Consider the following 72,089-nt stretch of genomic DNA (forward strand, 5'->3'; position numbering starts at 1 on the left):
GCATGATGTGTATGCCCTTATTGATCCCGGATCTTCTTTGTCCTATATTAATCCTTATGTTGCTATGAGCTTCGGGATAGAACCGGAATAGCTTCATGAGTCGTTCACTGTATCTACTCCGGTTGGCGAGTCTATTATGGCCGCACGAGTTTATAGGGATTGTGTTGTCATGGTGCATGGTCAGGATACCATGGACAATCTTATTGAACTAGGGATGATTGATTTTGATGTAATAATGAGAATGGATTCGCTTTATTCATGTTTTGCCAAACTCGATTGCCGAGCCAGAATCATTAGGCTTGAGTTTCCTAACGATCCAGTTGTTGAGTGGGAGGGGAATAATGTTATGCCAAAAGGAAGGTTTATTTCTCACCTTAAGGGCATGAAGATGATCAGGAAGGGGTGTATTTATCATTTGGTACGAGTTACGGACACCACTGCTGGGGTTCCTACCCTTGAATCTGTACCAATTGTGAATGAATTCCCCGATGTATTTCTGGATGAGCTCCCTGGAATTCCTCCAGACAGGGAGATTGATTTTGGGATTGATGTGATGTCGTACACGCAGTCTATATCCATTCCACCATATAGAATGGCGCCGACAGAAATAAAAGAGCTAAAGGAACAACTACGGGATTTGCTAGAGAAAGGTTTCATCCGACCGAGTGTATCGCCTTGGGGTGCACCGGTTCTCTTTGTCAGAAAGAAAGATGGATCGCTGTGAATGTGTATTGATTACCGGTAACTCAACAAAGTCACAATCAAAAAGAAATACCCATTGCCCAGAATAGATGATTTGTTTGATCAATTACAAGGTGCTAAGTTCTTCTCTAAAATTGATTTGCAGTTCGGGTATCATCAATTGAAGGTAAGGGAACAGGATATTCCGAAAACAGCTTTTAGAACCTGGTATGGGCACTTTGAATTTTTGGTAATGTCCTTCGGGCTAACAAATGCCCCGACAGCTTTCATGGATCTTATGAATCGAGTTTTCAAGATGTTTCATGACTCCTTTGTGATAGTATTCATTGACGACATCCTGGTATATTCACGAAGTCGAAAGGATCACGCTGACCACCTTAGGACTGTTCTGCAAACTCTTCATCAACACCAATTGTATTCAAAGTTCTCGAAATGTGAATTTTGGCTTGAATCTGATACATTCCTGGGTCATGTCGTCTCCGGAGAAGGAATTAAGGTTGATCCTCAAAAGATTGCAACTGTGAAGGATTGGCCTAGACCTACTATTCCCACAGAGATTCACAGTTTCTTGGGTTTGGCCGGGTATTATAGAAGGTTCGTGGAGGGGTTCTCCACTCTTTCCTCCCCCATTGACTAAATTGATGCAGAATGCGGTTAAGTTCCAGTGGACCGATGCTTGTGAAAGGAGCTTCCAGGAATTGAAATCAAAATTGACTTAGGTGCCGGTATTTTCCCTGCCAGAGGGTACCGAGGGGCTTGTGGTGTATTGCGATGCTTTAAGGATCGGTTTTGGGTGTGTATTAATGCAACATGGTAAGGTTATAGCATATGCTTCAAGGCAACTTAAGAATCATGAAATAAACTATCCAACTCATGACTTAGAGCTTGCGGCGGTGGTTTTTGCATTAAAACTTTGACATCATTATTTGTATGGAGTCCATGTAGATGTATTCACGGACCAAAAAAGTCTTCAGTACATGTTTAAGAAAAAGGAATTAAACTTAAGGTAGAGAAGGTGGCTTAAATTACTCAAAGATTATGACATCGATATTTTGTATCATCCGGGAAAAGCTAATGTTGTGGCGGATGCTCTTAGTCGGAAATCTATGGGTAGTTTGGCTCACTTGGAGGCATGTCAAAGGCCCTTAGCCTGGGAGGTTCACTAGTTGGCTAGTTTGGGAGTTCGTTTTGCGGACTATAATGAAGGGGGAGTGATTGTGCGGAATAGGGTGGAATCATCGCTTGTGACGGAAGTCAATGAGAAGCAATACAATGATCCAGTGTTGGTGCGGCTGAAGAAGGGGATTCATAAACACAAGACTACAGCTTTTTCTCTTGGTATGCATGTCGGTACATTACGGTACCAAGGATGACTATGTGTTCCAAACGTAGATGGTCTTCGGGAAATAATCATGGTAGAAGCTCATACTTCTATATATTCCATGCACCCAGGTTCTACAAAAATGTATCATGATCTCAAAGAAGTTTACTGGTGGAATGACATGAAGAGGGGTGTGGCGGATTTTGTGGCGAAATGTTCAAACTGTCAACAAGTGAAGGACAAGCATCAAAGGCCCCGTGGGTTAGCACAAAATATAGAAATTCCAATGTCAAAATGGGAAATGATCAATATGGATTTTGTGGTAGGGTTACCGCGCACTCAGCGTAAGTTTGACTCAATTTGGGCGATTGTGGATCGACTCACTAAATCAGCATACTTCTTGCCAGTTAAATCCACCGACACTGCTGAACAGTATGCTCAATTGTATATCAAGGAAATAGTCAGGCTTCATGGAACTCCAGTTTCCATCATTTTCGATCGAGGGGCCCAATTCGCAGCTAATTTTTGGAAGACGTTTCAGCAAGGTTTGGGTACGCAGGTAAATCTTAGCACCACCTTCCATCCACAAACTGATGGGCAACCAGAGCGGACTATTCAGATGCTAGAGGACATGTTGCGTACGTGTGTCCTTGGCTTCAAGGGTAGCTGGGATGATCATTTGCCGCTCATAGAATTTTCTTATAACAACATCTTCCATGCTAGTATTCAGATGGCGCTGTTTGAGGCCTTGTATGGTAGAAGATGTAGATTGTCGGTTGGGTGGTTTGAGGTTGGAGAAGCTGAACTAATAGGACCAGACCTTGTGCATCAGGCTATGGAAAAGGTTAAGATCATAAAAGAGCGGTTGAAAACTGCTCAGAATCGTCAAAAATCCTATTCAGATGTTCGTCGTAGAGACTTAGAATTCAAGGAAGATGATTGGGTATTTTTAAAGGTATCTCCCATGAAGGGGATCATGCGATTTGGAAAGAAAGGAAAAATAAGTCCGAGGTATGTTGGGACAGGAAAAATAAGTCCGAGGTATGTTGGGACAGTACCCTACGGACTGAGAGGAAAATGTTTCACAGAAGAACGCATTTCTATGGCCCATTATACGGCCGTATAATCACTTTGCGGACCGCATAATAGCCGCACAGTGAATCAGTAAGTTTAGCCTACTTGAGATCAGTTTTGCGGTTGATTATGTGATCTCATAATTGATATGCGAACCGCATATCGATCGCATAATCCCTCATATGTTTTTGTGTAGGGAGTTCTGTGGTGCACTATGCGACTGCAGAACGAGTATGCGGACCGCATACTAGTCGCATACCTGGGATATAAGTTCAGGCTCCTGAGGGCCATTTCTGCGGTCACTTTGCGGACCGCATAACCATTATGCGGTCTCATATGCGACCGCAGACCTGTGTCGGGGCACCATTTTTCTTAATTTGAAACCCGACCTCCATTCCGTTAAAACTCCCATTTAGTCTATTTTGAAGCTCATTTATGATATTTATAGTGTGAGAGAGATGGTTCTAGAGGGAGGACCTAATTCCCATCAATTAATCTTCAACCATCACTCAAAGCTTGGAAACATTCAAGTAGAGTACCAAATTCTTCATCCAAAAGGGTAAGATTTCATCACCCCAGCTCTTAATTTAAAACATAGCTATAATGGGGTACTAGGGTAATGCTTCATGGGTATGAGAGTGATTCATCTTGCATGCATGTGATAAAGAGTGTGGGAAAAATAAAAAGTGAACTAGAACTATGAACATTTTCATAATTTTTGGGTTCAATTTGTATATTGCAAAAATAGATTCAGGTTGCTAAGGGTTCTGAATAATTGTAGAGTCTAAAGAAGCGCAATTGAAGTATGTATGGATAACTCTTTTCTTACTAGAATAGAAACTCCTGGTGTCCGAATATTTGGTGTAAGTTCCGACTTGATCATACTAGAATTGTTTGCCTTAGTGTGTTGGGTTGGAAGATTCATGTTCCCTAATTGTTTTAGATGTTTACCATGTCATCATGCTATTTGAGAACGTAACTATGATTTTCCAAGCTCCTTCCCTTATGTGTGAAATGTCTTATGTGATGGTACTTATGAACATGAATGATGACGTTATTTGAACGAATAAAAAGGGAAAGACTTGAATTGTAAAATGTCCAAGTGCCAAGAACTATTTAATAAATGAGGTTGTCGTGCCATGTAATGAAATATGGGGAAGAGATGTGAATTTATTGAATAATTGAAAGAGGTTATGTCTCAAGTGAGATGGCTTAGGCGATCGGGTCGAGATCGGACGCCATGCCATACACATGGTGGCATTTGTGTTGGAACTATTGATTTACATTGAGAATATGGATATGTCTCACTTTGGATGGCTTAGCCGGTCAGGCCGAGACCGGACTCCGTGTAAAAACACGGTGGCATTATGAGTTGTGGCTTTGGCACTAAAGGTTATTAACCTAAAAGATAGAAAGATTGAATTGGAAATTATGTGATCCTTACTTAGTGTTTCTTTGTATTTCTGTGAAGTACTTATTGATTGTTGTGACTGCCCTCTCTTTGTTTCACTGTTCATTCTGCTGAGATTGGTGTTTCCCTAACATACTAGTACTATTCGACAGTACTAACGTCCCTTTTACCGGGGGCGCTAAATCTTTGAATGAATGTAGGTGGTTGCATCGCAGATTGCGCTGATCGCTGATAGTGGTGTTCTCCCTCACACTCATCACAGCAGGCTTGGTGAGCCCCATTTCTTCCTGGGGTCATGTAGTCTTTCTTTTGTATAAGTTTTCATATTTTGAGGTATAGCCGGGGCCTTGTTGCCGGTATTGTCATTTTGCTCTTTTGTACCCTTAGAGGCTCCGTAGACGTTTATGTGGGTCATGTATGTATGTTGGGGTGGTCGTTGGATCGAGTTGTATTTTGGACACTTAACTATGACATAATGTAAATAATGAAAAATGAACTAACAATGTTTATATGTTTATATAATTAATCTCTCCCCTATTTTACAAATAGTGATGCGTTCTCTTTTTGGATTATAAATTAGTTGGATAGGAAAGGTATTATAGGCTTGCTCGACCGGGTTCATTCGGTTGAGCGTTGGTCGCGCTCCCCGAGGTTGGGGCGTGACAGTTGGCCAAGGAGGTTCACCGATTGACTAGTTTGGGAGTACATCTTGCAGATTTATATGATGGAAGGGTGCTTGTGTAAAATAGGGCTGAATCATCGCTTATTGTGGAAGTAAAAGAGAAGCAATATGACGATCCATTGTTGGTAATATTGAAGGAGGGGGTTCATAAACATAAGACCATGGCTTTTCTCTTGGAATGGATGATGACACACTAAGGTACCAAGGGCGATTATGTGTCCCAAATGTAGACGGTCTCCAAGAAAGATTCATGACTGAGTCTTACACTTTCAGGTATATCGTGCACCCAAGCTCTACTAAGATGTATCAAGATCTTAAGGAAGTCTACTGGTGGTATGATATGAAGAGGAATGTAGCATACTTTGTGGTGAGATATCCAAATTATTAGCGAAGGCCGAACATCAAAGGCCCGGTGGATTGGCACAGAAAATAGAAATTCCAATGTGGAAATGGGAAATGATCAATATGTACTTTGTGGTGGGCTGCCTCGCACACCTCACAAGTTAGACTCGATTTTGGTGTTTGTGGACCGACTCACAAAATCAGTACACTTCTTACCTGTTAAGGCTACCGACACTGCGGAATAGTATGCTCAGTTGTATATTAAGGAAATGTTCAGGTTGCATGTCACTCTAGTTTCTATTATCTCGGATCGAGGGGCAAAGTTCACGGCTAACTTTTGAAAGAAATTTCAGTAGGGTTTGGGTATTCAGGTAAATCTTAGTACATCCTTTCATCCACAGACCGACGGGCAGGCGGAACGGACCATTCAGATGCTTGAGGATATGTTGCGTGCTTGTGTTCTTGACTTCAAGGGTAGCTGGGAAGATCATTTGACGTTCATAGAATTTTCCTACCACAATAGTTAACACGCTAGCATTCATATGCCACCGTTCAAGGCTTTATATGGTAAGAGATATAGATCTACCATTGGATGGTTCAAGATTGGGGATGCAGAGGTGATAGGGCCAGACCTCGTGTATCAGGCTATGGAGAAGGTTAAGATCATTACGGAGCGGTTGAAAACCACTTAGAGTTGTCACAATTCCTATTCGGATGTGCATCGCAGGGATTTTGGAGTTTCAAGAGGATGCTTGGGTATTCTTGAAGGTTTCCCCCATGAAGGGGGTAATGCGGTTTGGTAAGAAAGGGAAATTGAGCCTGAGGTATGTCAGACCATACAGAAGCATTTAGAGGATTAGTCAGGTGGCTTAGAGGCTAGAGTTACCGCAAGAGATGTCTTTAGTGCACCCGGTGTTTCATGTATCTATGTTGAAGAAGGTTGTTGGAGATCCATCGCTTATTGTTCTGGTCGAAACTAACATGCTGAAGAGGCCAGGTGGGAGGCCGAGGAAGGGGTGAACAAGAAGTACCCTCATTTTTTTGAATAGCTATGTAAACACCAATTTGAGTCCAATAACATCAAAGTCAACTCTTTGTCAAACTTATAAACTCTTAAGTTCTTCAATTAGCTAACTTTTAATAAATAGTGTCAAATTCTTCCAGGAATCTCCAAAACCAAATACGAACATACTTACAAGTGCAAAATCTTTATACGAACCTATTGGAACAATCAAAATTCGACTTCGAGTATGTTTACCTAAAGGACAAACCTTGGTCAACACTTCTAACTTAAAACTTCTAAATTGAGAGTCATTCTTCCAAATCAATCTCGAATCACTCATAAAAACAAAAACGAACATACACGAAGTCATAGTATATCATTTGAAGCTACTCAAAACCTCAAACCATTGACCCGAATGTTAATGCTCAAACTACTGGTCGGGTCACTACATTCTCCGCCACTTAAATTTATGTTCTTCCTCAAACGTGCCAACATTCATTCCAAATCCATAAAATCACTCTATAAACTTACCATACACATACCCATGGGTGATGCCATGTCACCTCAATCTATATATGTAAGGCCCCATAAATATTCGTCAAGGAATTTATGGTTTCGTGGTGTCGAGCGGTACGGACCTTTTGGGTTGTACAGTACGTCGGGGGTTGATGGAAATTTTTGGCAAGAAAAAGCAATTATGTGGTCAAGTTTGCGACCGCATAACACGTTTCTGGGTTGTATATCCATCGCATAGTTGAGTAGAAAAATGTTGAATTTTGAAGGTTGTTCTACGGTCTATTATGTGATTGAATAGTTTCTTCGTGGACCGGATTTTAGTCGCAGACTTGGCATGAAGAAATCTGGAAGATGATTTTTTGGTCCAGTCTGCGGCCGTAGAATAGGTCTGTGGACCGCAGAACTGTCGTATACTGGTTCAGACAAGTCCAATATTTGGGCATAATTTCCTTGGCCCATTTTGCGGGCCGCATGTCGATTATGTGATACGGTCTGCGACCGCAGACCCAGTTTCGGCAAGTTTTTGTTTTGGAAATTTTACCCGATCCCATTTTTATAAAAAGGCTTTAGGGGTCATTTTTAAGAGTTTCATCTGATATTTTGAGAGGGAGGTGAGAGTATCTTAGAGAGATAAAGATAAGACCTAGCCATTTTGTTCATCAGTTGTTGCTCATGGCTTGAAGATTTCACAAGAACAACTCACAAGGTCTTCATCTAAGAGGTAAGGTTCCATATCCTAGCTTTTAATTTCGAATTTGGGGTGGAAGATGGTTAATGGAAAGTATGAACCTTGGGTGTGGGAGTATTATTTATATATGCATGTATTATCAAGGGTTGTGTAAAGATCATTGAACTAGTATAGGTGAACTCTTGGTGTTGAGTTGGTTGTGGAGTGAAGAAAATCTTGTAGAAAGACCTTGTAACTAATTTGCCCACCTAGTGTTTGATAAAATGCTCAAATGAGCTGAAACCATGAATATGTTCCTAATTTGTGTGCAATTCTGTTATGTCTCAAAATAGATCGGGATTGCTAGGATTTCTGGAACGTTGTAGTAACTTAAGGAAAGCTCAAACAAGGTATGTTGTATAAACTTTCTCTTAGAATTGAATCCCGCGGTATTCATGTAATTTAAGTAAGTCCCAAGTTGTTCATTATAAAATTGGTTATTCAGAATAAGCCTTATGTCACAAAAGATATATGCTCAACATGTATTCCAAATTTTCTTGTTATGTTTTGTGCTATTTGAAAATGTGCTCGAAGCATGGGTTGCATATTTAAATGTTATAACTTCAAGTCCTGATCCAAATGAAAGCTATTCTACCAAATTGTGGAAGAAATCTCATTGTGCTTAACATTCTTATTTGCTCACATGTGGACTTAAAGTCTTGAATAGAAATGCTTTGTTGTTGATGATACGTGATGATGGTTGAAAGTGAAAGAAGTGAGTATGACATGTAGAAATGTGGCCATCATGCCAAGAATGGGAATTACATGTGTGGACAATAGTGCCAATGAAATGAAACAATATGTGAAATATTATGAGATGAGTTTGACTCCTTCATATAATAATGTCATTAATGTCCTATGATCACCCATGGCTAGTGCAAGTAAGTGATAGTATGAACATGAACTGTGGTCGCTTTCCAAAATGAGAATCATGAGGTGTGGTGTGTTACAATAGTTTCAACTATAGTTGTATACTTCTGAAATAATAAATGTAAATAACTTCGATGTTAGGTCACCGAGAATCATGAACTTAGCTAGTGACCTTAAGATGGCAATGAGGTATATAATTAGGTGGAAAAGAGACGTTCTATATTAAATGATGATGAACCTTAAGAAAGTAAATTGGGTCCATGCACGATTGAAATCTACTTAGTGATTTTCCATGCATGTGTTAATGTAATAAGTTGTGTTTCTCCATGATGAGCATGAACACGAAGTATTCCAATAATCTGGAAACTTACGACCTTAACGGCAATGTTAATCATGTCTCTTGAGTGTATATAGGATAATGTGCATGATGGTATAATACAATGAATCATATGGACGGTCTATGAAACACATAGGTGTATAAAATTAATGAATCATATAGACGGTGTATGAAACGCATAGGGGCATAATATGAATTAATCCTAAGGACGGTCTATGAAACGCATAGGGGCATAATATGAATGAATCATATGGATGGTCTATGAAGCACGTAGGTGCATAATATGAATGAAACCCTATGAACGGTCTATGAAATGCATAGGTGTATAATATAATATGAATGAAACCCTATGGACAGTCTATGAAACACATAGGTATATAATATAATATGTGAACCCTATGGACGGTCTATGAAACACATAGGTATATAATATAATATGTGAATTCTATGGACGGTCTGGTGAGACGCATAGGCAACACGAACAATAGGTGCCACTTCCATTGCCCTGGTTTGTACATGTTGGTACTTTTACATTATATTTTATATCCCACGCATAGTTCATAAGTCACACTTGATCCTAAAAGAAGTTTACAGTAATGTAAGTATAATAGGACTTGACATGTGATGCTATGAGTCATTTTGCAGTTTCTTGACGTAATTTATTTGCCTCTTATTTGAGTTACCGTATTTCCATATGTTGTTATGTCTGCCTTACATACGCTTGCTATTCGACATGTACTCACGTCCCTTTTGTCGTGGGTATTGCATCTTTTAATGGATGGAGGTAGTTCTATATCAGGCGACATCGATCATTGATAGCAGTACATCCTTCTCTTAGCTGACTTGGTGAGCCCCCACTTCATATCGGGGTCAAGTATCTTTTGCTTCTCATGTATTATGTTTTGGGGTATAACCGGGGCCTTGTTGACGGCAGTATCCTAGTACTATTATGTACCCATTAGACGCTCTGTAGGCATGGTGTGGGTTGTATGTTATTATTGGGAAGGTCAAACTAATGATGTTGTAATTGTATCACATGTTCCACTTCTTAACTATGGATGTGTAATGTAATATTTTGAGGACATATAAATGAAGTAGCTAATAGTAATAGATTGGTGGTGTATACATGATCTCCTTAATGTCTAATTAATGAAAATATATCTTCTCATTATTCATGGGTGATCTTGGGTAGAAGGCATCTAATAGGCTTGCTCGGTAGGGTTATCCCGGTTGAACATCGGTCACGCTTCCCAAGGTTGGTGTGTGACAATATAAGCCCGTCAACATAACCAAACTGAAGATTCTTTACTCAACCTCAGCCCCTAAACCTTAGAACCCATTCTCCAACATTCGGAAATCCTTATAAGACCCGATTCTCGCATCTATCAACTTTATAAGTCTAACCAAACTACATCAAGCCGTTACCATTTTCTAATATATAATCCCACGATGTGCCACATAGCTCAATTACCCATAGTAATATCTTATGATCATAATAGGTGCTCATTACTAAATCTGGTAATGGTAACAAACCTCATATCAAATAAAACCTTGTTCCAAACCTTGACAACGCTGCAAATAATGTAAGAAACATGTAGAAACTCATAAACACTAAACCAATCAGTAAGTCATTGAGTTCTCTCGCTCGACTAGAACCATTGTGAAACTCTAAGTCGATTAATGACATTATTATCCAAACATACCTTATCCAAATCTGACTGCACAAATTCCAGGTCCAATGATCTCACCTCATCCAATATAAGTTATTCGAAAGAAAAGCTACACCAAATGCCACCTGGTCACATACGACACAATCTGTACACAACAAGCAACAACTCGAATATAACTTAAGATGGAAAGAGAACCAAATGAGGGGACTATCTCATAATTCCAATAGATACACCCCCAACAGTAACATACTACGAAAGCATCCCACAAGGGAGAAGCAAAACACACGAAATAACCGCAATTAATCTCATCCTAACTTAACCCTACTTTAGCACGTAGCCTTGTTCAAACATACCCATCCACATGGAATACCCTTCGTGCCATAATGTTCACAATCAACAACCACATGTGTATCAACAACAAACACACAAAATGCATGACCATAACCATAGAGAAACATATAGCACAATATACCAACAACAACAACCTAGTAAAATCCCACAAGTGAGATCTGGGAGGGTAGAATGTACACAGACCTTACCCCTACCTCGGAGGAATAGAGAGGTTATTTTTTAGACCCTCACCTCAAGGAGACGAAAAACAAAAATCTAATATGTGATAACAACAAAAAGCAGAGAGATAATATTAGCATCGTACGAAATAGAAAATGAATAGAAAAGCAATAACAACAACCAGTAATAGAGCCATCGTACTATGCAAGATGGAAAATTAGTGTGGACACAAACTTAAACTACTAATAACCCAAAGACAACACCTTAATAGGATAGGCCAACCCCCGATACTAAGGAAGAAAAGTGCTCAACTCCCTCCAAACCATCCACACTAATTCTCGATATCCATACCTTCCTATCTAGAGCCATGCCCTCAGAAATCTAAAGTTGCGCATGTCCTGTCTGATTGCCTCACACCAATACTTCTTAGGCCGCCCTCTACCTCTTCGCATACCCGTCTAAGCCAACCATTCACACCTCCTAACTATGTATCTTGTCTTCTCCTCCGCACATGCCCGACTCATCTAAGCCTTGCTTTTCACATCTTGACGTCTATGGGGGCCACGCCCACCTTCTCCCAAATATCTTCATTCCTAATTTTATCCAGCCTAGTGTGCCCACATATCCATCTCATAATCCTCATCTCTGCTACATTCATCTTCTGGATATGGGAATTCTTGACTGGCCAATACTCAACCCCACATAACATGGTCGGTCTAACTATCACTCGATAAAACTTGTCCTTAAGTATCGGTGGCACCCTCTTGTCACACAACACTCTAGACGCTAACCTGCATTATATCCACCCCACCCTAATACGATGTGTGACATTCTCGTCAATCTCTCTATCCCTCTGGATAATTGACCAAGGGTACTTGAAACTTCCTCTCTTGGAGATGACTTATGAGTCAAGCCTCACGTCCAAATATTCTTCCCATATCATGTCACTTAACTTGCACTCCAGATATTTTGTCTTTGTCCCACTCAACTTGAAACCCTTAGACTCAAGGGTCTATCTCCAAACCTCCAGCCTCTCATTAATGTCACCTCGTGCCTCATCAATCATAACTATATCATCAACGAACAACATACTTTAAGGCACCTCACCTTGAATATGATGTGTGAGTACATCGATCGCCAAAGAAAATAAGAATGGTCTGAGCGCAGATCCTTGGTGCAACCTCATAACAACCGGAAACTGCTCTGAGTCACCACCCACAGTCCTAACCCGAGTCTTAGATCCATCATACATGTCCGTTATCAGCCTAATGTTTGCTACCGACACATCTTTCACCTCTAGGCATCTCCAAATCACCTCCCTAGGAACCTAGTCATATGCTTTCTCAATTCAATAAACACCATGTGCAAGTCCTTCTTCCAATCCTTGTATTGTTCCACCAACCTACTAATAAGGAGGATAGCCTCTATAGTCGAACGGCCTGGCATGAACCTGAATTGGTCATCAAAAATAGTCACTGCCCTCCTCAACCTTCCTTCCACCACCATCTCCCAAACTTTCATAGTATGACTTAGTAATTTGATACCCCTATTGTTGTTACAACTTTGGATATCCCCTTTGTTCTTTTACAGCGGTATCATCGTTCTCCACAACCAATCACCTAGCATATTCTTCAGCTTTAAAATAACATTAAATAGCACAATAGCCATTCCAAGCCTGCTCTACCCACACACTTCCATAATTCTACCACATTCTCGTCAGGCCCGGTACCTCTACCCCGACTCATCCTGCACAAAGCACCTATGCAAAGGACTAAGGGCAATGCTTAGCCCTATGCAGGTAGAAGGGTCGTGCTTGACCCAAACACGGATGATGATGATGTAAATGCTTAGCCCTATGCAAATGAAGGATATGCTTAGCCTTATGCAACAATGGAGGCAGAGCATAGCCTCATGAAAGTAATGAGGGCATTGCTTCTCCATATGCAAATGATGAGGGCAATGCTTAGTCTTATGCAATAATGAATACAGAGCTTAGTCTCATATAAGTAATGAGGGTTGTGCATATCCCTATGCAAAGGATAAGGGCAGTGCTTAGCCCAATGCAAAGAAAGTGAATGCATAGCCTTATGTAATAATGGAGGCAAAGCTTATCCTCGTGCAAGTAATGAGGGTAGTTCTTAGCCCTATGCAGTGGATGAGGGAAGTGCTTAGCCCTATTCAAAGAAAGGCAATGCTTAGCCTTATGCAATAATAGAGGCAAAGCTTAGCCTCATGGAAGTAATAAGGGAAATGCTTAGCTCAAAGCAAAAGAAAAGACAATGCTTAGCCTTATGCAATAATGGAGGCATAGCTTAGCCTCAAATATATGAGATAAAAGAAAGCAATTCTTAGCTTGACCCATTTAGGCTTGGTTTCATCTATTTATGTGAAGATAGTGGTCACGTCGTATATCCTTTGCGGATACTTTTGATAATGTTGTATCTGTTATTCCTGCATTCAAAGAAAAATTGTAATTTGGGGGTGGAAGGTTGGTTTGTGAGTTTGATCCCTTGTTTCGTTCTTACTTTTAACTTTATTTTCTGAGCTTGATACTCCTGTGCTTTTAGTGTTACGACCCAACTCCCATCAAAGCTACAGTGACGCCTAACACTGCTTGCTAGGAACCCATAACAATGAATTTGATAAAGACATAACTTAATAACTTAACAACGTAAAAATAATGAAATATCTTATGAAAATAACTAAAATACTGCTACAACCATCCCAAAGATCTAGTATAGATAAGTACATGAGCACTACTGAGTATTAAAATACATATCAAAACCTCTAATACAATTGTCTGAACAATAGAACAGTACAAATAAAAATAACAAAAAGAGAACTTCAAGGACTACAGACAATATAGCAGCTACCTCTTAGTCTCCCGAAAGTTTGCAACAACTCAAGTCTGGAACTCACTCAATCCGGAGGTACCTGGATCTGCACACAAAGTGTATAGTGTAGTATGAGTATAACCGACCTCACATACTCAATAAGTAACAAGTCTAACCTTGGGTTGCAAGCAGTGATGAGTTCAGAGGAAACCGTCAGAGATCAACATTTAACAATCGATAACAACTCAGGTTATAAAGAAAACAATATAAGTAATTAACTCAATGATACTCTGCTCATCTTGATCACAATACAGGAATTTAAACATGCTTTCAAGTATAAAAGTTAAAGTCCGACACGGATAAAATATTTTATTTATCAGCTAGCATGAGGAAAGTACATATCTATGCCTACACGTCAAGTATAAATGTCAAAATAACAATATCACATTGGATCCATCAAAATAATCACACTTAGCACGGCAGGGGTGCCTGACATAATTGCCCATCATCAAAGCACGTATATAAAATATTGTGCCTGAGCCCATTGCTGGTATGTCAGACTTCGAAGGGGCGGATCTTACCCAAGCTCTAATCATAAACATATAACTCAATAGTGAGGCCTGGTGTACGCATTGCCTAAATCAATAACACTTAACCTAATATGAGCCTAACGTACGCGTCAACTCAAAATTAATATCAAACCGGCCCTAAGGCCCAAACTCAGTCATTAACTAAGTAATTCTCAGATAATCACCTATCACAATACTTAGTTCAACTATATTATACATGAGAGCCATCAACAACATTTAAGGAATCAAATAAGGAAGTACTGAGACAAAGATAGCATACACGGATATAACATTATGACTGAGAGCATGTGTACAATTAAGGCAAATAGCTCGAAACAACAAGAATAACACTATAGAGTCTCAACAAATAGCACATATCCAAGACATGATGTCTAACATGAATCGTAGTTCAAATAATCAAACAAGTAGGGAAAACACGGGGATAACAAGGTATGATAACAAACCAAGTCTAGTAATAGTCTAAAATCCTCCCCAAACAAAGAACACATCAGTACTCGTACACATGCCCGTCGCCTAACGCGTATGTCACCCCAATATCTTTCATATAATGCAATTCCCAGGGTTAAAATACTCCAAAAATCCCTCACCATGCGAATCGGCCTCCAATCGACTCAAATCTAGCCAAAGCAACTTAATATCATTGATAATAACCATAGGAAAAAGTCCCACACAATAAATCTAAGATCTTTAATCAAAATCAAAAAGTCAACCCTAGGACCGCACCCTAGAACCCAACTAAATTCATAAATTTCTAACACCCATCCAATTACGAGTCCAATCATACCAATTTCATCTCATTCTAACCAAAAATTGACTTTCAAATCCTCACATCTCACTCTCCAATAACATATTCCAAAATCCCCAAACTTTACCTCATAAACTAGGTGTAATAACAATCAATGGGTAATCAATATATTTAATTAAAATTGATCGAACTTTACTTACCTTCTTAATAGTAGCAAAAAGCCTCCCAAACATCGCTTCCAACCGAGCTCTAAAATTCCAACTATGAGAAAATGGCCAAACCAACATTTTAATAATTTTTCCTAGTGATTCTCGCATCTACGGTCTCTTTTGTGTTGTACCTGCGACTCCCTTTTTGCGGTAAAAATTTTGCTTCTGCAGAAGAAACCACTTAAGCTTCCGACCAAGAGCACATACGGTCCCCCTTGCATGCCTGCGGGACTTCATCAGCAATCCACTTTCGCAGTTGTGGATGCCCATGTCTCCTCACATTCTACGCACTCGCAGATGCGGAAAGACCCCCGTATCTGCGCTTCTCCCCAGCTCAAGCCAAGTTTTCTCCTGCGATCACCAGGCCGCTTCTGGGATCTCGCACCAATGGCCAAATCCTCGCAGATGCGATTACACCAAACCATCAACCTTCAACCATTCCCCTAAGGCCAAACATGATCCCTCAACCATCTGAAACAGCCCCGAGGTCTCCGGGACCCCATCCAAACATACCAAAAATCCTAAAATACGATACAAACTTTCTTGAAACCTCAAATCACATCAATATCATGAATGGCACATCAATTTAAGTCTAATGAAACTAACAAACTTCTAACTTCACAAACTCGCATCGAACTATATCAAATCAACTCTGAATGACCTCAAATTTTGCATGCAAGTCCCAAATAACACAATAAGCCTATTCCAACTCCCGTAACAATAATCCAAACCCGATATCAACAAAGTAAACTCTCGGTCAAAACTATCAACCTTTCAAACCTTTAACTTTTTAATTTTTGCCAAAAAGCACCAAAACAACCTACGGACCTCCAAATCAAAGCTCCATTCTGGAGTCATCTACACAAAGTTCAAACTCCAGCCAACTCTTTCAACATAAGCTTCCAACCTTGGGACTAAGTATCCTAATTCACTCCGAAACAAATCCTGAAACTAATCAAACCACCCCAACAAGTCACATAATAATAAATGAACATAGAAGAGGCAATAAATAGGGGAACTGAGGTAAAATGCACAAAATGATCGGCGGGTCATTATATTTTCCCCCTCTTAAACAAATATTTGTTCTCGAACGAGTCTAGAGTCATACTTGGAGTCTAAAAAAAGTAAGGGTATCTTGTCCGCATTTCCTGCTTGATCTCCCAAGTAGCCTCCTCGACCGGCAGACCTCTCCATTGCACTTCCAGTGATGCTATATCATTTGATCCTAACTTTCGAACCTGCCGATTCAATCTGGCCACCAGCTCCACATCATACGCCAAATCCCCATCCAAATGCACCGTGCCGAAGTACAAAATATGGAAAGGATCACTATAATACTTCTGGAGCATAGAAACATGGAACGTTGAGTGAACTCCCTATAGACTAGATGGAAAGGTATGTCCATAGGCCACCTCTCCAACTCTCACAAGCACCTCAAAAGGTCCAACATACCGAAGGCTCAACTTGCCCTTCTTCTTGAACCTCATCACCCCCTTCATGGGTGAAACTCCAAGCAGAAGCTTCTCACCCACCATGAAATCTGTAACTCAACCCTTCCAGTCTGCATAACCCTTCCAGTAATTTAACATATCAATAATTGCGTGATAACTTTTGGAATTTACTTTTGAAGTAAGGATAATATCGTCTGCCAAGAAGATATGTGGAAAAGCAAAGCCAGTTGGAGATAATTTAATTGGAGCACATAATTGGCACTTGATAGTTAACTACCATATAAGGATAACTACCATAAGATTGATGAGCTACAGTGAAAATAGGAAAAACAATAATGAATGAACGGCCGCATGTAAAAAGAAAACTTCCATGTCTAACTTAAAAGCACGTGTCAGCTTGTTTTGCCATGCATATTCTTGCAATGTGTGAGAAAATGTCAATTTAAACAATAAAATCATTATTTGATAAAACTTAAATATTTAAAGATATAAATAAATATTTTATATTTGATAATTTTTTGAAGTATCTGAAATCCAAATTATATATCAATCAAAACAATTATTCTAACAAAATCTAATAAAAAATTAAACTAAACATAAATTTATCTTATAATCAAGATTACCCAAACAAAACATTGAAATCAAAATTTGTTCCAATTTAAAATTCGTGTATTTGAACTAATTGCAAAATATCAAATTCTAGCTAAAGTACAAACAATGAAAAATTATTTCAAATAACTATATATATATAAAACAATCGGGCATTTATCTTCCTCGCATTAGCTGAAGTGCAAGTTCCCCGCATACTTCCATTTAGATGTTCCTTTTTCGGAAATTTTATCACTTTGAACATTAAAATTTATAAATATGAAATAATTTTGTCCAATATCAAATATCTTGCTTTAGAACTCCATGAGCACGTTTGAATTCATACCCAACCCTATAAGGCTATCACCATGCCTAGGGAAAGTCAAACCGAAAATTAATCGGAAATTGAATGGGAAAACTGACGGAAGAGGGTCACAGTTCTCCCACTTTCGCTTAGCCTATCTAAACTTTTAAGAAACACAGGGGAAACCCTGCCAAACATTTTAATATTACAAAAAGATAGGAAGGGGAGAGAGGAGTTAGAAAATAAAGGGAAGAGAAATATGATTCAAGATTTAAATTTATGATAAATTTATAATTAAAAATGTAGTAATCAACACTTTACATTGAGGATTGGTTTCAAATGCGATTGAATTAAATGTATTATTAATTTAAATTAAAACGTACTTAAGGTAATTATAGTAAATTAAAATTGAACTTTTTAGACCGAAAATGGTAAATCGACAACAAAATAAAAAAATAATGTATTGTATTATATCCACTATAATTTTGAATTTTAAAGTTATAGCTTATAATTTCAATATTTATGTTAAGCATGAAGTAGGAGTAAGTTATAACATAAAAATACAATTATATCCAATACAACAATAACAACCCAGTAAAATTCAACTAATGGGGTCTAGGGAGGGTAATGTGTACGCAGACCTTACCCCTACCCCAAAGGAGTAGAGAGGTTGTTTCCGAAAGACCCTCGGTTCAAGAAAACAAAAAGACAAAAGGACAAAAGGAGACAATATTAGTATCACCACAACAATCATAGGAAAAATAGGAACACCATGAAATGCAGAAGAAAGATGCAAAGCAAAAACGATAGCTAGTAAATAGGACATGCACTGAAAACCGAAGTAGTAAAACACAACATTGTCACTAGCTATCTTAGACAAAAACCCTACATGGCTAGTCCCACAATGGTACGAAGTAAGTCAAGACTCAACTACATCCTAACCTACAACTCTAATACTCGACTTCCACATCTTCTTATCAAGTGTCACGTCCTCGGAAATCTGGAGCCTCGCCATATCGTGTCTGATCACCTCTCCCCAATACTTCTTAGGCCGCCCTCTACCTCTTCTCGTGCCCTCCACAACCAGCCGCTCACACCTTTGTACCGGAGCATCTGGGCTTCTCTTTTGAACATGTCCGAACCATCTAAGTCTCGCTTCCCTCATCTTGTCATCAATGGGAGCCACGTGCACCTTCTCCCGAATAACATAATTCCTAATCTTATATATCCTAGTGTCCCCGCACATCCGCCTCAACATCCTCATTTCTGCTAGTTTCATCTTCTGGATATGTGAGTTCTTAACGGGCCAACACTCAGCCCCATACAACATGGCCGGTCTAACCACCGCTTTATAGAATTTACCTTTGAGTGTTGGTGGCACTCTCTTGTCACACAGGACTCCAGATGCTAACATCCACTTCATCCATCCTACCCCAATACGGTGTGTGACATCCTCGTCGATCTCCCCTCCCCCCTGGATAACCGAACCAAGGTACTTGAAGCTGCCTTTACTCGGGTTGACCAGTAATTCAAGCCTCACATCCACGCCCACTTCCCATGGCTTAGCAGTGAATTGACACTACAGGTATTCCGTCTCCGTCCTGCTCAACTTGAAACCCTTAGACTTAAGAGCCTGTCTCCAAACCTCTAGCCTCTCGTTAACACCGGCTCGCGACTCATCAATCAGAACAATTATATCGAATAAAGAACAAATTACTAAAATATAATTTTAAATTTTAAGTTGATAAGAAATGAGCCTAAATAATGAATTTTATTTTCATAATAATATATTACATGATCAATTGAGCCAATCGAGATCGACAACCAAATTAGGTGTGCCCTAATTTAGACGAAGCTAAGCATGACAAAACTGAGCGAGGCTGAGCTCTGAGCCGACTCACCTCTTTTCTTGTCCTTTCATCATGTATTTTTGTTAGTTTTCAATTAACAACCAACACGTTTGAAGAACGAATTTCTTGCCAAATCAAAATCCGCCGGTAAGATTTTGCTTCAATATAAGTATTATAAATGTCAATCTTCTGTATTTTATTTCTTAATTGCTTTTGACTGTTTGTTGATAATCCTAGATTTTTCATCTAGTCTTGAGATTTCTTTTTATTGAACCTTTTGATCCGTTTCAGACCTAGAAAGGCCGCCTGCTAGAACTAAAATTCAGCAATTACCGCTATCAAAATCTCGATTTGAAATCAGATTCATCTACTCTAACTCGTGTTATGTACGTTTGGACTTTTCTTTTCGAGTGAAATCAGATTTGTGATATTTTGGTTACTGAAATTCTTGAACTTTTTTCTTTCTTGTTGTTTATTTTTGTTTTCTTTTTGAAGGTGAATTTCCTGCAAAAGAGTCTAGTAGCGTTGATATTACTCCATATGAGGTTAAAATGTTATATTGCTACTTACCCTTTTCCCTTAATCAGTTTTGTGATTTTTATTTTTAATTTCAGATCTTATATACATCAGATTTTGAAGGTCGTAAGATCAAATTATGTGAAGGAATCCTGATTTGGTGAAAGTATGGAACACTTCATCAAGAGAAATACATGGATGCTGAAGCTATAAATTATGTTGGTGTATTTGGAAATTATAAGAGAAAAGTTATGGTTACGTAGTCATATGTTAAAGTAATTCATTGTTTTGTTTGAATCGTATGTGGTGTATAACTCTTGAAACTTTTGAAATGAATAAAAATGTTTGTAGTATTGTAAGATCACCAATAGTTAATTGTTTGTTTTCTACTTTTTTACTACACATTCTACATAATACTTAAAGGAATAAAAAGGGAATGTTTTTTTTCTTAATATTATAATATAAATAATGATTTTGATATTCAAATAATATGTCAAAAACAAACGATTTATCTAACATTTCTATGTATGTCGCAAATAAGATAGTTTAAGAGCTCAAATTGTTGACATTTGATAAACGTTAAATAAATGTCACTAGATTTTTACCGATACTAATTTAAATGTCGTAAAATTGAGGAATCCTGATTTGGTGAAAGTATGGAACACTTCATCAAGAGAAATACATGGATGCTGAAGCTTTAAATTATGTTGGTGTATTTGGGAATTATAAGAGAAAAGTTATGGTTACGTAGTCATATGTTAAAGTAATTCATTGTTTTGTTTGAATCGTATATGGTGTACAACTCTTGAAACTTTTGAAATGAATAAAAATGTTTGTAGTATTGTAAGATCAGCAATAGTTAATTCTTTGTTTTCTACTTTCTTACTACACATTCTACATAATACTTAAAGGAACAAAAAGGGAATATTTTTTTTCTTAATATCATAATATAAATAATGATTTTGATATTCAAATAATATGTCAAAAATAAACGATTTATCTGACATTTCTATGTATGTCGCAAATAAGATATTTTAAGAGCTCAAATTGTTGACATTTCATAAACGTTAAATAAATGTAACTAGATTTTTACCGATACTAATTTAAATGTTGTAAAATTAACGACATTAAAATTTCCAACATTTGATTTAAGTATACAATAAAAATCGCTAAATAAATTTGCGACATTTAATTTAATTGAGTTATGGCGGCATTTATATAATGTCGTTATATCCCATGTTTCTTGTCGTGATGTGGATGCAAGAGAATGAGAGATATGTTTCTCTTCAATTCGATACCCTAGTATACAGAAGAGATGTTATGCAATAATTAAAGGCTTGGTGGCTCTCATAGTCAATTATTATCATGAATTGCTGCTTTACTTTATTAATATAATCTTCTGACTTTAATAATTTATTCGATAGTAAAAAAAAAGAAGTAAATAATGGGGTTGTTTAAGCTGTGAAAAAGTGAAGTTTGCTATTAATGTTTGAATTGCCCTGGTATATGAGAAACTTTTATTCCAAAAAATAGCTGTGATAATAGAAAAAGAACGAAGTTTTTTTTTTTTGGTGGGGAAAATGTTACAGGGATGCAGCGGTAAAAGATCAGTGCTCAGTAGTTTATGCATGGTAGAATGATAGTTGAAACTTGAAAAGTAGTGAAATGGAGAAGATTAATATCTAGTGAAATGGAGAAGAATTATTGATAATGGGGAAAATCTGATTATGGAAAGAGAGAGTCAAAATGGTATTAGAGGTGAGGAATGGAAGGATCCGATGGAGAAGAGGTGAGGTGTGATATGCTCACAATGCCATGTCAGCAGCAAGTGTTTAATTTAAACAATTTATTAGGTGTTAAAGAGTTCAACTAGAACAAGTCCAAAATAGAGCGTCTAAATAAAAATTGATGTCAACTTTGAAAGGTTATCTATGTATTTGGCCTTCATTTGGCAAACACTACTAGTAACAATAAGGAGAGCTAAAATCAGACAATTTCAGCTATCTTCTAGGAGCTAAATTTAAAGTCAAACAAAGATCTTGATTGGATACAACTGATAGATCATTACTGCAGTGCAATCAACGGAACATACTCTATTCATTTCAATTTATGTGTTTTATAGTAATATATATTGTTTTGGTCTATTTAAAAGAAAATGTCATATAGAATTTATTTTAGTAAATATTTATTTCAACATTCTCGTATTACCCTTAATAACACTCCCTTATAGAAATGCGATAACATATTTTTCCACAACATTCAAAAGATATAATTAGTATTGTCACGACAAAAAATCTCACCGCAGGCGTTGTGATGTCACCTAATCTTTAAGTTTAGGTAAGTCGATTACTATCAATGATTAGGCCAGTTTTAACAATAATAATTAAAAATATAGTTTAATATAATAACGAACCAAAAGCGGAATAAGCCTACGCGGCAATAATCATAACAACTTCCCAATATTTGGTAATACAGAGTCAAGAATTCTAGCTGAATACATGGAATGACCTCAAAGATCGAAATACAATATTGTTCAATTGACAAGCTGACAGTACAATATAAGGAAATAACTCCAAGGGACTGCGACGATCAAGTAGTTATACCTTGAATCCTCGCGATCAACAAGCTAACTTCGTCCGAGTTTGATATCTCTAATACCTGGCTCTGCACAAAAATATACAGAAGTGTAGAATGAGTACACCACAGTCGGTACCGAGTAAGTATTAAGACTAACCTTGGTGGAGTAGTGACGAGGTACAAGTCAAGACACTCATTAGATAACATAACATGTGCAGTATCGAAGTATAAAGCTAATAATGAAAGCAGGAATCAGTCAATGGCAACAAGAATCAACATGTGACATAAACAGTAAAGCAATAAAAACACCAAGAAAATACCATTGAAACCAAATAAGGAATACAAATGACAACCAATTAATCAAGTCGTTCTAACACAAGATTTGCAACAAATATTACCCGAGATACATAATCTCATAGTCACGGGTCTCAACCCACTATCATATGCTCACGACACCTTGTGCTCACATTTCAAATCACAACCGCACGGACAACTCACGTGTCAATATCTCAATCCGCCCGGCATGATCACATCACTACTAAAAAAATCTGATTTTAGCGACAGATAAATTCTGTAGCTAAACAGAAAAATTCGTCGCTAATCTCATTTAGCGATGGATTAGCGACAGATTAACAATAAATTCTGCTAGCTACGGGAGATTTAGCGACAGATTAGCGACGACGTTCGTAGCTAATTTATTTGAGCAAATTGTAATTGATAAGATTTATTGAAAGAATTATATTTGAAAAATAATTATTTGAGAAAATTATATTTAAAAGAGAGTTATGTGGAAGAACTATTACATATATTTGAAGGGCTTGATTTAATTGGGTGTAATTGTGTTTATTAATTGTTGAGTGATATTAATGGTATTCTTGTTGTTTGTTGTGCATATCACTGGTTGTTTTATCCTGTCCTTATTATTATTATTATTATTATTATTTATTTCCTATTATTTTTTATATTATATTGCACAGGTTATTAGACTAGTGAGTGTCTTGACTGTACCTCGTCTCTACTACATTGAGGTTAGTCTTTATACTTAATGGGCACCGCTGTGGTGTGCTCACTCTACACTTTTGCATATTTTTGTGCAGAGCCAGGTATTGAAGATAACGAACTTGAGCAGAGTTAAAGCGAGATCATAAGGATACAAGGTAGAGCTGCTTGGTCATCGCAGTTCCTTGGAGTCCTTTCATTTTATTGTATTGTTAACTTGTAATCAAACAGTATTGTATATTCGGTCTTCGTGACCATTCTATGTATTCAGTTAGAGTTCGTGACTCAGTACTACCAGTCTTGGGAGGTTGTATAATGTAATTATTTTCGCTGTTAGTTTTGGTTTCGTTTATAATAAAAAAATGACTTCAAAAATGCAATGAAAATCGGCTTACCTAGTTTTAGAGACTAGGTGCCATCACGACTCCTGTGGTGGGATTTTGGGTCGTGACAAGTTGGTATCAGAGCTCTAGGTTCATAGGTTCTACGAGTCATGAACGAGTCTAGTAGAATCTTGCGGATCGATACAGAGGCGTCTGTACTTATCTTCGAGAGGCTATAGAACTGTTGGGAAATTTCCATTTCTTTCATTCCTGTCATGCGGAATTTGTTGAATTTGATATTTGAACCTTTGTATCTCCATTCTCTCACAGATGGTGAGGACACGTGCTACTGGGTTAGCTGAGCAAGCATCTGCACATACTGCTAGGGCTACAAGAAGCCGGGGCCGAAGTAGAGGCCGAGAAAGGGTACGTGCTACTACTAGAGCAACTGTCAGAACAACAGTTGAGGAGCCACTAGTAGCTCCAGTTGGGGGACAGGTACCAGAAGCACCTGTTGTTACCCCCGGACTTCAGGAGACTTTGGCACAGTTCCTGAGTATGTTTGGTACATTAACTCAGGCGGGATTGATCTCTGTTGCACCAAACATTCCGTATATTGGGGGAGTAATTCAGACTCCTATCACAACTCCAGAGCAGCAGGTTCACGTTGGTCAGGTTCCGGGTGTAGTACCGGTACAACCTGTTATTCGGTTCGGTCTGAGGTCAGGCCCGAGGCATCAGAAGAAGAACAAAAGAGACTTGAAAGGTTTAAGAGGTATAGTCCACCAACTTTCAGTGGCACAACTACAGAGGATGCCCAAGAATTTTTGGAAAATTGTCATCGTATTCTCCGCACTATGAGTATTGTGGAGGTGAGCGGAGTTGCCTTTACTACATTTCAACTGTCAGGCGCAGCGTATCGGTGGTGGAAAATCTATGAAGAAGGTAGACCAGCCGATGCAACACCACCAACTTGGGCTCAATTTTCGGAAATATTCTTGAAAGAGTTTGTTCCCCAGACTCTCAGAGATGCGCGGTGCACAGAGTTTGAACGGTTGCGTCAGGGCACTATGACAGTATCAGAATATGCCATCAGGTTCAGTGAGTTAGCCCGTCATGCACCTATCTTGGTTTCTACAATCAGAGAGCGGGTTCGCAGATTCATTAAAGGGCTCGATTATGATATTAAAATATGCATGGCTCGAGAATTGCAAACTGATGCTTCATTTCAGCGAGTAGTGGAGATTGCCAGGAAGATTGAGGGTGTTTTAGGCGAGGAAAGGGAGTGTAAGGAGGCCAAAAGGTCTCGAAGATCTGGAGGGTTCATTGGATTTTACTCTTCAGCTAGAACCCATTATAGCGGAGGCTCAAGCAGTCACTCAGCTCAGTCCGCACATCATATTACTCGGGGTGCTCAATTTTATAGTGCACCACAGATACGAGATTCTTACAGTGGTTATTCCAGTTATTCGGCACAGACTCAGTACGAGCAGCCGCGACCTCAGAGGGTTTGTTATAAGTGTGGTGATACTAGACATATCATGAGAGATTGTCCGGACTTGGGAGGGGTGAATTTCATCAGAACACTCCAGCTACAAGCTTTATTCCAGTTGATACTCCACGTGCACAGTCAACTAGAGGTGGAGGACGGGCGGGTAGTGGGCACCTAAGAAGTGGAGGCCCGACCCGTTAATTTAATCACTATGATTTGGCTAAGGCCAATACACCAGATGGTGTCGTTACAGGTGCGATCCTGATTTTTATTATAAAAGGATATTTTTCTTAATTTGATTCGGTTCTGAATATTGAGGTAGGTCCTCTTATTATGCTCCACTTTTGGATGAGCTTCGTAAATTTGTGACCCACATATATGTGTATCCCTGTTGAGAGATTTAGAGATGAGAGCCTGTGTCTGTCATTTTATTTTTATGCACCATTGAGGGTTATAAGTCCAAAAGAATTTTTTATTATTCGATACTGTGAGTTTTGATGTGATTTCGGAATAATTGATTTCAATTTTATGAATTATATGCCCTACCTGTATGAGGGTTCATTATATGTTATGAAAATTATTTATGAAATATATTGAAAAGAAGAAAGAAAGGAAATTAAAAATTTCAGTTGGCTCAATGTGCAAAATACTTGTGATTCGGAGTTGAGGATGAGATCATCGTATTTTTATATGATGTGAAATATTTAAACCGGGCTACAAACTGCGGTGAAAGCTATATAAGGATGAGGTCCTTGTGTGAAATGTTTACGAGTTTAAAATATTCCCTTTGTGAAATTTAATTGTACAATAATATTAATAGGGAGTCATGCCTGTTAAGATTATCTGATAATTCTTGTGTATTGTTCTCTGCATATTGAGCCATTTTCATGTTGTAAACATTGAGTTTTAACCTATGAGATGAGTGCCCAGGTGACGTTAAATGTGACTCATCAATCCGAGTAAGCAATCATGAGGTCTTCATGCCTCACATTCTGTTGTCAGTGTTGTGAAAATTCGAAATGAGGTGGTAGTTAATATGAGATTAATTGATGATGCTGGAATTAATTATCAACAACTTTTAAGACCAGAGATGTGGTGATGAGCATACATATAATGTGCTTCATGTCCTGATATCATTATGATAACGCAGTGCTTGTAATGCTGAGATTGGTGTTATTGATATATACCTTATGGTATTTTATTGTGTTGTGGATGTGTTGTTAGGAGTGGTTTTGGTGTTACTCTGGCAGGTGGATAGGCCCAATTACAGGGGGGACTCTGTCGAAATTTCTAAAAAAGATTGGGAGTTAGTAAAATTTGGAGGATTGAGATTTGCAAAGGAAGAGATAAATATGTTATGTGTTTGAGGGCGAATGATCCTAAGCGGGGAAGAATGTAGCAACCCGGAATTTTTTTGAAGTACTTCAACACTATCAAGAAAGTTGATGTGTGCGTAGGCACGTGTTACTATAGCCAGTTGAGACTAATACCGTACGTCAAAGTGAAAATCAGGCCTTATGGAAATGATTGGAGAGTTAGGGAATTTTCTTTAAAGCTTATAAGAATGGAGAAAAGAAATAATCTCAATTGAGATGGTGTCGTCGGACCCGTGTTAAATTGCGGGAACATAGAATCACCCACAAGTATGTGTGTAAAAATATACTCAGTAATTGAAAGTCCTCAGAAAGATTCTTAGCACGTTCGAGGACGAACGTTTGTTTAAGAGGTAGAGAATGTAACGACCCGACTTGTCGTTTTAAGAATTTACGTCCCGTTCAGTGACTTAAGGTTTCGAGTAGCCTAGCGATATGTATTATGACCCGCGTGTGTGGTCAAGTTTGAATTACGGATGATTCGGAGTGATTTGGGACACTTAGTTCCTAAAAGGGGAGCTTAGGTCTTAGGATTTTGACCGTAGTAAGAACTGTATAATTTAAATTATGAAGTGTGGTACCTCGAAATAATTCTTGTATAAGCTTTGTGTGAGAGCGGTTGATTATTGGGTTGTTACTTGTTTTCCTTACTTGGTTTCGCTGGACTTCAATTGTTTCTACTTCCTTTACATCATTATTACTTGTATTGTTATTCAAACCATGTTTCGCTTTATATTCGTACCCATACAGGTTATAATGTCTAGTAGGTGTCGTGACTGTTCCTCATCACTACTCCACCTAAGTTAGTCTTGATACTTACTGGGTACCGCCGTATGTACTCATACTACACTTGCTTCACATTCTTGTGCAAATCCAGATACCTCGGAGCGTGTTGGTCATTACATAGCTGATCGACTATTGTTGTGGAGACTTCAAGGTATACCTACTATTGTGTTAGCAGGCCTCCGAGTCACCTTATGAAGTTTTACTTTATACTGTTTATTTCTATTCCAGAACAGTTGTACTTACAAAATTTTTCGTAAACTCAGTAGAGTTTATGACTTGTACTACCTGTTTTGGGATATTGTATATCTACTTTGGATTATTGGCTTTGTATAGAAATTTCTCGTTCATGTTTAATAGTTAATTGGTTAAAATCTGTTATTAATTCAGTAAGTGTTAGGCTTACCTAGTTTTAGAAACTATGTGCCAAGTGCCATCACGATTTCTAAGGAGGGATTTTAGGTCATGACAATTTTTGATTTTAAAAAGTTTATCTTTTGATCCAAGCTACTATTAAAGTAATTTAGCATATCAATAATTGCGTGATAACTTTTGGAATTTACTTTTGAAGTAAGGATAATATCGTCTGCGAAGAAGCTATGTGCAAAAGCAAAGCCAGTTGGAGATAATTTAATAGGAGCACATAATTGGCACTTGGTAGTTAACTACCATATAAGGATAACTACCATAAGATTGATGAGCTGCAGTGAAAATTGGAAAAATAATAATGAATGAAAGGCCATTCAAGCATGTAAAAAGAAAATTTCCATGTCTAACTTAAAAGCATGTGTGAGCTTGTTTTGCCATGCATATTCTGAACTGTGTGAGAACATGTCAATTTAAACAATAAAATCATTATTTGATAAAAATTGAGTATTTAAAGATATAAATGAATATTTTATGCTTGATAATTTTTTGAAGTATCTGAACTTCAAATTATATATCAATCAAAACAATTATTCTAACAAAATCTAATAAAAAATTAAATTCAACATAAATTTATCTTATAATCAAGATTACCCAAACAAAACATTGAAATCAAAATTTGTTCCAATTTAAAATTCCTGTATTTGAACTAATTGCAAAATATCAAATTCTAGCTAAAGTACAAACATTGAAAAATTATTTCAAATAACTATATATATATATATATATATATATATATAAAACAATCGGGCATTTATCTTCCTCGCATTAGCTGAAGTGCAAGTTCCCCGCATACTTCCATTAATATGTTCCTTTTTCGGAAATTTTATCACTTTGAACATTAAAATTTATAAATATGAAATAATTTTGTCCAATATCAAATATCTTGCTTTAGAACTCCATGAGCCCGTTTGAATTCATACCCAACCCTATAAGGCTATCACCATGCCTAGGGAAAGTCAAACCCAAAATTAATCGGAAATTGAATGGGAAAACTGACGGAAGAGGGTCACAGTTCTCCCACTTTCGCGTAGCCTATCTAAACTTTTAAGAAACATAGGGGAAACCCTGCCAAACATTTTAATATTACAAAAATATAGGAAGGAGAGAGAGGAGTTAGAAAATAAAGGGAAGAGAAATATGATTCAAGATTTAAATTTATGATAAATTTATAATTAAAAATGTAGTAATCAACATTTTACATTGAGGATTGGTTTCAAATGCGATTGAATTAAATGTATTATTAATTTGAATTAAAACGTACTTAAGGTAATTATAGTACATTAAAATTGAACTTTTTAGACCGAAAATGGTAAATCAACAACAAAATAAAAAATTATGTATTGTATTATATCCACTATAATTTTGAATTTTAAAGTTATAACTTATAATTTCAATATTTATGTTAAGCATGAAGTAGGAGTAAGTTATAGCATAAAAATACAATTATATCCAATACAACAACAATAGAACAATAACAACCCAGTAAAATCCAACTAATGGGGTTTAGGGAGGGTAATGTGTACGCAGACCTTACCCCTACCCCAAAGGAGTAGAGAGGTTGTTTCCGAAAGACCCTCGGTTCAAGAAAACAAAAAGACAAAAGGACAAAAGGAGACAATATTAGTATCACCACAACAATCATAGGAAAAATAGGAATATCATGAAATGTAGAAGAAAGATGCAAAGCAAAAACGATAGCTAGTAAATAGGACATGCACTGAAAAGTGAAGTAGTAAAACACAACATTATCACTAGCTATCTTAGACAAAAACCCTACATGGCTAGTCCCACAATGGTACGAAGTAAGTCAAGACTCAACTACATCCTAACCTACAACTTTAATACTCGACTTCCACATCTTCCTATCAAGTGTCATATCCTCGGAAATTTGGAGCCTCGCCATATCCTGTCAGATCACCTCTCCCCAATACTTCTTAGGCCGCCCTCTACCTCTTCTCGTGCCCTCCACAACCAGCCGCTCACACCTCCGTACCGGAGCATCTGGGCTTCTCTTTTGAACATGTCCGAACCATCTAAGCCTCGCTTCCCGCATCTTGTCATCAATGGGAGCCACGTGCACCTTCTCCCGAATAACATAATTCCTAATCTTATATATCCTAGTGTGCCCGCACATCCGCCTCAACATCCTCATTTCTGCTACTTTCATCTTCTGGATATGTGAGTTCTTAACGGGCCAACACTCAGCCCCATACAACATGGCCGATCTAACCACCGCTTTATAGAATTTACCTTTGAGTGTTGGTGGCACTCTCTTGTCACACAGGACTCCAGATGCTAACATTCACTTCATCCATCATACTCCAATACGGTGTGTGACATCCTCGTCGATCTCCCCTCCCCCTTGGATAACCGAACCAAGGTACTTGAAGCTGCCTTTACTCGGGATGACCTGTAATTCAAGCCTCACATTCACGCCCACTTCCCCTGGCTTAGCACTGAATTTACACTCCAGGTATTCCGTCTTCGTCCTGCTCAACTTGAAACCTTAGACTCAAGAGCCTCTCTCCAAACCTCTAGCCTCTCGTTAACACCGGCTCGCGACTCATCAATCAGAACAATTATATCGAATAAAGAACCACAAAAATTACAAATTACTAAAATATAATTTTAAATTTTAAGTTGATATCAAATTCTGATAAGAAATGAGCCTAAATAATGAATTTTATTTTCATAATAACATATTACATGATCAATTGAGCCAATCGAGATCGACAACCAAATTAGGTGTGCCCTAATTTAGACTAAGCTAAGCATGACAAAACTGAGCCAGGCTGAGCTCTGAGCCGACTCACCTCTTTTCTTGTCGTTTCATCATGTATTTTTGTTAGTTTTAAATTAACAACCAACACGTTTGAAGAACGAATTTCTTGCCAAATCAAAACCCTATAAAAGGAGCATATACAATAACTCTTTAACAAAATAACCCTCTCTTCCATTTCAAAATGCAGTTCTTCAACTTGGTTTCCATTTTTCTTTTTGTATCTTCTCTCTTTTTATTTATGAAATGGAAGAAATCAAATAACCAAACAAAAAGATTGCCTCCAGGTCCATGGAAAGTGCCTTTTCTTGGAAGCATGTTTCATATGCTAGGTGGACTTCCACACCATGTCCTAACAAATTTAGCCAAAAAATACGGACCCCTTATGCACCTTCAACTAGGGGAAATGTCTGTAGTTGTAGTTACTTCTCCTGAGATGGCAAAAGAAGTACTAAAAACTCATGACCTTGCTTTTGCATCTAGGCCTAAACTTGTAGCCGTTGATATTGTCGGCTATAACGGGACAGACATTGCCTTTTCTCCCTATGGCGATTATTGGAGACAAATGCGTAAAATTTGTGTCATGGAATTACTTAGTGCAAAAAATGTTCGATCGTTCAACTCGATTAGACGTGATGAAGTTTGTAGTCTCATTGAATTTTTTCGATCATCTGCCGGTGAGCCAGTTAATGTAACAAAAAGGATATATGTATTCGCAAGCTCTATGATATTTAGATCAGCGTTTGGGAAAGTAATCAAAGAGCAAGACGAATGTATACGACTAATCAAAGATGTTTCAGGATTAGTAGGAGGGTTTGATGTGGCTGACATATTCCCTTCACAGAAGGTTCTTCATGTGCTCAGTGGAAAGAAGGGTAAAACGATGTATCTCCACCATAAGATAGATACAATTATTGAGAATGTCATCAATGAGCACAAGCAAAATCTTGCAACTGGCAAGTTCAATGGTCAGTTAGGAAGTGAAGATTTAATTGATGTATTGCTAAGACTTATGAAGGATGGAAGCCTTCAATTTCCAATCACCACTGACAACATCAAGGCCATTTTTATTGTAAGTACTATATATAATGCATAAATCTACCCTCATTATTATTCAAGTATGCATTTATAAATTCCGTGATCATTTTTGGTACCTAGAGAATTGATATAGTGGCAAGCAGAGGACTTAATAAAATTTACACATTAAAAAGATTACAATAAAAAATTATGTCAGCCACCACAATTTAGTATTTCTAGGGTTGTGAAATAATAGCTAAATATAATATATTAGAAAATAATTTTGGCCTTGAAGTTAAAAGAAATTTAAATATTTCAGTGGAAATTGGTGAAAAGATTATAAAGACAAATAGCTAGCAAATATTATTAAACTTGCTCATCATGCAGGACTTGTTTGCTGGTGGAACAGAAACTTCATCATCAACAGTTACTTGGGCCATGGTAGAAATGATGAAGAATCCAAGTATACTTATCAAAGCTCAATCTGAGGTAAGAGATGCCTTTAAAGGTAAAGAAGCTTTCGATGAAAATGATGTAGAGGAGTTGAAATACCTAAAGTTAGTTATTAAAGAAACTTTTAGACTCCATCCTCCACTTCCACTGTTGATTCCAAGAGAATGTAGGGAAGAAACAAATATAAATGGCTACACCATTCCTTTAAAAACCACAATCATGGTTAATGTTTGGGCGATGGGAAGAGATCCAAAATATTGGGTTGATGCAGAAAACTTTAAGCCCGAGAGATTTCAGCATAGCACTATGGATTTTACTGGTAATAATTTTGAATTTCTTCCCTTTGGTAGTGGAAGAAGGATTTGCCCTGGAATATCATTTGGTTTAGCTAATATTTATTTGCCACTGGCTCAACTATTGTACCACTTTGATTGGAATCTTCCTACCGGAATCAATCCAAGTGACTTGGACTTAGCTGAATCGGCTGGATTAGCTGTTCTTAGAAAGAGTGACTTTTATTTGATTGCAACTCCTTATCCACCTTCACCTGAGTAATTTGGTGGCATCAAACATGTTTTAACCTCACCATTGTACTTTCTTTCCTGTTGTGCTCTATGTTTTTACTTATTTATAATGCATATGTCTTATCTATAGAAAATGTATCATTACAGTTTTACATAGAGAATATCAAATAAATGCTTTGCTGTTAAATTTTGGAATGTAATGAATGGGGTTGTCGTTACTTAATTTAATTAAATCCCCTTATAAGGAGTATAAGCAAATGTATCGTTATATTCTATTATGTTCGCCATCCCAATCCCCATATTTTATTGTTAAGATGTGTTAAGAGTTTTGAAAGTTGAGTTATTTTCATTTAGGGTTAACCACGTAAATATCGCATCGCACCAATTTTCATTTAAACTTCTAGTGGAAAACTACAACATTAATTAAAGTTTACTTCACCCATGATAATCTGGCAAAACATTCAATTAAAAAATGTTACGTGACTTTTGATTAATTAATCCAATTATTCTTTTGAGAAAACAACAGAAAAAAAAACACATTTGTGAAAGTATTCTTAGCCCCTCCCTTCGCTTTCCTCGCCAACCCTCTTCCCCCATCCCCGCCCCAAGGCGATCGACTTCTTAACCCACCCTGGTCGTCTTCTTCCTCCCTCACCCCTCAACATATACATACTAATGTTTAGAGCGCCAAATTAATATATAAAATCAAAACCTTCGAACAAGAAAATGAGCAAGCTGAATGTGGATGCAAGAAGATGTTCAACTGTTATATTAAAATAAGTTTAGAAAGTTGTATTATTTTCATTTAAGGCCAAGTACAAATATTCCCTCAAAGTTAGCACCAATTTTTATTTGAACATATCACGCACCGTGATCAAGAAAAATATTCAATTAAAAATGCCACGTGACGTTTGATTAATTAATCTAATTTTTTTTTTTTGAGAAAACAAAAAGGAAAAAAAACATTTGTGAATTGTCACTTTCAGCCCAGATCTCCCCCCCCCCCCCCCCAACCTCCCCCCAAAGTCGATCTACTTCTTAATCCACCATGGTCGTCTTCTTCCTCCCTCACCCCTCAACTCACTTGTTTTAGAGCGCCAAATTAATATATAAAATCAAAACATCCGAACAAGAAAATGGCAAAGCTGAATGCACTACAAGAAATATGTGATACGGTCACATTTAATTAGTGACACTTATAATAAATGTCAGAAAAAAGTTAATTTAGTGACATTTGTCAGAAAATGTGATAAGAACATCGACATTTATTGAAACATGTCAAAAACAATTTTGGTATTTGATTTAAATGTCATATTATTAGGAATATAACAATATTTAATTAGTAACATTTATAACAAATGTCTAAAATAATTTTTTCCCCAACAAGAAAAAATAACTTTAAACATTTTAATGGGCCTTTAGGCTTCTCTTCTTTTTACAGAAATACAAAAGAAAGTTAAAAATAACAGTCAATCCACAACTCTTCAAGCCGCAACCGTAAGAACTATGAAACTTCATTAGTTCATCTCCATAACTTTCACTCATTCTGATCACAATCCGCCGGTAAGATTTTGCTTCAATATAAGTATTATAAATCTCAATCTTCTGTATTTTGTTTCTTAACTGCTTTTGACTGTTTGTTGATAACCCTAGATTTTCCATCTATAGTCTTGAGATTTCTTTTGATTGAACCTTTTGATTCGTTTCAGACCTAGAAGTGCCGCCTGCTAGGACTAAAATTCAGCAATTACCGCTGTCAGAATCTCGATGTGCAATCAGATTCATCTACTCTAACTCGTGTTATGTACGTTTGGACTTTTCTTTTCGAGTGAAATCAGATTTGTGATATTTTGGTTACTGAAATTCTTGAACTTTTTTTCTTTCTTGTTGTTTATTTTTGTTTTCTTTTTGAAGGTGAATTTCCTGCAAAAGAGTCTAGTAACGTTGATATTACTCCATATGAGGTTAAAATGTTATATTGCTACTTACCCTTTTCCCTTAATCATTTTGGTGATTTTTTTTTATTTTTTTTTAATTTCAGATCTTAAATACATCAGATTTTGAAGGTCGCGAGATCAAATAATGTGAAGGAATCCTGATTTGGTGAAAGTATGGAACACTTCATCAAGAGAAATACATGGATGCTGAAGCTTTAAATTATGTTGGTGTATTTGGAAATTATAAGAGAAAAGTTATGGTTATGTAGTCATATGTTAAAGTAGTTCATTATTTTGTTTGAATCGTATGTGGTGTACAACTCTTGAAACTTTTGAAATGAATAAAAATATTTGTAGTATTGTAAGATCAGCAATAGTTAATTCTTTATTTTCTACTTTCTTACTACACATTCTACATAATACTTAAAGGAATAAAAAGGGAATATTTTTTTTCTTAATATCATAATATAAATAATGATTTTGATATTCAAATAATATGTCAAAAACAAACGATTTATCTGACATTTTTATGTATGTCGCAAACAAGATAGTTTAAGAGCTCAAATTGTTGACATTTGATAAACGTTAAATAAATGTCACTAGATTTTTACCGATACTAATTTAAATGTCGTAAAATTAACAACATTAAAGTTTTCAAAATTTGATTTAAGTATAAAATAAAAGTCGCTAAATAAATTTGCGACATTTAATTTAATTGACTTATGGCGACATTTATATAATATCGCTATATCCCATGTTTCTTGCCGTGATGTGGATGCAAGAGAATGAGAGATATGTTTCTCTTCAATTCGATACCCTATTATACAGAAGAGATGTTATGCAATAATTAAAGGCTTGGTGGCTCTCATAGTCAATTATTATCATGAATTGCTGCTTTACTTTATTAATATAATCTTCTGACTTTAATAGTAAACAAAAAAGTAAATAATGGGGTTGTTCAAGCTGTGAAAAAGTGAAGTTTGCTATTAATGTTTGAATTGCCCTGGTATATGAGAAACTTTTATTCCAAAAAATAGCTGTGATAATAGAAAAAGAACGAAGTTTTTATTTTGGTGGAGAAAATGTTACAGGGATGCGGCGGTAAAAGATCAGTGCTCAGTAGTTTTTGCATGGTAGAGTGATAATTGAAAAGTAGTGAAATGGAGAAGATTAATATCTAGTGAAATGGAGAAGAATTATTGATAATGGGGAAAATCTGATTATGGAAAGAGAGAGTCAAAATGGTATTAGAGGTGAAGAATGGAAGGATCCAACGGAGAAGAGGTGAGGTGTGATATGCTCACAATGCCATATCAGCAGCAAGTGTTTAATTTAAACAATTTATTAGGTGTTAAAGAGTTCAACTAGAACAAGTCCAAAATAGAGCGTCTAAATAAAAATTGATGTCAACTTTGAAGGGTTATCTATGTGTTTGGCCTTCATTTGGCAAACACTACTAGTAACAATAAAGAGAGCTAAAATCAGACAAGTTCAGCTATCTTCTAGGAGCTAAATTTAAAGTCAAACAAAGATCTTGATTGGATACAACTGATAGATCATTACTGCAATGCAATCAACGGAACATACCCTATCCATTTCAATTTATGTGTTTTATAGTAATATATATTGTTTTGGTCTATTTAAAAGAAAATGTCATATAGAATTTATTTTAGTAAATATTTATTTCAACATTCTCGTATTACCCTTAATAACACTCCCTTATAGAAATGCGATAACATATTTTCCCACAACATTCAAAAGATATAATTAGTATTGTCACGATCAAAAATCCCACCGCACGCGTTGTGATGACACCTAATCTTTAAGTCTAGGTAAGTCGATTACTATCAATGATTAGGCTAGTTTTAACAATAATAATTAAAAATATAGTTTAATATAATAACGAACCAAAAGTGGAATAAGCCTACGCGGCAATAATCATAACAACCTCCTAATATTTGGTAATACATAGTCAAGAATTCTAGCTGAATACATGGAATGATCTCAAAGATCGAAATACAATATTGTTCAATTGACAAGCTGACAATACAATATAAGGAAATGACTCCAAGGGACTGCGAAGATCAAGCAACTATACCTTGAATCCTCGCGATCAACAAGTTAACTTCGCCCGAGTCCGATATCTCTAATACCTGGCTCCGCACAAAAATATACAGAAGTGTAGGATGAGCACACCACGGTCGGTACCGAGTAAGTATCAAGACTAACCTTGGTGGAGTAGTGACGAGGTACAAGTCAAGACACTCATTAGACAACATAATATGTGCAGTATCGAAGTAAAAAGCTAATAATGAAAGCAGGAATAAGTCAATGGCAACAAGAATCAACATGTGACATAAACAGTAAAGCAATAAAAACACCAAGAAAATACCATTGAAACCAAATAAGGAATACAAATGACAACCAATTAATCAAGTCGTTCTAACACAAGTTTTGCAACAAAAATTACCCAAGATACATAATCTCATAGTCACAAGTCATGGGTCTCAACCCACTATCATATGCTCACGACACCTTGTGCTCACATTTGAAATCACAATCGCACAGACAACTCACGTGTCAATATCTCAATCCGCTCGGCATGATCACATCACTACTAAAAAAATCTGGTTTTAGCGACGGATAAATTCTGTAGCTAAACAAAAAAATTCGTCGCTAATCTCATTTAGCGATGGATTAACGACAGATTATCAATAAATTTTGCTAGCTACGGGCGATTTAACGACAGATTAGCGACAATGTTCGTAGCTAATTTAAGTTTTTTTTTGTAGTGCATGCTCACATTCACAATCCGTCCGGCCTTGTCACAGGCGCACAATCACAATCCGCCCAGCATGACCATAGGCTCACAATCACAATCTGCCCTGCATGGTCACATGCTCATAATCACAATCCGCTTGGCATGGTCACAGGCTCATAATCACAATCCTCCTCGCGCGGTCACAGGCTCATAATCACAATCCGCCTGGTGTGGTCACAGGCTCATAATCACAATCCATCCAGCATGGTCACAAGCTCATAATCATAGTCCACCTAGCATAGTCACATACTCAGTATCAACGTGGAAACAAATAATACAAGAACACATGGGCATGATCAATAAATGTCAAGTTTCATACTCCTAAGCTAGTATAACTAGCATGCTACAGTGTGTGCTTGTGCATTTGTATGACTATAGCCCAAGTCAACAAGTAATATCAAAGACATCGAGTAATGTATCGAAGCAACACAACAAATCACGTAAGGTGTATGACATACACAAGGAAAAATACACCATCACACGAATATCACCAACAAAATGTCCCCAAGCCATATCACATCATCCTTGACATTACCACCCTTATTTCTCCGATAGCCACCCGTATCACTCCGTCCTGACAATGTCATTAGCTACCTGTATTACTCTGATAGTTGCACGTATCACTCTGTATCATAACCACCCTTATCGCTCCGTTCGGATAATAGCACAATAGCCTCATGTATCACTACGTACATTCAACAATAATGAGATGCCACCCTTATGCCCCACATAACAACAACGGTAAAGTGCCACACTTATAATCCGCATAATAACAACCACACCACACAAGAATTCACATGTGCTAATATCACAATAACATGACATATGAACTCGTACCGCAAGTGCCCAAAGGCCATAACCTTCCAAGGATCCAACAATATCAATATTTCCAAAGCAACTAGCCCACAACTCAAATACAATGTGTATAGAATCTCAATAACAATGAAATGAACGGGAAAGTAACTCAACAAGGAACCATACCCCCTTTATACACAACTTCAATTAAAGTTGATTAATGACTTTCGATAACCTCAATTCAAATTAATTATTTAAGGATAAACTCGATAGTGAAAGTACTTCCATAAAATGGAAAACTTCGGATTATAGTGTATGAATTAGGCTAACAATGAAAGAGATGGCACGAACTAGTACTACGTCTAAATGCATGAGAACAACCCGGAAACAAAAGGATTCCATGTAATAACAATTTCAACTAAGAGTAACTCAACCATAAAAGTGATCACATAATGATAAAAGTGGTAAGAAGTTCAAAAAATGCATATAAGAGCAAACTCGACAAGTAAATGATGTGACATGTAACGACAACTTCAAATATAGCATGTGATAGTAGACATGGTGAATAACAAATATAACATGTGCTAACAATTCCAAATAAATACATGAAAGAAGCCTACGAGTCCAAACTGGTCAATTTCCACAGTACGTACCCGTCGCCTCGTGTACATGGTTTTCACATAACCCAACTAGCACAAATGACTCAAATTCTAAGGGGTAGTTCCCCCACACAAAGTTATGCAAGATACATACCTCAAAAAAGCTAAACTACTACTCTAAACAACCTCCAAATGACTCAAATCTAGCCAAAATAACTTAATATCATAAATAAAAACCACACGATACAAATTCCGGATAATAAAGCTTTGATCTTTAATGATAACTAAAACGTCAACCCAAAAAGTCAACCTCGGGCTCGCACCTCGGAATCTGATAAAATTTACCAAAATCCGACCACCCATTCTGACACAAGTCCAACCATACCAAAATTATCCAATTCCAACATCAAATAGGCCTTGAAATCCTCATTTTACATTTTTGAAAGTTTATACAAAAATTCTCATTTTGTCCCATTCAAATCACTAATTTAATGTTAAAAACAAAGATGGAATCATGAAATATAATCAAATCCGGATAAAGAACACTTACCCCAACAACACCTGAAAATCCCCTAACAGATCGCCTAAATCTGAACTCTCTAACTCAAAAAGTGATACAATATCAAAAGCCCTCGAAATAGAATACTTATAATCTGCTCAGTAATTTACTCACCGCAATCGCGGAAAATCACTCGCGATTGCGGATACAAAATGATAACAACTTACAAAACCTTAATCGCGAACTCATAACAGAAGTCGTGAATGCGACACACAGTCTCGAGCTCACTACGCGAACGCGGTTTCACCCACACGATCGAGGACAACAAAGGCCCGAGGCCCCTTCCAGCTTCCCTTATACGCGATCACGTAACACAAAATGCGAACGCGAAGAACAAAGTACTTGAGATCACCATAACACTATGTGAACGTGAAAGAACAAGCGTGAACGCAATGAAGAACACTAGATGACAAAAATCAGCAGTCCAAAATAGAAGAAAATGGCATGTAGCCCATCACGAACACACTCGAGGCCCCCGGGACTTCGTCCAATCATAAAAACCGGTTCCATAACATAACACGAACCTGCTCGAGGCATCAAATCACATCGAACAATATCAAAACTATAAAATCGCACCTCAAATCAAACTTAATAAACTTATGAACTTTCAACTTCTACAACTCGCGTCGAATCATATCATGTCAACCCGGAATCATGTCAAATATTGCATGCAAATTTCAAATGACATAAAGGATCTATACCAACTACTAGAATGAAAATCCGAACCTGATATCAACAAAGTCAACTCCTAGTCAAACCTCTCAACCGTTCAGACCTTCAACTTTCCAATTTTGCCAAAATGTATCAAATCAACCTACGGACCTTCAAATCCGGACGCACGCCTAAGTCCAAAATTATCATACGAAGCTATTGGAATCATCAAAATACCATTACGGAGTCATCATAAAAAAAGTCAAACTCCGGTCAACTCTTTTCACTTAAACTTCTAAAATAAGAACTATTCTTCCAAAGCAATCCCAAATCATACGAAAACCAAACTTGACCACACACACAAGTCATAATACATAATATGAAGCTACTCGAGATCTTAAGCCATCAAACGGGCTGTTAATTCTCAAAATGACCAGTTGGGTCGTTACATTCTCCCCCTCTTAAACAAACGTTCGTCCTCGAACGTGCCAAGAACCATTCCGAAGTCATCAAATCACTAAATGAACTCACCTTATATATACTTGCGGGTGATCCCATGTCACCCCAATCCTCATAGGCCCGACAATACCATCTGAACTGAAAATTATTCCTTCCACCCACACTAATAAGCCTTGGAACCAATATTTTCACCATCTGATCATTTCCCAAGACCCGATTCCCACATCAACACACGATATCGGCCTTAACCAGCTGCAAAAACTCATGTGTACACCTACAAGATACAACCACACGACATAACACATCACACATATGCCCATAACAACATCTCTGACCACTATAGCAACCCATAATCAAATCCAGCACCGACAATTAACCTTATATTAGCTAGAACCCCATTCCAAACCTTTACAACACTGATAGCGATGCAAGAAACATGAAGATTCCATGACCATTCACTCAAATTAACAAGTCACATCTAACGTCGCTTGGGCACACACCTCACAAGCTATAACTTAACAAGCACAACGCAAATATGACTGAATATGTAAAGAGAAACACATGAGAGAACTATCAAATAAGCCCGACAGATACAACTCCCTATTAGTACCATACTACGAATCAATTCTACAAGGGAGAATCAAAACATATGAACTAATCACAAGGATCTCATCCTTATATAACCCCACCGCGGCACGTAGCCAAGTTCAAACATATCAAACCACATGAAAACTCGAGGATCCCACTCTCAACTCTGAATCACAAGTAGAATACATATCATACCAGCCAAAACCTTCCACTAACTCAATTCTACGGATAAAAATTACAACACGTAACAGACTTCCCATACCGGTAGAGCACGTAAATCACAAATCGTAGCCAAACCATTAAGAATCATATCAAAACTTACTGTAATGAGTAACAGAAAGGTCAATATAGTCGTATAGCTCTGAATGGTAAACAAAACAAAATGATAGATATTGGCTACCACAATAGAATCTCCCAATAGGGGTAAACACATAAGTAGAGTACAAAATCACGAAACTCACTCATATGTGAAACAAGATGTTAGGACTCACCCCGATAAGCAGAACCGAATCAAAATAAGAATGATGCCCCTCTATAACAAATCGAAACCATGCCTGTAATGGCATCATCTTGTGCAGTAGCCTTAGCTGTACCATAGAAAGCATATCAACGGGTCGAGCCTCTCCCTCTAGGGTGCCCTCTACCCTCCTGTCCTCCATCCTTAACTAGTTGTGCATGTGGAGTAGAAACTGGAATGGAGCTTGTAGCCTGAGTGCTCTGATGAAATCCGCCCCTCCCGAGTCTGGGACAATCTCTCATGATGTGCCCAGTATTACCACACTCATAACAACCCCTCTACAGGTGTGGCTGCTCGTACTGAGTATGTGTTGGATAACTGGAATACCCACTGTAGGAACCCTGTGCCGGCGGTGCACTAAAAGATGATTGCCCCAAATGAGTACCCTGACTAACTGGAGCACCATGAGTAGTCTAAAGTGAGGACTAGACTGGCTGACTGCCCGATCCATTGCCATGATGGGTCATTGCTAAAAAGTAGAATCCACTGAACCCTCTTGAACCTAGAGACCTCTTGGTCTCCTTATCCTCCCTCTCCTCACCCAGAATACACTCTAACCTCCTCGCAATCTCCACCACCTGCTAAAATGGAGCATCAGTCTCCAACTCCCGAGCTATGCTGAATCTAAGATCATAACTGAGCCCTTCAATAAATCTGCGGACTCGCTCTCTGACTGTAGGAAGAAAAATAGGTGCATGATGGGATAAATCACTGAACCTGATGGCATACTCTAACACTGTTATGGTGCCTTGACGCAACTGCTCAAACTCTGTACGCTACGCAACCCGGAGGGCACATTTTTGTGCAAAGCTACGTATTGGAGATATCATACTTGGGTGGAGTTAGCTTGTTGGTCGCGGAGATTCATGGTAGAGCTTCTAGGTCATCATAGTCATTTGGAGTGCTTTCCTTATATTGTACTTTCAGCTTGTCAATTGAATAATATTGTATTTCAATCTTTAAGATCATTCCATGCATTCAGCTAGAGTTTGTGACTTGGTATTACCAAATCTTGTGAGGTTGTTATGATTATCATTGCGTAGGCTTATTCTGTTTTTATTTCGGTATTATATTAAACTAGGTTTTTAATTATCGTTGTTAAAACTTTCCTAATCATTGTTAGTAATCAGCTTACCTAGTCTTAGAGACTAGGTTCCATCACGACACATGTAGTGGATTTTTGGGTCGTGATAAGTTGGTATCAATGCTCGAGGTTCATAGGTTCTTCGAGTCATGAGCAAGTTTAGTAGAGTCTTGCATATCTGTACAGAGACGTTTGTACTTATATTCGAGAGGCTACGAAACTATTAGGAAAATTCCACGTCTTTCGTTCCTGTCGTGAAGATTTGTTGATTTTGAAGTTTGAGCCCTTGTATCTCTATTCTCTCACAAATGGTGAGAACACGTGCTACCAGAGTAGTTGAGTAGACACTTGTGCTCTCTGCTAGATTCGCGAGAGGCCGAGGCCGAGGTAAAGGCCGAGGCCGAGGTAGAGGCCGAGGAGGGGAACGTGCCGCAGCTAGGGTACCTGCCAAAGCAGCCGTTGAGGAGCCTCTATGGTTGGGGAACAGGCACCGGAGGCACCTTTTGTTACCCCCGGACATCAGGAGACTTTAACTCAGTTCATGAGCATGTTTGGTACATTGGCTCAGGCAGGATTGATCTTTGTTGCACAAGCTACTTTATAGATTGGGGGAGGAACTCAAACTCCCACCGCTCGTACTCCAGAGCAGCGGGCTCACATGGGTCAGGTTTCGAGTGTGGTGTCGGTACTGCCTGCTATTCTGATTCAGCCTGAGGTCAGGACATGGGCATCAGAGCACGTGCAAAAGAGGCTTGGGACGTATAGTCCACCTACTTTCAGTGGCATAATTACCAAAGATGCAAAGGGTTTTCTAGAGAAGTGTCACCGTATTCTCCGCACCATGGGTATTGTGGAGGTGAGCGGAGTTGCTTTTACTATATTTCAGTTGTCGGGAGCAGTATATCAGTGGTGGCAGGTTTTTGAGGAGGGTAGACTAGTCGATGCAACACCACCCACTTGGGCTCAGTTTTTAGAGATGTTTTTTAGGGAGTTTGTTTATAGTATGAGTACACCACGATCGGTACCCAGTAAGTATCAAGACTAACCTCGATGGAGTAGTAACGAGGTACAAGTCAAGACCCTCACTAGACAAAATAACCTATGTAGTATAGAAGTATAAAGCTAATAATGAAAGCAGGAATCAGTCAATGGCAACAAGAATCAACATGTGACATAAGAAATAAAGCAATAAGAACATCGTGAAAATACCATTGAAACCAAATAATGAACACAAATGGCAATCAATTAATTAAGCCATTCTAAGAAAAGTTTCGCAATGAAAATTACCCGATATACCACATCTCATAGTCACAAGTCACGGGTCTCAACCCACCATCATATTCTCAGGGCACCTTGTGCCCATAGGTCACAACCATTCCAAAGATCCAACAATATCAATATTTCAACAACAAATAGCTCACGGCTCAAACACAATGTATATAGAATATCAATAATAACGATATAAACGGGAAAGTAATTCAACAAGGAACCAAACCCCTTTAAACACAACTTCAATTAAAGTAGATTAATGAATTTCTATAACTTTAATTCTAATTTATTGTTTAAGGATAAACTCGATAGTGAAAGTATTTCCATGAAATGGCAAACTTCGGATTCTAGTGTAGGAATTAGGTTAACAATGAAAGAGATGACACGAACTAGTACTACGTCTAGATGCATGAGAACAACCTGGCAACAAAAGGGTTTCATGTAACAACAATTTCAACTAAGAGTAACTCAACAATAAAAGAGATCACATAATGATAAAAGTGGTAACAACTTCAAATAAAGCATATAAGAGCAAACTCAACAAGTAAAGGATATGATATGTAACGAGAACTTCAAGCAAAGCATGTGATAGTAGACATGGTGAATAACAGATATAACATGTGCTAACAATTCCAAATAAATATATGAAAGAAGCCTAAGAGTCCAAACCGGTCAATTTTGTCACGACCCAAAATCCATTAAAGGTCGTGATGGCGCCTAACACTACTGTCAGTCAAGCCAACAACTAAATGGATAACTTCATTACTATTTTAGTATTTTTAAAATCATAATTTCCTTCAATTTTATAGTAAGAGATACAATTTACAGATTAAATGACGATATTTTTTCAACTTTAATATTGAACAAAAGCACCCCCAAAACCCGGTGTCACGAGTACATGAGCATCAACTAGAAAGTAAAATAAAATACAACATCTATCCCAAATACAAATTAGATAGGAAAAATATAAATAAATCTGAAGGAGACTCTGCTGGCTGCAGATCGTAGCATGGGATGCAGCTCACCTAAGTCCCCGCAATAAATGTGCCTCTGCGCTCATAAGGCCACTAGACATATATGTACCTGCACAAAATGTGCATCACGTGTAGTATGAGTACGTAATTCAACGCGTACCCTGTAAGTATGCAGTCTAACTTTGAAGAAGTAGTGACGAGAGGTCGACTCCGACACTTACTATGGGCTAACAATAAAATACCGATGTTATAATTAAGCATGGATTTCCATTATATAGCTGAAAACTCAATAACCGGAAATAATAAACAATCCTCTTACTAAAAGTAATTCCCGGATCTTATTTTCATCATTTAACAATTTATATCTCAATCCAATGAAGCAATGTCAAGTATTAGTAGTTCCAAAGAGTTATCATGCGCAAGTCATGCCGAGGTTGTACGACCCGATCCAACATAAATATTTAAACTGTGCACTGCCGAGGGTCGAACGACGCGAACCATAGATGCATCTATTAACCTGCCGAGGTGAACGATCCACTCCCATTAGAGTAGTAAAAATTTACCCCGCTCACGGAATATAGTTGCGACGCGGTTGAACATAGATTTATCAAGTTATTATAATATTCCTCAATTCTTTTCAAAATACGAAAATCAAATGAAAACTTTCAAATTTCGAAATCCTCAATTTCAACTCTTTTCAAGCCAATTAATAATCATATTCAAATCTTAACTCTTTTCAAGGAAAATAATAAACGTAATCAAATAATGGAATCAACAAGGCATGGTGTAAACCTAAAACTACCCGGACATAGGCATAATTAGTAGCTACGCATAGACTATCGTCACGTTGTGCATATGTAGCCCCCGCAAATACGAGCACACATGAATTCAATTCACCTATGGGGTTAATTCCCTCTTACAAGGTTAGAAAGGAGACTTACCTCGATCCCAAATTCCATAACCGGCTCCCACGCCTTTCCAACAACACAAATCGATGCCCCACGCTCCAAAACCGGTCAATCAATGTACAAATCCATAAATACATACTCAAATGCTAATTATAAATCAACTTATAACAATTTCCAACTCCACTCGAAGAATAGATAAAGCAACCCTCAGGCCCACATGCCCAGGTTCCGAAATTATTTTGAATATAATCATTACCCATAACACTACAAACTTAAATACATGATTTATTCCCAATTCCATGCCCAAATTTGTGGTCAAAATCCAAGAATACAAATTTTCTAGGGTTTTCTTCAAAATTCCAATTTCTACTAATTTCCATGTTTAAATCCTTACATAAACCAAGTATTTTAACTTGGTATAGGTGGGAATCACTTACTTTGACATAGATTATGAAACTCTCCCCTTGAAGCTCTCCAGATATAGACCAACCAAGTGAAAAATGAGAGAAAAATGAGCCAAATCCCGTTTTTAAAGAAACCTCACTGCCAGCTCGAAGTCCACTTTTGCAGTCTTGTAGCCGCTCCTGCGGCTCTGCATCTGCAGAAGACCCATCGTAGATATGGCTACAGTTCAAACCAACAGCCTTCGATTCTGCGCCCAAGGTAGCGCACATGCACTCACGCTTCTGCGGGCCAAACGCGCTTCTGCGCACAGACGTGTCATTTCTGCGCCAAATGGTCTGCACCTGCGGACTTCTTCTGCGACCCCCTGGACGCTTTTGCGTCTTCGCACCTGCTGCCAAAACCTTGCAGGTGCGGTTACACCAGAAAACATATGCTTCAACTCTCTTTCCAAGTCCAAACTCGATCCGTTAACCATCCAGAATTCATCCGATGGCCTCAGGACCTCAACCAAATGAACCAACACGTCCCAAAACACATTACAAACTTAGTCGAGGCCTCAAATCATGCCAAACAACATCAAATCTACGAATCACCCTCCAATTCAAACTTAATGAACTTTGAAATGCCAAACTTCTACAATCGATGCTGAAACCTATCAAATCACGTCTGATTGGCCTCAAATTTTACACACAAGTCATAATTGACATTACGGTCCTACTCCAACTTACGGAATCATAATATGACCCTGATATCAAAAAGGCCACTCCTGGTCAAACTTCTAAAAAACCTTCAAATTCCAACTTTCGCCAAATGACCTCAAAAGGACCTACGGAACTCCAAATCCACATCCAGACGCGCTCCTAATATCAGAATCACCATACAGAGCTATTCCCAGGATCGGAATCCCAAACGTACATTGACAACATTGAAATGCACTTCAACTCAAATTTATGAAATTCTTCCAAAATGCCAACTTCCATAATAGGCACCGAAATGCTCTGGGTCATCCAATACCCGATCCGGACATACGCCTGAGTCAAAAATCATCATACGAACCTGTTGGAACCTTCAAATCCTGATTCCGAGGTCGTTTACTCAAAAATCAACCCTGAGTCAGCTTCTCTAACTTACAGCTTCTGAAATTAGAATTTTCCCTCCAAAGTAACTCCGAACTCCCCGAATTTTAATTCCGACCACAAGTACAAGTCGTGATACCCGAAGTGAAACTACTCATGTCCTCAAGCCTCCGAATGACTTGCTAGAGCTCAAAATGACCGGCCGGGTCGTTACATTCTCTCCCACTTAAACATACGTTCGTCCTCGAATGTGCTAAGAACTGCTCCGGAGTTGTCCGAAATCACTGTTTAACACCTCGTGCGCCTCCCCGTGCTACCACATCCCAGTTGAGCACATTAGCTTAAGCCAGTTTGAAGATCCACCCTTTTATTTAGTCAAATAAGCCTTAAAGTTAAATTCCAACATCTGGAATTCTCTACGATACCAGATTCTAACACACGAACATCGTATCAATTACCAGACTCCGTACCAAAACATGATAGTATACCCTTTCTGAATTCACACCCTGCACTGCATAATTCACATGACCATAATAACATTCCCTGACCACAATAGCTGAAATTTCACGAATCTGATGCCTAAAACACACCTCATGACATATATAAGTCCTGTTCCAACTCTTGTAATGCTTCCACGGTGGAAAACATGTGTAGAAATTCATAACCCACTGCCGAGTCAACAAATCATTGAGTTTTTCCTCTTGACAAGAACCATTACCTCATTATGAACCAAATAACGATATTTGCTCTTTAATATGCTTCATATAAATCTGATCGCACTGATCCCAGGTCCAATAATCTCATCTCACCTAACATAAGCTATTCAGGCAATAAGCCACCTCAGATACTGCAAAAAATCTCATATGATGCCAGAATGTGCCCACAAGCTACAAACTCGAATGTGATACATAAGAAAAATGAACTCTGGAAAGAACTACTCAACCCACATAACTAATTAAACGACCGAAAGGATGTTATGAACCTTCCTCAGAAACGAGAAACAAAACACACAAGAATAGATATGGGGAATTGTACTCAACATCACACTGTTGTGGCATGCTACGCGATCCACACATGATACCGTTACGACGTGCAACCCCATCCAACCATGATACCCGTGGCGGCGTACCACCCGATCCAAACAACATACCCATGGAAGCGTGCCAACCGATCCACACATTAAAATCCATAAGGAAATACTTACCGAGCAAAAATGCTCATAACTACCAAATACCCGAATATCGACCACAAGCACGCCAAGTGCATAATACCATCCCTGGGGAGACAGATAGAGCCATACGCTACAATACGCATGCAGGAATAAGGTGCTATAAATGAACTAGATCTAGAGAGCCATCCTGCTCATATAACACCGCAAGCTACACTGGACAACAACACATGTGCGAATAATCAAACTGTCTCACAACCCACATGGCACAATAAAGTATTACATGGAATAGATGACGACAGAAATAACATCCAAGGCCCGAAGAATCCTCCGTAAATAATGCTATGCTGAAATGAACACATCCGACCTGATATAGAGCTCACATTAACATTTAGATCCATCCATAAACCTCAAGCCGATTCTGATCGCACCGCACTGGGCTAATAACCTTTCAAGGATCCACAATAACCCTCTTTCCCATGACACACAAGAACAACCAACAAATTCGAAACAACCTTCCACAGTCCATAACCAAATGAACTGAGCGCCCTTCAGGCACAAATTCCCACTTACACGATAGTACCACAATCTCCATACTTGGTTTCACTCTCAATCAAGTGACTACATGTGACACTTATACAATCTTCCCCCGGAATACGCTCCTCCGGCCTTCCGCACCAGGTAACAAGTATGCACATCCATACCACCGGCCATCCTAGTGCTGTAGAGCAAATCAAAAATCCGCAAATTAGTACTCAAAGCCTCTCACACAGGACACCGATCTCAGGTGACGTAAATACAATACCAGCTTACTCTAAACATCCGAATCCTTCCCTGCTCATCTGAGCTCGTGACATCCCTGTCAACACTGAACTGAAACCTTGATCCTCAACTTTCAAATTTTATGCCGTTCACCGTACCTATCTTACCAACATGCAATAGCCCAAGAATTTTATCATAACTCCTGAACCACTAATAGGATACACACTTCATCATATAGAACCCTTTCACTTACTCATTCCAGGAGAACCACTACAATACGTGACTGAAATCCCATAATCGTAGAAAATACAAACCTCAAGTAGCGGTCTAAACCACCATAACTCTTCTGGGATCCATCTACGCATAACATGCCATAATACTCAAATGCCTCCAAATAAAATCAATCACGGTGGCCGTCAAGCCTCGCACGTACCACCACAAAGTACATGTATAACTTAACACGCTGAAAGAGCCAATCATTGCCACCATCATGCCAATTCAACCATTGCTAACCGATCCGACTTCTTTTAATTTACTCTGGACTTGCCTTGGGAATAATAATATCTCCATTCAACATATATCGAAGTCACTCCGCACTCATCCTGAGTGACCTTATTTCATGAGACCATGTTGTCTCAAAACCCACAAACCATCTCATACCCTCCTTGTACGCATATTTGCATCTTCAACTGGTACACCCATTCTGAAAATTTCTCTATGAATCCAAAGTTAATTTCTCCCATTCCTCCAATGCTACACAGCAGGCCGAAGATAATATAGAACACTCCCAACCTCTTTCATAATCCACTAGGACTATTTTTGAGAGTCACCCACTCTGGCTTGTTCCCTAAATATGATCAAACTCCAAGGCCCTGCTAACACATGAACACTTTCTCAGGGAAGCACCCGGCTGACTCACTTTCCTTGTACATCACATCTACACGAAGCATAAACTCTGAGTCTCTCCAAAGACTGAACATGAATCGATAAGGCCAAATATAGAACACATTCCCCAAATCCTTTTCTCAAATTACCACTGATGTTTTCTTTCCTTAGTCGTACTAACCCACCAATATGCCAATAAGCAGAAACCTCATAAGTAGACAACCACACAATCAAATCGTAGATGGTGGGGCTCTCCCACTTATCTTGAAGCTACCATTACATAACCCTGGAACCTACAAGGATTTCTTCTTCCTCACTAACATGATCTCGCCCCATTGACCATTCCTCGAAATCTTCCTGTTAACAATTTCATAAGCACTCTAAATCAGTGACCACATTCACATGTTCGATCCCTTACCGGATAGGCGGTAGAATTCTTCGCAGAAGCTTCGTCAACACCACGCAACCGTTAACCTGCTCACCAGAGATAACCCACTTGTGGAAATTCCACGCCGACACCTTCCAACAATGTTGCACCGAGTACAATTACCACGAAACCAATAAACCATCCTGAGCCTATGCTCATTCACCAGCTGTACAAGTCTGTTCACTCCTCATGGACATCAACTAAAGGTGCGACAATACATTCCAATCCAAAGTCATGTTGTATCCTTCTTCATACAAAACAACTCCTTTCCATCGTATCCAACCTTTCTTCGTATAGCAGCCAATATTCCAAATTAAGTTCGTAGACTTAGTCACTGTCCACCACGAGTTCCAAATCACTCTAAACTTTCCTCAATGTGTGTAGCTATCCTACCCCAGAACCCATATGATACTCTGCCACTCTCCCACTTTGGTCAAACCCTTCTCCTTTAAGAAACTACTCGATTTCTGTTTTCTTACACTTGACCTTCTAGAAGTTTAACCACGGCAAAACAGCTCTCACATGTCCTTCTTCATCCCTCGCAACCCAGTTGTTGCCTTAAACCAAAATCCATCTCTTTAGCACCTGAACCAACAGATCGCCGCCAACTCTAAACCTCCCCGAAGATCATCTTCCTTGAGCCATTAACATTAGGATCACCGATTCGATTGTGAACCACAACACATTGCGACCTCTAACAGTCGCTTCCCCGACACCATTCAAAATACCCTACCCCGAAGGCGAATTAAAGAAAACCATAACATCGGCAAACTTAACACATTCTACAAGGACAACGACGCCACATTACCGATGAAAATTCCACCATCCTCGAAAATACCAAGTCTCGTTACTCCATTAACCCAAACCTGAACATTCTTAGTCTGATTGCCTTTCCTCCGCTACAAATAGAACATTGAACCTCTGAATCAGGCATTGAGAAAAACCTCCTTTAAAGTCATTCACTACCCCGACACGTAGACAAGTATCCCACCATTACATCAATAATGTGCGATAACAACTAATGAACATCATAGCAATTGGTGCATAGCCCCAAAACCATCAGAACTACAACTAGTGAGCTGAAATGACAGAACACCCTTCCGCAAGGTGGCGATATTAGCTTAATTGAATATGCAGGGAGAAACATCATGCATAACATCCGTAATGCCGTTAAAATTCCTTGATTCCCAATTTATAATAAGCGTTTCACGTCGCATAAGAATGAGTAGGAAGGGAGTGAAGGCATAAGCCTCATAGAAATCGAATCAGACGATGAGGAATCAAGAAGGGAAGTGCTCCTAACCGTCTTGTAGCCTCTCGAAGATAAGTACAGATGTCTCCGTATCTATCCGCAAGACTCTACCAGATTCGCTCATCACTCGTGAAACCTAAATGAACCTAGTGCTCTAATACCAAGTTGTCACGACCCAAAATTCATTAAAGGTCATGATGGTGCCTAACATTGCTGTCATGCAAGCCAACAATTAAATGGATAACTTCATTACTATTTTAGTATTTTTAAAATAATAATTTCCTTCAATTCGATAGTAAGAGATAAAATTTACAGAGTAAATGACGATATTTTTACAAATTTAATACTGAACAACCCAAAAGCATCCCCAAAACCCGGTGTTACGAGTGCATGCGCATCAACTAGGAAGTAAAATAAAATACAGCATCTGTCCGAAATACAAATTAGACAGAAAAAATATAAATAACCCTACTGGCTGTGGATCGTAGCATGGGATGCAGCTCACCTAAGTCCCCGCAATAACTGCGCATCTACGCTCACGAGGCCACTAGACATATGTGTACCTGCATAAAATGTGCAGCAAGTGTATTATGAGTACGTAATTCAATGCGTATCCAGTAAGTATCCAGTCTAACGTCGAAAGAGTGGTGACGAGAGGTCGACTCCAATACTTACTATGGGCTGACAATAAAATATAAGTGTTTCCATTATATAGCTAAAAACTCAATAATCGGAAATTAGAAAAAATCCTTTTACTAATAGAAATTCCCGAATCTTATTTTCATCATTTAACAATTTATATCTCAAGCCAATGAAGCAATGTTGAGTATTATTAGATCCAAAGAGTTATCATGCACAAGTCATGCCGAGGTCGTACAGACCAATCCAACATAAATATTAAATTATGCACTGCCGAGGGTCGAATGATGCGAACCATATATGCATCTATCAACCCGCCGAGGCGAACGGCCCGCTCCCATGAGAGTACTGGAAATTTATCCCGCTTGCGGAATATAGTTGCAACGCATTTGAACATAGATTTATCAAGTTATTATAATATTCCTCAATTCTTTTCAAAATACGAAAATCAAATTAAAACTTTCAAATTTCGAAATCCTCAATTTCAACTCTTTTCAAGGCAATTAATAAGCATATTCAAAAATCTCAACTCTTTACAAGGAAAATAATAAACATAATCAAATAATGGTATCAACAAGGCATGGTGTAAACCTAAAACTACCTGGACATACACATAATTAGTAGCTACGCACGGACTCTTGTCACCTTGTGCGTACATAGGCCCCGCAAATAGGAGCACACAAGAATTCAATTCACCTATGGCGTTAATTACCTCTTACAAGGTTAGAAAGGAGACTTACCTCGCTCTGAAATTCCATAACCAGTTCCCACGCCTTTCCAACAACTCAAATCGATGCCCAACGCTCCAAAACTAGTCAATCAATGTGCAAATCCATAAATACATATTCAAATGCTAATTATAAATCAATTTATAACAATTTCCAACTCCGCTCAAAGAATCGATAAAGCAACCCTCGGGCCCACGTGCCCGGGTTCCGAAAATATTTCGAAGATAATCATTTCCCATAACACTACGAACTCAAATACGTGATTTATTCCCAACTCCATGCCTAAATTCGTCGTCAAAATCCAAGAATATAAATTTTCTAGGTTTTTCTTCAAAATTCCAATTTCTACTAATTTTCATGTTTAAATTCTTACATAAACCAAGTATTTTAACTTGAAATAGGTGGGAATCACTTACCTTGATATATATGATGAAAATCTCCCTTGAAGCTCTCAAAACATCGCCCAACTAAGTGAAAAATGGGAGAAAATGGGCCAAATCCTGTTTTTAAAGAAACCTCACTGCTCAGCTCGAATTCTGCTTCTACGGTATTCTAGTCGCTCCTGCGACTCCGCATCTGCGGAAGACCCATCACAGATGCGTGTCCAGCTCAAACCAACAGCCCTAGCTTCTGCGCCCAAGGTAGCGTACCTGGGCTCATGCTTCTGCGGGCTGAATGCGCTTTTGCGGATGCGCTTCTGCACACAGACGTGTCGCGTCTGTGGTCCTTAGCAGCCTTGGCCCCTCCGCTTCTGCTCCAAATGGTCCGCACCTGCGGACTTGGCTTCTGCAACACCCTGGCCGCTTTTGTGGCTCCGCATTTGCAGCCAAAATCTCGCAGGTGCGGTTACACCAGAAAATAGATGCTTCTGCTCTCCTTCCAAGTCCAAACTCGATCCGTTAACCATCCGGAATTCACCAGAGGCCCTCGGGACCTCAACCAAATATACCAACACGTCCCAAAACACATTACGAACTTAGTCAAATCCTCAAATCACGCAAAACAATATCGAAACTATGAATCACCCTCCAATTCAAACTTAATGAACTTTGAAATTCCAAACTTCTACAATCGATGCCGAAACCTACAAGGAGCCTACTCCAACTTCCGGAATCGGAATCCGACCCCGCTATCAAAAAGTCCACTCTCGGTCAAACTTCTCAAAAACCTTTAAATTCCAACTTTTGCCAAATGACTTACGGACCTTCAAATCCACATCCGGACGCGCTCCCAATATCAGAATCACCATACAAAGCTATTCCCAGGCTCGGAATCCCAAACAGACATTGATAACATTGGAAGGCACTTCAACTCAAATTTATGAAATTCTTCCAAAATGCCAACTTCCATAATAGGTGCTGAAATGCTCCCGGTTCATCCAAAAGTCGATGCATGCATACGCCCAAGTCCAAAATCATCATATGAACCTGTTGGAACCTTTAATCCCGATTCCGAGGTCGTTTACTCAAAAATCAACCCTGAGCCAGCTCCTCCAACTTACAACATCTGAAATTAGAATTTTCCCTCCAAAGTAACTACGAACTCTCCGAATTTCAATTGCGACCACACGTACAAGTCATAATACCCGAAGTGAAGCTACTCATGGCCTCAAACTACTGAATGACATGCTAGAGTTCAAAACGACTGGTCGGGTCGTTACACATTTCCACAAATAATCTCGGGTACGTATTAGTCACCTCGCGTACACGATGTTTACATAACACAACTAGCACAAATGACTCAAATCTTAAGGGATAGTCCACCCACACAATGTAGGCAAGATACTTACCTCAAAGAAGCTAAATCGATACTCTAAAACGAGCTTCTCGTGTGAAACAACCTCCGGATGACTCAAATCTTGCCAAACTAACATAATACCATAAACAAAAACCATAGGAAATAAATTCCGGATAATAAAACTTCAATCTTTAATGAAAACTAAAAGACAACCTAAAAATGCAACCTTGGATCCGCACCTCGAAACCCGACAAAAGTTACAAAAACGGAACACCCATTCCGATACGAGTCTAACCATACCAAAATTATCCAATTCCGACATAAATCGGCCTTCAAATCCTCATTTTATGTTTTTTCAAAGTTTATACAAAAATTCTCATTTTCTTCCATTCAAATCACTAATTTAATATTAAAACAAAGATGGAATCATGAAATATAATAAAATCCGGATAAAGAATACTTACTGTAATGACCCGGCCAGTCGTTTTGAGAGTTGTAGCCCCAATCCCCCATTTATTGCTCAATTATTGCTTCACAATTGATATGTGACTTGTCGGGGTGATTTGTTTGGGTCCGGTGAGGTTTTAGAAATGAATTGAAATACTTAGTTCCAAGGTCTAAAATTAAGTTAAAATAGTGACCGGATGTCGACTAATGTGTAAACGAACCCGAAATAGAGTTTTGATGATTCCATTAGCTCCGTATGGTGATTTTGGACTTAGGAGCGTGTCCGTAAATCTTTTTTGAAGTCCGTAGTGGAATTTTGCTTAAAATGGCGAAAGTTGAATTTTTGGGAAGTTTGACGATGGAGTTAACTTTTGTTATCAGAGTCAGAATCCAGTTCTGAAAATTTTCATTGATCCGCTATGTCATTTATGAATTGTGTGCAAAATTTGAGGTCAATCGAAATTGATTTGATAAGTTTCGGCATCGAATGTAGAAGTTAGAAATTCTTAAGTTCCTTAAGCTTGAATTGGGGTAAGATTCGTGGTTTTAGCGTTGTTTTATGAGATTTGAGGTTTCAACTAAGTTTGTATGATGTTTTAGTAAATGTTGGTGTAATTGGTTGAGGTCCTAGGGGCCTCGGGTGAGTTTCGGATGGTTAATAGATTAAAATTTGGACTTAAACAGTTGCTGGAATGATTCTACTGGAAACAAATCGAGGTCAGAAAATTGAGGTCTAGAAAAATTGAGGTTAGGAAATCGAGGTCATGAAAATCGAGGTCAGGAAACGAGGTCATGAAAATTGAGGCCAGGAAATCGAGGGCAGCGCCTGGATAGAAACTTTAAGTTATAAAACAGGGGTTTCGTCCCATTTTCCATTTTTGACAAATTGTAGGTTGGGGAGAGACAATATTTAAGATATTCTCAAGGAAAAACATCGGGTAAGTGATTCTAACTCGGATTTGGTCAATACACACGAATATATCATTGTTTTCATCATTTAATTAGTGTTTTGAGATGGAAATTTGGGAAAAATGAGGAAGAGTTCTTGGAGTAGAATTTTGAGGTTTTGAATGGGATTTTATTATCGGATTTGAGTGAAATTGATATGGTTAGACTCGTGAGTGAATGGGCTTTCGGGTTTTGTGACTTTTGTCTGCTTTCGAGACGTGGGTGTGGGTATGGGTGTCAGGTTTGAGCTAATTTCTGATTTTTGGCTATAATTTTACATTTTCTTGTGGAATTGATTCCTCTTTCCTATATTAATTATACTGTACTGCTTGTGGCTAGATGCGGGATATTTGGGGACCCAATCACGAGGCAAGGGCATAGCAGAGTAAGAAATTACGCGGCTTTGAGGTAAGTAACACTTCAAAAATTGGTTCTGAGGGTATGAATCCCCGAATTGGTGTTATAATAATTGTTTGGAGGTGATGCACACGATAGTTGACGAGCTTGTGGACGTGCACCATATAAATTGTGACTTGAATAAATTCTGTGAAGTTGTAAAATTAGAGAATTATGTTATTATCTGAACATTGTCCACTTGTTAGAGAAATTGAGATGAGGCACTTATTAAATATCGTGTTTTGGCTATGTGCCAATATTCTGCGACCCATGGGGTCGTGTTGCTATTGAATTAATTTTTTCAAAAATATACATTTCACACTTAGTCATATTCATCCATTGTGAGGATATTTATGGGATCGAGTTGCGCGCCACAGCAGGCCATATTAGCTTTATATATATATATATATTATTATTATATGGATTGGGGATGTCCGCCTGCAACAGGACTTATAGGCTATATTATTATTATGGGATCGGACTGCACACTGCAGTAGGCCATATCGACTTTATATAGATCTTAGGCTGAAGGAGCCCCTCCAGAGTCTGTATACGCCCCCAATGAGCGTAGATGATTATATATATTCGGGACGGACTTCCTAGGGCATGGACTTGCCTTACTTATTTATATGTTGTGATGAATTTTACCGGGACATGGATCTTATCTGTATCATTTACATTGGGGATAAATTACCCCAGGGTTTGATTGGCCTTATAAGGTACTGAGTGATTGACTGTCAGTCGATGTGTATATATATACGGGACGGAATATCCCTGGGCTGTATTGGCCATAAATAGTACTGAGTGACCGAATAAGTTGTGACCAGTATCTACAGGAGGCCTTTCTACTGAGATGTCATATTCCTCATATCATACAATATTGATCCATTTCACTTGTGCTGAGTTTAACTGTAGAACTTGAAAGCATGCCTACATTTTTGTACTATTATTTATACTGGACTGTACTTGCGGAGCTCGTCACTACTTTCAGCCCAGAGGTTAGTATTGTTACTTATTGAGCTGGTTGTACTCATACTACACTCTGCACCTCGTGTGTAGATCCAGGTGCTTCCGGATACTACAACTACAAGATTTCGGAGTTACTTCTATTGGAGACTATCGAGGTAGCTTCAGACAATGATTTTTATTAGTCAGACTTTGTATTAATTTAGATGCTCATGTACTCAGTGATACCGGGTTTTGGGAATGTTTATATTTGTATTTGTGAGATTTCTTCCGCTGAATTTAGTTATTATATTTTCAAACTTAAAAGATATGGTGGTTTATTGAGATTGTCAGCTTGCCTAATATTTAGATAGGCGCCATCATGACATGTGAGATTTTGGGTCGTGACAAGTTGGTATCAGAGCCTAGGTTACATAGCTCTCACGAGTCATGAGAAGGTTGAGTAGAGTCTTGCGGATTGGTATGGAGAAGTGTGCACTTATCTTCGAGAGGCTGACGAACCCTTAGGAAAATTTCACTTTCTTGTATTCTGACGTGCGAATTTGTTGATTCGGGAAACTAAATTTATGTTATTCTATTCTCTCACAGATGGTGAGGACACGTACTAACGGATCGGATGGTCAGCCACCAGTACCAACAGTTAGGGTCGCGAGAGGCCGAGGTGTAGCTTGTACAGCAGTTGGAGAAGCACCTGTAGCACCACCAGTTACTCCAGCTCAGGAGCATATTCCAGATATAGCGAAGCTGACAGTACCAGATCAGGCACCAGTTGTGGCCATTGAGATTTAGGACTTCAGGAGACTTTGGCCCAGATATTGACAGTTTGCACTGGCCTTGCTCAGATGGTTTATGCTCAGGCTGCACCTGCCATTTCTCAGGCCGGGGGAGGTACTCACACCCCTGTTACCCATACTCCAGATCAGATAGTACCGAGACATCAGATACCGAGGGCACTACCAGTCCAACCTGTTACAACTGCTCAGGCCCCGATAGTCCTCGTTATGACAGATGATGAGCAGAAGAGACTTGAGATATTTTGGATGCTTCGACCTCCATCATTTAGCAGTGCTGAGTTAGAGGATGCTCAGGGTTTTCTGGATAAGTGCCAGCGGATGCTTCGGATAGCGGGTATTCTGGAGACCAGTGGGGTCTTTTTCTGGTGGGATGCTTATGTGTGGCGCAGGTCGGTTGGTGCAGTACCACTTACATGGTAGGAGTTCTCCGTTCGATTTTTGGAGAAGTTCGTGCAGCAGTCTCGCAGAGAGGAGCTGCGTATACAGTTTGAGCAGTTACATCAGGATGGTATGTCTGTGACGCAATACGAGATGAGATTTTTTGAGTTGGCTCATTACGCATTTTGGTTGGTTCCCACTAATAGGGAGAGGATAAGGAAGTTCATTGATGGCCTCACATATCACCTGCAGTTGCTTATGACTAGGGAGAGGGTATCTGGTGCCACTTTTGACGAGGTAGTTGACGTTGCTCGGCAGATAGAGGTGGTCTGTAGCCAGGAACGTGTTCAGAGGGAGGCCAAAAGACCTCGAGGTTCGGGAGGTTCTGGAGGACAGTCCTACCACAACAGGGGTCGTCCTTATAGACACGCTCAGACGGGTCCTCCATTTCACCGTGGTGCATCATCCAGCCATGGTTCATATAGTTCTCATCAGGGTCATTCATCTCTTAGTGTAGTTCCAGCCCAGAGTATGCCCCGTGAATCATCAATTCAGGGATCATCTATACCAAGTTCTTCTGGTAGTTATTCCGGTCCTCGAGGTCCGCCTCAAAACTCACCACCATTCTTCAAGAGGGAGTGCCATGACTATGAAGAGCTAGGTCATGTGAGGAAATTTTGTCCCCGCCTTACTCGAGGTCAAGTTCAGTGGAAGATTCAGGGTACTACTTCTGCACCAATTGATCCACCACCCTCCCAACTAGCTCATGGTGGGGCTCAGTCAGCTAGGGGTCTCCCAAGAGGGGGAGGCCAATCAGGTGGCGGTCAGGCCCGATTCTAATCTTTTCCTGCCAGGCCAGATGTTGTTGCTTCAGATGCAGTGATCACATATATTGTCCCAGTGTGCCACATGGATGCTTCTATATTATTTGACCTTGGTTCCACTTTTTTGTATGTATCATCGTAGTATTCTCATTATCTGGATATGCCCCGTGAGTCATTAGTTTCATTTGTTTGTGTATCTACGCCGGTGGGTGATACTATTATTGTGGACCGTGTGTATCGGTCGTGTGTGGTATCTATTGGGGGACTGGAGACTAGAGTGGATCTCTTATTGTTCAGTATGGTTGATTTTGATGTAATTCTGGGTATGGATTGGTTGTATCCAGGTCATGCTATTCTGGACTATCACGCAAAAATCGTGACGTTCGCAATGTCGGGGTTGCCGAAGGTCGAATGGAGAGGTTCTCTTGATCATGTTCTTAGCAGGGTAATTTCTTATTTGAACGCCCAACGTATGGTTAGGAAGGGATATTTGTCATATTTGGCTTTTGCGAGAAATGTCAATACAGATATTCCTACTCTTGATTCAGTACCAGTAGTGAGAGATTTTTCGGATGAATTTCCTGCAAACCTACAGAGTATGCCACCCGACAAGGATATTGATTTCGGTATTGACATGGTGCTGGGCACTCGTCCAATTTCTATTCCTTCGTATCGTATGGCACCAGATGCATTGAAAGAATTGAAAGAGCAAGTTCAGGAACTTCTTGATAAGGAATTTATTAGGCCTAGTGTGTCACCTTGGGGTGCACCAGTTCAATTTCTGAAAAAGAAAGATGGTACTATGCGGATGTGCATCGATTACAGGTAACTGAATAAAGTTACAATCAAGAATAATTATCCTTTGCCACGTATTGATGATTTATTTGACCAGTTACAAAGAGTGAAGGTATTCTCCAAAATTGATTTGAGATCCGGGTATCACCAGCTAAAAATTCGGGATTCAAATATTCTATAGACGACATTCATGACCCATTATGGTCACTATGAATTTTTGTGATGTCTTTTGTGATGACCAACGCCCCGGTAATATTTATGCACTTGATGAATAATGTATTCCAGCCATATCTTGATTCATTTGTCTCGGTATTTATTGATGATATCCTGGTGCACTCACGTATTTAGGAGGAACATGCACCACACTTGGGTCTTGTATTACAGAGGCTGAGAGAGGAGACACTCTATGCTAAATTCTCTAAGTGTGAGTTCTGGCTTAGTTCGATGGCATTCTTGGGACACATAGTGTCCAATGAAGAGATTAAGGTGGATCCAAAGAAGATAGAGGCAGTTCAGAGTTGGCCTAGACCATCTTCAATTACTAAGATTCAGAGTTTTCTCAGCTTGGCCTGTTATTATCGTCGCTTCGTGGATGGTTTCTCGTCTATTGTATCGCCTATGACTAAATTAACCCAGAAAGGTGCTCCGTTCAGGTGGTCGGATGAGTGTGAAGAGTGCGTTCAAAAGCTCAAGACAACTTTGACTACAATTCCAATTCTAGTTTTCCCTATAGGTTCAGGGTCTTATACTATGTATTGTGACGTGTCGCGCATTGGTCTCGGCGCAGTGCTGATGCAAGATGGTAGGGTGATTGCCTATGCATCCAGAAAGTTAAAGGTACATGAGAAGAATTGTCCAGTTCATTACCTTGAGTTAGAAGCTATTGTTCATTCCTTGAAGATTTGATAGCACTATTTGTACGGTGTCCATTGTGAGGTTTATACTGATCACCGGAGTCTACAACATCATTTTAAACATAAGGATCTTAATTTGCAGCAGCAGAGGTGGTTGGAGTTGCTTAAGGATTATGATATTACTATTCTCTATCATCCCGGAAAGGCCAATGTAGTGGCCGATGCCTTGAGTCATAAAGCGGAGAGTTTGGGTAGCTTAGCATAGTTACCGGTAGCAGAAAGGCCTTTAACCTTGGATGTTCAGGCCTTGGCCAACCAGTTTGTCAGATTGGATATTTTCTAGCCGAACCGAGTTTTGACTTGTGTGGTTTCTCAGTCTTCTCTTTATGATAGTATCAGAGAATGTCAGTATGATGACCCTCATCTGCTTGTCCTTAAGGACATAGTTCAGCATGGTGATGCCAAGGAAGTCACTATTGGGGATGATGGTGTATTACGGATACAGGGCAGGCTATGTGTGCCTAATGTAGATGGTTTGCGTGAGTTAATTCTCCAAGAAGCTCACAGTTTGAGGTACTCCATTCATCGTGGTGCCGCGAAGATGTATCAGGATTTGAGGCAGCACTATTGGTGGAGGCGAATGAAGAAAGAGATAGTTAGGTTTGTAGCTCGGTGTTTAAATTGTCAACAGGTGAAGTACGAGCATCAGAGACCTGGCTGATTGCTTTAGAGACTTGAAATTCTGGAGTGGAAGTGGGAGCGTATTACCATGGACTTCGTAGTTGGGCTCCCACGGACTTTGAGAAAGTTTGATGTTGTTTGGGTGATTGTATATCGGTTGACCAAGTCAGATCATTTCATTCCTGTGGTTACTACTTACTCTTCGGAGAAACTGGCTCAAGTTTACTTTCGCGAGATAGTCAGGCTTCATGGCATACCGCTATCTACCATCTCTGACCAGGGTACGCAATTTACATCACGGTTCTGGAGAGTCGTACAATGAAAGTTAGGTACTCCTGTGGAGTTGAGTACATCATTTCACCCTCAGACGGATAGGGAGTCCGAGCGCACTATTCTGATAGTGGAAGATATGCTTCGTGCTTGTGTGATAGATTTTGGGGGTGCTTGGGATCAGTTCTTTCCACTTGCGTCATTTTCTTACAACAACATTTATCAGTCGAGCATTCAGATGGTGCCGTATGAAGCCTTATATGGTAGGCGGTGCCGGTCTCCAGTGGGTTGGTTCGAGCCGGGAGAAGCTAGACTATAGGGTATGGACTTGGTTTAAGATGCCTTGGAAAAGGTTAAATTGATTCAGGGTCGGCTTCATACAGCCTAATCTAGAAAAAAGAGTTATGCGGATTGGAAAGTTCGTGATGTTGTATTCATGGTTGGTGAGCGGGTCTTGCTCCGGGTTTCGCCCAAGAAGGATGTTATGAGATTTGGGAAGAAGGGCAAGTTGAGTCCTAGGTATATTTGGCCTTTTGAGATTCTTGAAAGAATTGGAGAGGTGGCTTATAGACTTGCACTACCACCTAATCTCTCTACAGTTCATCCAGTGTTCCATGTTTCCATGCTCCGAAAGTATCACGACGATCCTTCTCATGGGTTAGACTTCAGCTCTGTCCAGTTGGATCAGGATCTATCTTATGTTGAGGAGTCAGTGGCCATTTTGGACAGACAAGTTACATAGCTAAGATCAATGACCATTGCTTCGGTAAAAGTACAGTGGAGGGGTCATCCGGTTGAGGAGGCGACTTGGGAGACGGAGCATGATATGCGTAGCTGTTATCCTCATCTTTTCAAAACTCCAGGTATAATTCTAAACTCGTTCGAGGATGAAGGTTTGTTTAAGAGGGGGAGGATGTAATGACACGACTAGTCGTTTTGAGAGTTGTAGCTCCATACCCCTATTCATTGCTCAATTATTGCCTCACAGTTGTTATGTGATTTGCCGGGGTGATTATTTTGGGTCCGGTGAGGTTTTAGGAATGAATAGAAACACTTAGTTCCAAGGTTTAAAATTAAGTTGAAATAGTGACCGGATGTCGACTTATATGTAAATGAACCCGGAATAGAGTTTTGATGATTCCAATAGCTTCGTATGGTGATTTTGGACTTAGGAGCATGTCCGAAATATTTTTTGATGTCCGTAGTGGAATTTGGCTTGAAATGGCAAAAATTAAATATTTGGGAAGTTTGACCAGGGAGTTAACTTTTTGATATAGGGGTGGAATCCAGTTCTGAAAATTTTTCATAGATCTGCTATGTCATTTATGACTTGTGCAAAATTTGAGGTCAATCGGAATTGATTTGATAGATTTCGGCATCAAATGTAGAAGTTGAAAATTCTCAAGTTCCTTAAGTTTGAATTGGGGTAAGATTCGTGGTTTTAGCATTATTTTATGGGATTTGAGGTTTCAACTAAGTTTGTATGATGTTTTAGTACTTGTTGGCGTATTTGGTTGAGGTCCCGAGGGCCTCGGGTAAGTTTCGGTTGGTAAACGGATCAAAATTTGGACTTAAAAGATTGCAGGAATTTTTCTGCTGGAAAATAATCAAGGTCGTGAAAATCGAGGTATGGAAAATCAACGTTTGGAAAATCGAGGTTATGAAAATCGAGGTCATGAAAATCGAGGTTAGGAAATCGAGGTATGGAAAATCGAGGTCAGGGAATCGAGGTCATGAAAATCAAAGTCATGAAAATCAAGGGCAGAAAATCGAGGGTAGCGCCTGGACAGAAACTTTAAGTTATAAAACGGGGGGAGAGGCGATTTTTGAGAGATTCTCAAGAAAAACATCGGGGTAAGTGATTCTAACTCGGATTTGGTCAATATACATGAATATATCATTATTTTTATCATTTAATTAGTGTTTTGAGATGGAAATTTGGGGAAAATGTGGAAGAGTTCTTGGACTAGAATTTTGAGGTTTTGAATGGGATTTTGTTATCAGATTTGAGTAAAATTGGCATGGTTAGACTCATGAGTGAATGGGATTTCAGGTTTTGTGACTTTTATTGAATTTCGAGACGCGGGCCGGGGGCCGGGTTTGAGCTGATTTTGGAGTTTTGGCTATAATTTCGTATTTTCTTATGGAATTGATTCCTTTAGCCTATATTGATTATACTGTACTGCTTGTGGCTAGATTCAGGATGTTTGGGGACTAATTCACAAGGAAAGGGCATAGTGGAGTAAGAAATTACACGGCTTTGAGGTAACTAGCACTTCTAAAATTATTTCTGAGGCTATGAATCCCTGAATTGGTGTTATAATAATTGTTTGGAGGTGACGCACATGATAGTTGACGAGTGCGTGGACGTGCACCATATAAATTGTGACTTGAATAAATCCTGTGAAGTTGTAAAATTAAGGAATTATGTTATTATCAGAACATTTTCCACGTGTTAGAGAAATTGAGCTGAGGCTCTTATTAAAGATCATGTTTAGGCTACGTGCCATATTTTGGGACCCATGGGGTCATGTTGATGTTGAATTAATTGTTTTAAAAATGTATATTTCACACTCAATCATATTCATCCATTGTGAGGATATTTAAAGGATCGAGTTGAGCGCCGCAGTAAGCCATATTGGCTTTATATATATTTTTATTATATGGATCGGGGCTGCCCGCCTGCAGCAAGCCTTTTAGGCTTTATTATTATTATGGGATCAGATTGCATGTCACAGTAGGTCATATTGGCTTTATATAGCGCTTGGGCTGAAGGAGCCCCTTCGGAGTCTGTATACACCCCTAGTGAGCGTAGATGATTATATATATCTGGGATGGACTTCCCAGGGCATGGACTTGCCTTTCTTATTTATATGTTGTGATGAATTTTCCCTGGACGTGGATCTTGTCCATATCATTTACATTGGGGATAAATTATCCAGGGTTGGATTGGCCTCACACGATACTGAGTGACTGACTGTTAGTCGATCTGTATATATATATATATATATATATATATATATATATATATATACGGGACGGAATATCCCTAGGCTGGTGTAATGACCTGGCTGGTCGTTTTGAGTATTACAGCCCCTTTCCCCCATTTACTACTCAATTTATACTTTACAATTATTGTATGACTTGCCGGGGTAATTGGTTCGGGTGTGGAAGGATTTTGGGGTGAAATGAGACATTTAGTCTCATAATGGAAAGCTTAAGTTTGAAAAGTCGACCGAACGTTGATTTATGTGTAAACTACCTCGGATTTGAATTCTGATATTTCCAATAGCTCCGTACGGTAATTTTGAACTTAGAAGCGTGTCCGGAAAATTATTTGGAGGTCCGTAGTGGAATTAGGCTTGAAATGGGGAACGTTGAATTTTTGGGAAGTTTGACCAGGGGTTGACTTTTTGATATCGGGGTCGGAATACAATTTTGGAAATGGGAATAGCTTCGTTATGTAATTTACGACTTGTGTGCAAAATTTGAAGTTATTTCGGATTGATTTGATGTGTTTCGACACAAGATATTGAATTTGAAAGTTCAAAGTTCATAGATATTTATTTGAGGTGCGATTCGTCATTTTGATGTTGTTTGATGTGATTTGATGCCTCGAGTAGGTCCGTGTTATGTTATGGGACTTATCAGTATAATTGGTCGGGGTCCCGCGTGGCCCCTACTGACTTTTCGGACGAGGTTCAGATAAATTTCGTTGTATATTGCACTGCTAGAGGTATGCTGGTTCTGGTGTGATCGCACCTACGACTGGGTTGCGCAGGTGCGATGGTCGCAAAAGCGACAATAAACTCGCAGGTGCGAGGTTCTTCGCAAGTGCTGAGCCTATTGCGCAATAGCGTGACCGCATATGCGGTCATTGGCATCATAGAAGCGGAGGTTCACTGGGCAAGGGATGTCGGCAAAAGCGCAATTGTTTCCGCAAAAGCGGATGTGCAAGTGCGAGCCCAGGCACCGCCAGTGCGAAAATGCCTGGGAACTATTAAAACGAGGGTTTCTGTGATTTTTCTCTTTTTGGACATTTTGGAGCTCGATTTGGGCAATTTTGGAGATGAATTTTTCCACACAACTTGGGGTAAGTGTTCTTGACTCCCTTGTGATTATATTCCATGAATCTATCTTCATTTTTAGCAATTAGTTGACGAATTTAAAGAGGAAATTGGGGGTGCTGGCCTAAAGTTCATAATATGAATTTTTCAGTTTTGAACATCTATTTGGAGTCGGAATTGAGTGCAATTAGTATGGTTGAACTAGTAATTCGATGGGTTGTCGGATTTTATGAGTTTTGTCAGTTTCTGAGACGTGGGCCCCATGGATGATTTTTGTAGTGTAATTTCGAATTTTTTGGTAAAATATTAGTATTTTGATATGGAATTAATTTCTATAAATTGTGTGGACTGAATCAAATTTATTATGGATAGATTCGAGTTGTTAAGAAGTTGATACACATAGAATGGGATTTCTGGAGCATTGTTTAGCTTGCTCGACTTTGGATTCGTCTTGTTCGAGGTAAGTAACTCTTCTAATCTTGGAGCTGAGGGTATGAACCCTGATTATACATGTTATGTATTTGGTGTTGAGGTGACGTACATGCTAGGTGACGGGCATATGGGCGTGCACCGTGTGAACTGTGACAATTATTTCTGTGGTACTGTGTAGTTATTTGAACTTGTCTGAAATCATGAAATCTCTACGTACTAGAGTTAGCAAAATGTGATTCATGCTATAAACTATGTTTAGACTATATGTTTATCCGGTTGGGACCCACCGAGGTCATTTCTACTGTTAAGTTATCTTCTTTCATTGCATTACATACTCAGTCATACACATTGATATGCATATCATATCCCAGTCTCTGTTGTTATATATTGATACATTATATCATCATTTTCGAGCTATTTTCATGACATTGTGAGCCCATGAGAGAAAGACTGGAGAGATTGATGACTAAGTGAGGCCAAGGGCCTGATTGATTCTCATATTAATACTAATTTATGATAGCGTTTTGGCTGAAGGAGCCCCTTCGGAGTCTGCACACACCCCCGGTGAGCGCGATTGATATTATTGAGGGATGGATCTTCCCGGGACATGGTCTTTGTCCTAAACTTTATATACCTGGAGATTGATCTTCTCCACAGGGCTGGATTGGCCTTCCTCGGTACTGGGTGACTTGTAGTCAGTGATGTATATGTTCTGGAATAGATCTTCCCTGGGCCATATGGGCCATATACAGTGCCGAGTGGTTGAGTATTTGAGAGTGTGAACCTGGAGATGGATCTTCTCTATAAGGCTGGATTGGCCTTCCTTGGTAGTGGGTGACTTATAGTCAGTGATGTATATGTTCTAGGATGGATCTTTCCTGGGCCTTATGGGCCATATACATTACCAAGTGGTTTAATATTCGAGAGTGTGAGCACATGCGTCTGTCAGCATGGTGCATCATATATAGCATTGCATTGATATACACATATGACATACATGCATAGAGGTGTATTTTTCTCATGTTGAACGGTATCACGCCATTTATAATTTCTGACACGTGTTAACATATGGGCATAGTGATGGATTTGTTTTACACTAGTTATCTCGAAAGAAAATGAGACATCTTAATTATCATTGAAAGGATTTTGGAAAAATTACTGTTTTCAAACTTACTCATATTTTTGGAAACTCCAATAAACGATTTGGGTTTTCATTGATGTACTTGAAAGGCAGAACTATTTTCAGAAATCATGTTTTTGTTGAACACTTGATTATTGAGTTACTTCTGGTATTACTTATTTTTTGTTGTTTTAAACTATAGTTGGTTATTGAAGTTGGGACCCGACGTTGGTATAAACGTTTGTCACTACTTTCAACCTAATGTTAGGTTTGTTACTTATTGAGTACATGGGGTCAGTTGTACTTATACTACACTTCTGCACCTTGCGTACAGATGTTGGCTGCTGATGTTTTTGTGTTCGTTGGGAGCTGGATCTGAATATGTACCTGCGTTCCGGATGTTGTTGCCTCTTGTTCATGGTAGCCTTAGATTCATAAAACTCTGTTTATGTACTTTTCAAACAGATAATGTATTACTTCATACCAGCTTTGTATGCTTTATTCTTAGAAACTCATGATTTGTACTACTAGTTCTTGGAGAAATGTATTAGTTTTATATATTTTCTTTTAATTAATTGACTTATTAATTTCATTGGAGTTGGATAGTTGATAATTGGCTTACCTTGTAGGTTGTGTTAGGTGCCATCACGACTAGTTGGATTTTGGGTCGTGAAAAGGTGGTATCAGAACCCTAGGTTCATATGTTCTATAAGTCAGGAGCAAGTGTCTAGTAGAGTCTTGCGGATCGGTATGATGACGTCCGTACTTATCTTCGAGAGGCTACAAGGAATTTAGGAAACTTTCCCATCTTTCTTTCCTTGTCGTGCGGAATTGATTTAGCTTGAGACATAACTCTTTGAATTCCTTCCACGCATTCATATGCGCACATGAGCGCTTGGTATCAGTTGTACATCGCCGGCTTGTGATCACATGAACGGTGTTTGAGATGTGTATTCTATGTTTTGGTGATGGTCCAGTTTGGAGGACTTGAGGCCCGGGTTAGACCGTAGCTTAAGCTCGGTAGCTTCAGTTGTAACTTGTATATTTAGACTCATATGTCCGGTAATGTCCCTACGAGTGAAATTCATGGCTCGATGAGTATGATGTAACTGCGGTATATGTTAAGAGGATTTGAATACGACGAGAAGTGTTTCCTTGAAATATAAAGGAAAGTCCATTGGGTGCTTGATTTTCATTTTGATGTAACGTACAGTCTCGAGTATTAATGTTCTGAAGGATCTTCTACGTTGTTAAATTTTGGGACAAATTAAATTCTCATGCCTGGTTAATGAGTTTGACTCAGAAATATTAAGTGATTTTATAGTAATTGTAACTGCGAAAGGGTATAACAAGATACCAATTTGAGGCTAAGAAGGTGGGTTATCCCCTGCAGAGTAATCTACTTGACTGTCAGTGAAGAATTTATTTTCTGCCAGTGGAGCGTATGTGTTGAGATTTGAATTGGAATCTGGTTGAGAAAGTTGACTTGACTGTCAAGAGAATAAATGCGAGCTTAGCGGATGATTGAGATATTTTATGGTTGGTGTTGCATGAGCTTGAGAAGAATTGTTATTGTACTGATTGCAGTATTATGACAGTAATAGAGCATGGGTATTGCGAGTTATCGAGTGTTTAAATTTATGGCTTTGACTCAAGTGGGGGAGTCTGCTATTGACAATTCAATTCATGGTTATATGTCAAATATTTGTTTTGGTCTGAGATATACATGAGAATCAGTGATGATTTGCAGAGGTGGAGTTCGAAAATAACTTGAGTAAGGAAATTTCTGGATACATGTTATGGCACTTTAGGAGAATAGGAAAAATCATGGGATGAGTGAGCTGTTATTTTTGAAGGATGTAGTGCGCACAAAGTATGAATTTGATCGGTGGTATTAAGGTAGGGTTACTTCTTTGAGTGTTGATTGTGCTAAAGGAGCACATGTCTTTCGGCCCGTTTAAGGAGAAGCAAATTAGATTTGAGCAAAATGGGTAACTCTCGAGAAGGTGCTAATGGATTCAAAAACGTATAAGTGGCAATTGAATTTTTTTTGGATTCATATATCGCTAGAATCGGTTATTTACATTGGACAGTGTCAGGACATGCGGTAATTCTGTATGACTATGGATTATAAATTTCAGTATAAGAAAGGAAATGGGGACAATTTTAAATTTACATAATGTCTTTCAGAGTAGATGCCTCGGTTGTGGTACTTTTGGGGTACTTATGAGGGAATTCAGTGGCTTTATAGGCCTTAGGACATTGTGGTTCTATGCTAGGGTTCGTGGGGTGAGTTGTGGTTAAAGATCGTGGTGTTTTAGCAAGGAGAAGTATCAATTTGAAGACAAATTCGGAAAGGACTCGGAGAAATAGGACAGCTGGGTAGTAGACTGGACCAGTATGGTATGATCGGTTCTTTAGGTACATATGAAGTGGTGAGGCTCTACGGATGTTTTAGTGGAAATATTGTTGGGATGGTGATCTGCGTGGCTTGGTCAAGTTAGAGGAATTCAGTTATGATAGCGTGGTTATGTGCAAATGAATTTCAAAGTGTTCTTGATTGTTTTTACCATGGTTTGAACCAGATATTTTCTACCGGTGTGGGGAACGTGTTGTGCATTGTTATTTCCTCTTGGAAAGAAGCAAGAGAAAGGTTTCTATCTAATAGGGTATGTAAATTGTTGGTGACTCAAAGTTGATAATGAGATTCTTGTGCTTGTCACATGATGGCATGATAGATGCGGTGTTGTGTAGGATTAAGGTTGGCGTGTGCAAGGTAACGGTTTAGTTTTGAAGGGGAGGTCATAATTTCTTAGATGGAAGGGATGATTTTCGATGTTTAGATGAATGTTATAACTATTTGGTATTGCGTGAGTAGAGTGTACATTTCAGAAGGTGCACTATGTTTTGAATTATGTATATGTCATAGGTATTGTGGTACTCTCCTGATTGATCGACTGCTGATTTTAAGACGTTGTTATGTGGCACGAAAGAATGGGAGAAGTATTCCTCATGGGATGATCGTTTATAAGAGATGTGTTAAACATTCATGCGGTAAATATGGGATCAGAAATGGTGATTCGTGTGTTCTATAGATTTGGAGACTGGGAGTTGTCAAGAGCAGATTGTTTCATGGTTGTGGGTTGTGAAAGCATGGCCGAAGCTAGCCAGGTGATAGTATGTATTATGATTAAATCGATGTGGATTTTCGGAGGGTTATTTATCTATTGGTGGGTAACCAGAGTTGATTTGGGGGTCCATTGGTAGGCCCAATTAGGATGTGTATTCTACACCGAGTCAGATTGGTTGGCTCCATACTGCTATTATTGAGGGACGTGCCATTCGGTTGGTGTTGGAATTATTTATGTTCTGAAATGATCTGTGAGTTACTCTTATATGTTACGAGGAGTTGTGATTCATTGGTTATATGTACATATGGTGCGGTCCTATTGGGGGCCTTATGGAAGAATTTGAGTGAGATGAGTATTTGGGTATTGCATGATCGGTTGCGTATTGGCGCACGAATGACACGGTTTGTGACTCTGAGTTATATTGGTGTGACATGTTTGTGGTATAGTTGTGTTTAATAATATATGGTCGTTGAACCTTGAATAGGTACTATCAGGTTTGATTACGGTATATTCAAAAGGATAGTATTGAAAGTCAGCTCAGAAAGTGATTATGGTTCTGGTTGGGGCGAGAGAGCTCTGTGACTTGTTGATCTGGTGAGTGGTCATGAAATTTCGCGTGTTTATTTTATTATCAAAAGTGTACGAAGGTTTTGGGATGGGGTTTGGTTTGATATGGGTTTAATACTAGTATTTGGTTGGTTTTGGAGCAGTCACTATGATCAGGAATGGTGCTACGAGCATGCGA

The 72,089-nt window shown here is 38.8% G+C and overlaps 1 protein-coding gene and 2 long non-coding RNA genes across 5 annotated transcripts; 2 read left to right on the top strand and 1 right to left on the bottom strand.

The window, feature by feature from the left end:
• Window positions 1-13,824: 13,824 nt before the first annotated feature.
• On the bottom strand, window positions 13,825-17,188 carry LOC117273324 (uncharacterized). The gene is made up of 2 exons (XR_004503332.2): window positions 16,652-17,188; window positions 13,825-14,105 (listed from the first exon to the last, which is right to left on the bottom strand). It is a non-coding gene; the product is annotated as an uncharacterized lncRNA (long non-coding RNA).
• Window positions 17,189-31,166: 13,978 nt separating this feature from the next.
• Window positions 31,167-33,188, top strand: LOC104094154 (premnaspirodiene oxygenase-like). The gene is made up of 2 exons (XM_009600025.4): window positions 31,167-32,079; window positions 32,412-33,188. Exons 1-2 carry the CDS (start codon window positions 31,192-31,194, stop codon window positions 33,030-33,032), a joined length of 1,509 nt encoding a protein of 502 aa, XP_009598320.1. The 5' UTR covers window positions 31,167-31,191; the 3' UTR covers window positions 33,033-33,188.
• A 1,286-nt stretch (window positions 33,189-34,474) lies between these two features.
• LOC108946153 (uncharacterized) lies at window positions 34,475-35,308 on the top strand. Of its 3 annotated transcripts, XR_011409072.1 has the most exons (3): window positions 34,475-34,564; window positions 34,711-34,965; window positions 35,043-35,308. It is a non-coding gene; the product is annotated as an uncharacterized lncRNA (long non-coding RNA). The 3 variants fall into 3 exon arrangements; XR_011409070.1 differs by lacking the exon at window positions 34,711-34,965; XR_004508504.2 differs by lacking the exon at window positions 35,043-35,308 and having other exon boundaries at window positions 34,711-35,027.
• The last annotated feature ends 36,781 nt before the right edge of the window (window positions 35,309-72,089 follow it).

This window comes from Nicotiana tomentosiformis, chromosome 1 (genome assembly GCF_000390325.3).
Source record: "Nicotiana tomentosiformis chromosome 1, ASM39032v3, whole genome shotgun sequence".
Classification (NCBI taxonomy): Eukaryota; Viridiplantae; Streptophyta; class Magnoliopsida; order Solanales; family Solanaceae; genus Nicotiana; species Nicotiana tomentosiformis.

What these genes read in the sequence shown, in the direction of transcription:
- LOC104094154 (XM_009600025.4), top strand. Translation starts at nt 31,192, where the DNA reads ATGCAGTTCTTCAACTTGGTTTCCATTTTTCTTTTTGTATCTTCTCTC. An exon ending in ACATCAAGGCCATTTTTATT is followed by an intron (nt 32,080 to 32,411) that starts GTAAGTACTATA and finishes CTCATCATGCAG; the next exon opens with GACTTGTTTGCTGGTGGAAC.